General features: G+C 38.6%; 1 protein-coding gene across 1 annotated transcript; it reads right to left on the bottom strand.

Annotated features, from left to right (window-relative positions):
- Positions 1 to 9,178: 9,178 nt before the first annotated feature.
- Positions 9,179 to 59,351, bottom strand: LOC134872356 (polypeptide N-acetylgalactosaminyltransferase 10-like). The gene is made up of 14 exons (XM_063895630.1): positions 59,114 to 59,351; positions 48,678 to 48,780; positions 46,445 to 46,583; positions 43,354 to 43,520; positions 24,556 to 24,741; positions 23,729 to 23,912; positions 20,471 to 20,588; positions 15,807 to 15,914; positions 13,268 to 13,489; positions 11,567 to 11,683; positions 11,023 to 11,172; positions 9,997 to 10,230; positions 9,669 to 9,830; positions 9,179 to 9,561 (listed from the first exon to the last, which is right to left on the bottom strand). Exons 1-12 carry the CDS (start codon positions 59,270 to 59,272, stop codon positions 10,066 to 10,068), a joined length of 1,818 nt encoding a protein of 605 aa, XP_063751700.1. The 5' UTR covers positions 59,273 to 59,351; the 3' UTR covers positions 9,179 to 9,561; positions 9,669 to 9,830; positions 9,997 to 10,065.
- Between the last annotated feature and the right edge of the window lie 1,597 nt (positions 59,352 to 60,948).

Below are 60,948 nucleotides of genomic sequence, written 5' to 3' on the forward strand. Positions count from 1 at the left end.
ACATTCAGTGTCCTTAAGTGTCATTCAAGCCAACAGTAACAGAACAAACATCTTAGTAGTGCAAGCAAGAGTAAGTAATGCCCTGATTAACGCCTATTATACACCACCCTGGTAAAGACAAGAGTCACTATTATCAATACAATAAATAAAGCTGTAATGGTTTAATTTAAACTGAAGAAACATATTTTTAATACATATAAAGGTTTTAATAACGAGCCAACCTGTACTAGATTAACCGCTGACTCCAGGATAGGTTAGATCAGGTATGTCCACATTGTGTCACTTACATATACACATGTGAATAGAGAGTTCAATCTAATATTTAAAGGTAAAATAATGTATTTTCACTCTTATCAATGACCTAACCATGGTGTAATTAGTAATGCAATGCAGTTATATTTGAAAAGACTAATTTTAACTAATTACACAGGTTCAGAAACTTACACAACATTTGGTATTATTTAGTATGGCAACAAACACTTGAGGTAATTAGCTCTATTTCCTTCAGGGCATTTGTAAAAGTATCACACCGTTCAAACTGACATGTGACACCTAGCTAAACTCCCATATATTCACCCTATATGGCCTTTTCTGGAAGCACACACACACACACACACACACACACACACACACACACACACACACACACACACACACACACACACACACACACACACACACACACACACACACACACACTGCATATCCTATTGTCGCTTATACAGAGCACAATGAAATAGGATACATAATTATCCCTCAAGGCATTTTCTCTTGCAATCCTTGTGGTTCATAATGTGCTTCAGCTACATATAGAACTAACAGCATTCAGGCAGACGATCAATGGTCTTTACTGCAGGAGTGCAATAAAGCATTTTTTGGATGATGTATTGCTTCCTTTATGAATAAATGTTAATGGCTGATTATCCAAGCTCCGAACAGAGCGACCTTCAGACTGGGAGTGAGTGATTATCATTCAGCATTGGGTTTTGGGTGGAATCAATATAGTCAATATTCATTTATTTAAGGCAGTGTGAACTTGACTGACAGGAGTATCAGATTATAGTGCCCATCCCTTGTGTTTGCTCAACCTGTCTGGTTACCCACATTGAAGAGCATGGGTCAGTTTGTTGCACATTGCTTTACAATAGTAAAACATGCTTTATTCTGTAATATTTCCTCAATAATTTAACCTGCGTGATACAGAACATCATGTCTTTCCATGCACTTTTATCATAAATCCGGATCCAGATACACTGGAATGTGTGGCATCCAAATAAATCATCTGAAAAACAAGAAGCCTTCCCTCATTCATTATTTAGTCACCCTCCCCATGTTCGCAGATTTCTTTTCAAGTTTAGCAAAACTGGTAGGCAGTGTTTACGTTCAGCTTCAGTCTATTATTTATGCAAGATAATCGTCAGAGAACATGAGCGAGTGTGTGGGTGGGTACTGTTGACACAATACAAAATGCATGTACTGTGTGTGTGTATGTGTGTTTGTATGCATGTGCGTAAGATGACATTTTATTGGTTGACAGAAAAGATCGACAGAACATTTGTGATGCCTGTCCAATGATACAATAAAACTGGAACCGAGAGTTTGCATAAAAGAAAAGATGCAATATGTTTCAACATGTTTCAATTAATGGCAAAGCAACAAACACCCCTTTAAAGATGGCATGATAGTTGTAAAGAGATTAAAGACAGTGCGTCCAGTGTTTTGTCTGATCCTTCAACTCATGTCTTCCCAGCCACAGGCCTGGAGAGTCACAAAGGGATATGAATTAAAGCAACTGATAACACCCCAATGGCACTTAAAATGGCCAAAAAAGATGTATGAGTATAAAATAATAGCTATCACTTCCTTCTTGGACATCTACAGCCATCACACCAAGATACAATATAATAGCTCCTATGAAAACCCATTTTTCTGATCATTGGTGCTCAGGAAGCAAGAGGCCATTCATCAGCACAGGTTGATAGTGTAATCTACTTCTGGATGATTCCTGGCCCAGCCACTTTACCCCAGAAAGCAAACTGCACTGTTGCACAACAGGGTAAACATGCATATTATAGTGCATGTGGTCAAATATTTATTAAGGCAGTAAACAGCCAGGGATACGTTATGTGTAAATAAACAACAACATTTGTGGCTCAAGCTGCAAACTGCAACATTTATAAACATCAAGCAGATGGAGTTTACAAATGTATGTTTTGTTTAACATTTTAATTCAAACTAACTTAAGTGATAGAAGTCTGGAGGACTGGCCAAAAACAACAAAAAGATGGGGGAAGCCTGGGCCAGCCACACCAGGGGCCATCGGACCCAGTATTCCCACCTAAACTAAAGGCAAATGTAAAGCTAAACTAATAACTAAAGCCACAACAACTGGACTGCCAGGTCCTCCAGGCTCAACATAATTAAAGATAACTGACTGCTGCAGTGTCAGGCAGCCGAGTGTGTCAGCAAACATTAGAGAGCTACTACTTCTCCGCCAGCCTTCCTTTTATACAGTGATTAGCTGAGATCATTGACACCTGGCCAGAGGAGGAGCCAGGAGCAGACCAGGTGCACCTTTGCAGTAAGAAGAGAGCAAGAGGGCGGGGGGAGGGCAAAACACATCAACAAATGAATTGTGGGATGAGCCAGGCTATCTAGACATTAGGCAGTTAGAAGTTTCTGGTTTAAACACACAAATTCATCCTGGATGCTACATCATGCAAGTGCTGAAGGATGATGAGAGTTAATGATGCATCTTACCAGGCAATTCATTACCCAAAACAACATGCCTCAAAGTCATGCCTCAGTAACACAATTTAATATGAGAAAACATGTATTTACATACTGTATATTTTGCATTCAACACCATTTGAAAAGCTTCACACAAGTCTGTATTTTACTTATCCTGTTACTAAGCTTGACCTTTCAACTGTTAATGCAGGATTCAACTTCTGAGGATACACGTTGTTCAGACATCATTCATTTTATTTTATGACCGTCATAAAACCATGATGTAATCTATCTTCATAAACAGACCCTCCCCTCATGGAGGACATGTCATACTCTGGAGATCAGCATATTTTAAGGGCTTTGACTTTACATGTTTAAGATTCCAGCAAGTGATTCTAAAATGGTTTGCCAACCCTCATCACAGAAGTGAGGTTATATGAGAATGTATTTATTTTTAAGAAACACCCTGCTACACTTTTATTTGCATAGTGACAATGTCATTTGGTTAAAGTACTCTTGAGCAGGACACACATGGGCTGCTTAGTCCCCGTCCTCATTTAACATGCTGACAGATTTTAGAAAAGCACCACTGATGTGAGAGTCTATCTTAAATTCATGAGGACTAGTGCTAATATTTAATATTTCAGAGCGTAAAGACAGAAGACAGCTTGTGCTGCGAGCTGTTTCTATATTTGTAAACACTGCAGTTTATGGAAAGAAAAGCCTGGATGACGGATTATTTAAAAAAGCTGTCAGGCAGTCATGAGATACATCCACTTGCACCTATTCGGCATTTATTTCTCATCACCAAACACACAATAATGTTTTCTCTACTTGTGCTTTGGATGCATACCCTTACAAGTTCATGTGGATTTAGGTGGTTTCTACTGGGCCATTTTTCTTTATTCAGTCACAGTTCCTTTCTTTCCTGAAAGCTATTACTGGATCAGCTGGACCAGAGTAAATTGCACCACGTTTTTGCTGAAACAACAGGTTAAAGTTATTGTTTCCACAGGTCCTCAGGAGTATTGTCGAGTGGAGCAACCTCGTCGCTCTTCAGAAAACTCATTCAGAGAAATTTGACTGCTGTCAATGTGTGGAAATGAATAGTCATATCCCAATCCTAGCTTGGATTATGTCATGTCAGTGAACAGAACCAATTTTCACCAAATTAAAATTCATTTGCATGAGGCTTAAGTGCATCTTGCGGATACATTTCCATAAGCCAGACGGGGCTTAGGGCTAGTTCTTGAGGCGTTACTGTGCTTGTAATAACTGAATTAAATTTTTATTAGACGCTGCTAATTTCAAGTGAGGAAAATTGCTCTGACAAGTCGCAGGGTTTTGGGGACACTGAATGGAGGCGAGGCAGCCACATTAGAGAGGCTCTTCATGCTTCTTTAAGTGACAGATTCATACTTCCGAACTTGGATCAAGTTTCTGAAGGCTGCTCTATGTGTGTAAGTGTTTGATTTAATGTCTGCAATGAAAATTGCTCCATGAAAGATTCATGAATATTTTTGGCTGGATGAAACTTAACTAAGTAGGTCATGTTTACAGTGTAGTAGATACAGTAGGTCTGCAGAGAAACTCACAGCCAACATTTCCCTTACAGGCTGCACGTTCAATTACATTCAATATGAAATCAGCATCATTATTTGTAATGTTTTTTTTTTATTTATGACAAACTAACACTTAGCAAACTCACAATAAATAATGCTTTAAATTACAGACACTAGTTCTTCCAAAGAGATTTTCCTTGGATACGATCCCAGAACATGAGTTTCAGAAAATCTTCTACTTTTTCTAGGTTTTCCGAATAATGCAACTTAGTGAGTGTGTCTTTTTTCCTGCAACTGTGGTTAATTTAAAACAATAATACAAAGCTGTAATGACAGATGAAACAGTCAGTTAATTTTTTGGAAACCCACATTGGTATGATTGTTTCTCTACCCAATGTGTTCTTATTCTGCAGTAACTTGTGCTATGAGGTGTTCAAATATATAATTGAAAAGTCATTCTGCACAAGGTTTCTGTGAAACTGGCTGTTTCTTTTCATCACAAGTTATTATAGCTATTTTAGTTCAATCATATTTGTCTGGTGAGATGGATTCAGATTAGTGTCGGCATAATTACACTTTTTTTGTATTTATGTGTTTTGTATTGTAGATCTGACTGCCAATACATTTGCTTTGGACTTTTTAAAGTCCCCAGAAATACTCAAAATGATTTGTAGAGACCCCATGTCAAACAACATTTCTTTGACTAAGACGTTGGTCGATGCAGAGGTTATTATTAAACTTGACCCCTAGCAGAATAATATAAATCTTTTTGACCTTTCCCCAACTCTTCAAAATAATCAAGTCATTCTTAGGGAAATGCCCTGAAGTTATTGGCTACATTTACTCTCATCCTCAGTTTGCTCCTGTTTAAAAGAACAATGTTCAACTACTTTTATTGTAGGGTGTAACTTAGCTGAGTTTGTATGGACAGTATTTAGAAGCCTACATGACCATCACTAGTAGAGGTGTTTTTCTTGACAAAACTGCTCCTTAGTCCAACCCTGGTTGTTGATAGTTTAGACATGATCATTTCATTGGGATGGAATTTTAAACTGAAGCAAGATTCCTGTTTTTGTGAGTTCGTGCAAAATAAACTTTTAGATGTATTCTATACATAAATATGTTTCCCCGGTGTGTAAAGAGACTCACAAAGTGTGAAAAAATACAACCCACTCTCTTTTCCTAGTTACACACATATCTAAAAATGGGGGTACAAACGAGCTGATCCAGATTTGCTGCAGAATTTACGTCACATCAGAAATGTGGGCCGGCTTGACATTGAAGTCCTTGCAACGTCCCGCACACGTCCCAACCTATTGTCCCCTATATACAGTCGGCGAGCTGAATCCCTTCCAGCAGCTGTGTGTCTGTGTACCAATTTGCTGCCCTAGGCAAGATTTTAGCTGGCACCCTCTCAGCTAAAGAGTCAGTAATCAGTAGTTAAGCTCATGAACTTGAGCTGCTTTTTGACATGTGCCCCGGTGGAGGTAACCTGGACAGAATATATAGCATGCTGTATAAATCCACACAAAGACAGAGGTGACAACAGCATGTGTGTGTCCCCATTTGCCAAGTCAGTGTTTCGCCAAGCCAGCCAGAAAGTGACTGCACTACATTGAGCTGCCGTCTCGTTCCTGTCAAAATGCTGTTTTTGTTCTGCAGCACCAGTCTGTGAATACTCACCCAGGTTGAATGGGTTTATGCAAATATAACATCAGGTATTTAACTATGTCACTGAGACTCAGACATGCTGGGGAGAGGAAAAAGAAAATGTTCTCTTCCAAGCCAAAAGGATGATTGTAAAAATCTAGCAGTGATGTTAAAGCGGAGGAAAGGACTTAAATGCTCAAATTTGACTATGATTTTGAAAACCATGACGAAACAACATATTAGGAGGGCACAATAAAGTAACTCTTTGTTCATGCATACAAATTGTTGATAGCTTTAGGGTTATACGAGTCACCTGAGTCTGAAACTTAGTAGCTGAGGACCGTGAATATGTCAGTATGAGTATTCTTCTTTTTTTTTTACTGTTAAAAACAAATTATCATTCATGCTGATGTGCAGCACCATCTTATTTTGTATATGAATGGAAGAGGAAAATTAGGTTGGTGTGTCTGTGTTTGATAGCTTAGCATGCAGGGGCACAGAGATGAATGGAAAGCAATTAGGATGGTAAACATAGCATAGGTGAGGAGGACCAAGAGTGTTTTGAAAGAGGTTGTGTAAAGGAATTATTATCACATCTGCAAACACATTTTTGCTTTTTCTCATTGCTCTTTCTGTAAGCAACATCAGAAGAGAGAAAGTTAGAAATCCGATGTGAGCTGCTGCGTGTTGTGATGTGTCTCAGACTGCTGGTTTTCCTTTAAGAAAAATGAAATAATTTGATGTGCATATTAGTTTTTTTGACAAAAGGCGGAATTCCAATGACTTTTGACTGAAATCTATACAAAAAAGTAGTCCCCTTACAAAATACTCTTGTGGACACAGCTCCAATCTGCCTTTTTAAACACCAACGTCTGTTAAAGGATTTGACCCGAATACGTCCACCCGGGTCCCCGGTGACTCAAGCCTGCCACTTCCACACTGCCATGGCTGTGATTTTCCATTAGTGTTTGACAGCGGGGCCGTTTATAGCAGCGAAGCCCTGTGGAGAAGGAGGTTAGCTGTAATTATTCAACTGATGTTACGAGCAGAGCAGGCCTGTCACCGTTCTTTAGACTGAGCCAATCCGAAGCCAGGAAGAGCGTTTGGTTATTAGTCAGACTTGTACCAATTCATTCCCCAGAGAGAGAAACTGCACTTTCACTAGTAGTCATTTCATAGTTCATTTAAAGGACTCTTTCAGTCTTATCTTGTGCATGCGACTAATACTTAGGTTAGCCTGGCTACACATGCTTGATATTTGCTTTTCATCTTGTCCTATTTCTGCAAAAAATACTTCACTTTTATGAAAGATACAAGTTGACTTTAATTTTTCAGTTAGAATTCAATTTGCCATTTTTTGTTTCAGCTTGCATCTATTTTTCATTTCATGCTGTCTGGTGTTCAAGCACATCAAAAGGAGTGGGTGCAATTTGTAGGGTCATAATATCATCGAGGTGAATGGGGTGCTGGATGTGTTAGAAATAGTATTTGCGTGACAGCGGATGTCTCCCCCTTTGTAAAATTGACTCAACACAGTGCATTACACATACAGCTCCAGAGCAAGTTATTGTGTAAATTACCATACATTTCCGTTTGATTGCTTCTGTATTTGTTTAGGGCTTGAGATGTCAACGTTTCAGTCACAGATCTTTTCAAATGCACTCAATGTGATGAGCAGAAAAGTGAGTGGCAATATTCTATTCAATCAAAACTTCACTTCGGATTTATTTGGAGCAGCACAACCACAAATGTGTTATTTATGTTGTTGGTATTGTCTGCATTTGCTGTCTTGTTGTGTGTTTTATCTAGTTTTGTGTTAAATGTAGAGGACGACAGTTGAAAAAAAGCCTCCAGGCTTTCGAATGTTTATATCCTTAGTGATTTGAACATGTGCAATTTCATTCATCCAATACAATCGATCATTAAGTCTGACATCAAATATTTAACCTTGAATTCCTTCTGTAGGAAAAAAAACTGTAGTAGATTTCAGTGATCTTGGATTATACAGCAAGGGTTGTATGATGATACCTTTTGATAGTTTTGTTTATGGTAGACCTGGCCATTTACTTTTATTAATGACAATTTTTCTCCATCTCTGGATTACCGATTTGCCGGGAAGATATGCAAGAAAAAGAATAAATGGCATCACGCCTTGATTCATTGAAGTACAGATGGTATTGTTTAATGGCGAGGATCTGTATTATTTTAATTGTACCTTAACCCTAACAAATTATGTAACTCTCCAGATAGTTGGTGTAGGGTTACGGTTAGGCCTCTGAAATGAACAGTTCCAACAGTTTCATTACGCCATTTTTTTTCCTCTTTCATATGATGCAGATATCCTTTTACCTCTCATGTCTCAAGTGTTGAATCCTCCATTTTGGGCAGCTGTAGGTTGGAGCTAAGGGCTAGTAAATAAGGGGGTATGAAGTGGATTTCCAATATGCTTACCTCTGGAATGTCATTATGTGTATTCATAAATGAAGGCCAGGGGATGTAAACATAATATCTGGTAATTAGAGATTGTGCAAAACTAAAATGGATGAGCCATTTCTTTAGTGGCTGCATTGTTTGTTGGGTAGACTTTTTAGGCATTAAACGATAATAAGATCCACAGACTTGAATGCCACACAGGTTGATCACTCACTTTGTCAATAAAAAGTAGAAAGTGGCAAATGATCTTTGGGCCTCTGCAGCTGCTGTCCTTTGAAGGGGAATATTATCTTGCTGTACAGGTTTCCTCCACAGACTGAGCAGAGATGATGGGTTTGTGTGACCTTAGTTTTATCAGATTTCCGATAAGACGTCTTTGCTCATAAGTGTCGATTTGAAGGACCGGAATGGTCAGTTATACAATGCATGGGATGTGCATACAGCACATGTAGCATGTATGATGATACGGTAAATATTAGTAATCCTCATTTGATCATACCGTACATGTTTTTTCTGTGGATTAAGTTATCTTTAGATCTGATGACCTACGTGTTTAGTTAATGTCGAGAAGTATAGCTCTAGGTATATACACATTATACTAGCGAGTAATATATGGTGTGCGAATATAAAGTAAAACAACTGGAAGGCGGCGAATACTTCTCTCTAAGGAATCTGAACAGATTAACTATAAAACGACCGACAGAACAAAAGGAAATCATTCAACTATTATAATCAACTCGAGATAAATATGGACATACCTGTGTAATTTTGTTGCTTTATTGTTCAGTAGAAAAAATGCACTTTAAAGACGAGTCTGTACAAGATTGTGTTCATTTTATAAAAGCAATTCATCTGCACACTGCAGGAGTAATTGCTTTAAGGGCGTTTGGCAGTTTTTTCCAGGTTCCATAGAGTTCTGGCTTGCACAAAGAATCTCATCATATGTCTTTTTGGAACCTTGGATGAAAGAGTAGGAGCAGGTATTTCCCATCATTGGAATAATTAAGGCAACAATTGAAGATCACAAGGTGAAAAAAAGGCCAAAGAAAAGGCAATCCATTAAATCCAGCAGAGTTTGTGTTTTTCACTCTTGGAAATATTTAAGGTCCAACCTTCAGTCTGTAAGAGCTCTGTGTTTCCTGGGTTTCCACAGGCAAACAGGCTTCACCATGTTTTTTTTCCCAGCCTAGGGAATAACAAAATACACACAATCAATGAAATATTTTTTTCTTCAGGTATTTTTAAATGAGTAATTGGCTGACAGTGTGTCAGGTAAGTCTGTCTTTCTTTTACCTTCTTCCTCATCAAAATCTCATGCTGAATGATTGTTTTCTGAGTGTTGCTGCGTGTGGTCCGACCAGCTCTACTGCTCTTGGCCGGCACACTGGATTTCTGCTGTACCACAGAGAATACTACCGAAGCAGCACAGTATTCACCTGTAGCTTCCATTCTTATCTGAAAAAAACAAACAAACAGTGAACCAGGTTGAATGTAAAGGAAGCTAACAGAACCTTAAACAATGTTTTTAGTTTAAAAAGCTGATACATAACAAAGATTACTAAATGATTGAGAGCACCATTTGGTTCCTGAGAAAGCAGGGTCAAATAAATGTATCATTAACCTGATCAAGGTGATCATCATTTTGTGTATTTTTTCTTTGGAAGACGTTTCATCTCAACGACCAGTGGCCTCAGTTGGCACCTCGGTTGAAGTGCTCCAGCACGGTGGCGTTGGTTTTCTCAAACAGCCACTGCTGGCTGAGAGTGGATGGGTCGCACGTGTTCATGAAGACTCGGCGCTCACTTGGGCTGCTGTCAATACAGCTGTTACTGACGGGATGGTACAGACTTTTATCCTGGAGGAAGGAGAGTACAGAGAGAACAGGCCTATTCATACAAACAATTACTGTGATTATTGAACCATTTTATACCACTCAACCCACACTTCTTTCAAAAACGTTTTTGTTCATCAATAGTGGTTGTTATTTGATTTTATCTTATTTTATCTTTTCTTTTTTTGCTGTTCCAGGACCATTTGATATTGCAATAAGCAATACAAATATCTAACCAAAATAAAGAAAAAAGGTCAGTGGACCCACTCACACAGTTTCACAAGGGAATATCATTTTGAAGAACCTTGGTAGAAAATATTACCTTTGAGTTTGACAAGAATACCCCAGGGGTTTATGAAAACTAATGAGGTCAGGATTTAGCTTAAATGTTTAATCATTTGCCCAAAAATCTCAAAAAAAATATTGAAGTATTTCCCTCTTGCTGCTGAATGTGTATGTATGTACAGAAATAGATTCCCCAGAGTTGATCCATTATACACAAATAACAAAAGGTGCCAAAAGAGGAAGCTTAACGACGGTATAATCACATCACAGACAGGCTTTTAAGAAACAGGAACAGGGGTAGGGTAACGTTTGCTCTTTATGCATTCTGCAACTTTCCTGCACATTCATTTAATTACAGTAAATGTTAACCAGATGGCCAACATTATGATGAAATGAGTCATAAACTGACTCAAATGATGCTTATATGACCAAAGCAATTTCAACAGCAGCACCGTTTGAAGGCTGACAACATGATGCAGCTGTAAATAACAATTTGATGTATTTTATTCCCTCCATTTTCCTCTCTCGTACCTCTCTGTAGCGCCACAGCTGGTTGCCCTTCATGCCGTGACAGTCATAAAGGGTGACAAGGCTGTTGTGAGAGACGGCATCGAAGCAGACCTTCCTTGTGTGCATGGGGTCACCCACTCGAATATCCTCCCTCCAACCAAATGTTAACACCTGCAGGGTACACATCTTAACTGTAAAAACACATCACACTGTTTCGTCCTCTGTTGCTCTTCCACATTTTCCATTTGCCCTATCACAGTGTTTCTTTGTGGAATTATACTTTTGAATTGAGGATATGAGGCTAGTGTGTGACCTGGTACAGATTGTAAAGCAGGCTGAATGAAATCAAAATGATCGGGGTCAAACGAAATGCAAATCCCAAAGGCACATTTTGAACAAATACTGAAGTAAATATCAAACGGAAGTTGAATCAGTACAAAGTGTTTTTGTCAATCCATTCAGTGAAATGTTCCAGTTTAAAGATATTGAACCGACATCCTCACTAGTGCAGCTGATTGCACCCAAGGTTGGGATATTAAGACCTTGTGTATTAAATTACCCTCACCTGTCCATGACTCCATGCCACCTCGCCCCTCCCTTTCACACAGCTCTCCAGGCGGATGGGGCTCCCTGACACAAAGTGTTTGATCTCCATGCACATCCCACTGGCCACATTCCGTATCTACAAAACATAAACACAAAATCATGTGGAGCCACAAAAAAACTGCTTTCTTTTTTTGTTTTGTATTATCACATAGGTCTCATTACATGTTTTTATCATTCCAGCCACGACTTTGCAAATGAGGCATTTAAGGGGCCCTGTTTTTTTACTTTATTCAGTCCCAACCTGACACATGGATTTATCACAGATCCCATGTGTTGAGGGGGCTGGGGGACTGTTTGGTTAGCGTTTCCTTCCGTATTTCTCCATTTGTTTCTTGTTACTTTACAGCTTTAAAATGACATACTGACTATGTATAACATAACTCTATTGCACTGTATATTTACTCTTAATAGTACCCCTACTGTACAATGATTTGATTACACCTGTCTTTATTTTCTTACCTTTAATGATAACTTAAGGGGTATTAAAGGGGTAGAAAGGGGTAGAAAGGCAGCAAAGTGATATGGGTCGGTCTTGAAACCTGGGCTGCGATGGCAAGGACTTTGTTTTTGGATATTGCTTCCACACATTTTATTTTTTAATTCACAACTCAAAGAGTACTATGTGCTGTGGTTTTGTTCTGATGAAGTTCGATGTTGTTGTTTTTTCTTGTATCCTTGGAAGGGCCCAAGGCATGTTTGGCCCCTGGGTGTGCACCCAAGATGCTTTGATGATAGCTGCAGTATGCAGTTCTGTTGTATTGCAAACAGGTTTCATCACTGTTTTTTTTTAGTGATACCACTGAGGATTTTGCTAAAAGAAAACTCCGGTCATTTATATTTTTAAAAGTAAACATTCCTGTGTTGAATTCCGATCGCCTTTTTATCCAGTGCACTCTATAGCATCACTTATTTAGTGTCTGTTTTAAACCCTCTAAAGTTACATACCTTGCACACAGTAACAGAATTAACTCTTCTTAAGTATTATCAGTAGAGTTTTCCTGCCTGTGTCAACCACTACAGCATCCACTCACCTTATTTTGACTAGTGCAGTACATTTGCTCATTGCAGATCACATACATATGATACATACATACTTTTAAGTTAATCTCTGTAATGATCAAAGGAAAAATAAAGGGTGAGCTACATAGATCTGTGAATAATGTACTTCTGTAACTTGTGTTGAATATGAACAAGTTCACAGTATGGTCATGGTGAGTACATTAACTTTAGACTGTTTTGTCTTCTGAGACACAGAGATGGGGAAGTAGCCTTTAGGCATTTAAAAAAGTGTTCCGTATTATTTAAGGGGAACTAGAAACTGCTGACATTTTCCAACAGAGGATAAAAACACAGTTTAAACTTCTCTCTAAGCTAATGAGCAGTTAACATCCATTTCTTCCTATTTTTTATTTCTGAACTATTGCAAAGTTTGAACTAACTTTTAACAATCCTGTTAGTGCTGAGAGTGGATGGGAGTACATTGCCTTATTTTAAGATGACTTCATTCTCCCAGGCGCCTGTCAGTCAGGTGTGCATTACATCACTACAATGCAAAAATGTGCTCTGCAGATAAAGTTTAATTAACTGTTGCTGTTCAGGAACTATATATGTGGTACTTTCTAATAACTTATCCATCCGAGTTTTGTAAACTAATCCTTACCTCTCCCCATGCAGCTGCCGGAGGCTCCACCATTGGGTAGTGTTTGGGCAGATCCCAGGCCACATTGCTCATAAACCATTTAAAGCTCTTGCAGTTGAGGTGGTTCCTCAGCTCCTTCTGGGCTGTCATGTCGCCTGCTGACAGGTGGCGGTACTCAGGCCGACGCTGGTACACATATTCGGCGTATTCATCCATCCACACCTCTGCCACACGTTTTAAGTTCTAATAAACACAAGTAGAGAGTCAGCAAGAAACTGTGTATTCATTCACTACAGAGGTGTTTTCTTAGCAGGCATTTAAATTCCCACAAATACACTCAAGATCCGACAGTTCCTGGCATTAAAGATGATTTGTTTTGGAACCTCTTTGGACTGTTTTCTGCACATAATGGTTTGGATAGCCTGCTTTTAGCACTGTTTCTTTTTCCTCACAGATCTTACAGAGCCTGAGTTGACCTTGTTGATTTGTACCGTAGCACTTTGATCAGATAGAAAACATTAGTAGAATGATACCAAATACAATGTATAAATCCTTACAGCTGTTTCACATGTAGGCAGGGAGCAAGACTTCCTTTATTTGCAGTATCTTTATATAAATGTTTTCTTTCATCACTCATGATCAGGTTGATTTAGAACTATTAGAATTCTACTGAGGTCACGGTTTTAAGTCAAAACAAAGGCCGGCTCCCTTCAGTTGCATACTGAGGCGAGTTCCAGGTGCAGCAGAGGCATACAGAATGAATGTTAGGATACACCCTGGAGGATTGAGCACTTATAGACAATTTCCTATTCCGTGTAGCTACTTTGAAGCAAGGAACAAAGAAACTTAAGCTCATTCTTCACAGTAACACCTGCAACCGGTATACGTTGTATATACTGAACACACTGCATAGTGCTGCCTTTATCGTCTGGTGGTCTTTTGTTTGTAGAGTTGAGTCGACTGTAAAGTGCTCTTCAGAATGGAGAAGGGTACTCAGTAGAGGTTATACGAAAGACAATTATACCATTTTATTATACTGCCCCACTGTAAGACTAGCTCACAGTAAGACGCGTGTACTATACGTGTTTGTGAGGGTACATTGCTTATGTATGTTTATCTAGCCCTTTATTTGTCTACTTTAGCTTAATGAGATCATTCTCTTCGTCTCATAAGTTAATGTATTCAGTTTATTTCTGTTCAGTTTCATTGTTCAGTGCTATTCAAGGACACAGAAGTTCTTTTTATGTTGTGCTGTCTGTGTGTGTGTGTGTGTGTGTGTGTGTGTGTGTGTGTGTGTGTGTGTGTGTGTGTGTGTGTGTGTGTGTGTGTGTGTGTGTGTGTGTGTGTGTGTGTGTGTGTGTGTGTGTGCATGTTTGCATGAAAATGTATTTTCCAAATCCCTGTACCCCAATAGCCAAAAATGTCCTGAGCTGAAGTATATTTGGTTTCACATCAAGCCATACTTCACACAAAAGCCAACAATGCTATTTTTATTCTGGTTTTGTAGACTGAATAAAACTCTAATTTAAATGCTGAACATCCCTGTGTGTGAATACTGCAGAAACAAATAATAAATATATCTCTGTTGCTGATAAGATGGCCTTTTTAATTTCGCAAGAGCATAATTTGATTTTGCTTAATGTATTGTTCAAAAAAGAACCTTACAGATAAGAACTTTTTCAAAAGACACAAATAGGAACTGTGAATACTGTAAATTAAGACTCTTATCAACACGTTCAAATGTGTTGCTGCTTTTAATGAGCTAGGGAGTCTCTGCCATTCATACATTTCATAAGACCTGATAAAGAATTTGTATTATTCAGACCAGATAGATGGAACATGTAAAAAAGAACCAGTTCTCCAGTAACAAATAACAGTATTATTATCACTTCTTCTTGCCAATCAGCATGTGAAACTATGATGTGTTTTTAAGGGTTACAAAACAACCCCTGAAGATGGTATGAGGGTTAAGCCTTGGATTGGATATGACAATTTCCTTTTTTATTAATGAACAGCTTTACAGACTTGGAACGATGCATTTTAACAATGTGGATTTTATAAGGCTGGCACTGTCCAATAAAAAAAGACAATATTGAGCTGCACTATTGGTAGCCTAAGATCAAGTGTTTTAAAGTTTCGTCAACAGAAGGCACTTTCTAGATATCTCTGCAGCATACATTTTTACCAATATTTTTTTGATCACTTTTAAGCCCTCAAACTTCATGAATGTGTAACGTAAAAAAAAGGGTGACTCAAGTGTCACACTGCAATTGTCCCATCTTGTTATACTATATGATTATAAAACATAGGCCCTGAATTTATCAGCAAAAAATGATCCATTATCCTTTTGTTTAGAGCTACTATCCTTCTAATAGATTTTTCTAACTTACAATATCATTGTATCCAATGTTCTGTGGTGAATAATACAGAATAGACAGCAATGTACTGACACTGCACCCCTGCTGTAGACTGTTATAGTACACAGAAAGTCTGTGACTGATCTGCTGTACTGTATTTTGTCATGAACCGTGAAGGCATACAGTACAGTGTGAAGAATTACCTTCGCCAAGCTGATCCCACCAGGGACTTTGTATGGGACGTACTTCCTGTAGATGTGTCCTACCCTCGAGCAAGGAATGTCCTCCATCCGACCACCACACATCCACACCTACAGGGACATGTAGAAAAGAGAGGAAGATCTTTTTATCAGACGGATATCCATGCATATAGAAACTTTGTCCACCTAAACATTCAAAGTTGTGGAAAGTTAGAAGAAAGGTGAGGTAAGGAGACGATCAAGGAGATGAGCAGGAGATTGATGGCAAAGAAGAAAGAGGCATGAAGTACAGTGGTTCTAACAGGCTTATAAATCCTGAGAGACTTAAAGGAGAGAAGAGTGTATTTTGAAGGGAGAGGCAATACAGATTAAAAGGAAAGATAGCAGGGAAGAGAAGACACCACAAACATATTAAGATATGAAGGGGACCTCACTTCACCTGAGCAGCAGGGTCAGATTAGAGAAAGCATAAATCACTTCTTGAGCTAGATTAGTGGTACGCAATAGGCTAAGGGATGGGGCATCTCTAAGTGGTTTACCAATCACAACAGAGCAGGCCAGCTAACCAATCAGAGCAGACTGGGTTCTGTTTTAGACAGAAGGTGAAAAAAGGGGCTGCAGCACAGGCAGTCTGAAAAAGATAAAGACCTTTTTGATGATTAAAGCCTGTATGCATGTCACAATAGAGGCAGAATTTACAAATATGAACTTGGAATTACAGCGTATACATTTAGCTTATGGCAAATGCACAAAAGATTTTTCAAGCAAAAAAGGCATGGTGTCTTGTTGAAATATTAGAATTATATCAGGAAATTCAATATATTCTAAGCACCATAATGTGCTTGTGTTTAGTTAAAAAATAATCCTTCTTTAACAGTTATTGTACATGGTTTATTTCCCTTTTCAATTACACATAAAGAGACATCTAGCAGTGGCTTATCTTTTTAAACCTCCAATAATGACAAAAGAGATAATTCCCTTTCTTGGCTTTCTTGGTTGAAAATAAACCTTTAGAAAGAAAGGGTGGCAATGAAGGGGAAGACAATGAGAGACAGCAGGCGAGATGGAGAAAAAAAGGGGTATTGTTTAAAAACAATAGCAAAATATAAAACGGAGTGAAATGAAAAGATGGATTTAAACATGAAAACAAACCAGCTTAAAGAGATGTAGGGTTGTTCTTCCTGTTTCTGTCTTATAGTGAAGCCCTTATAATGTACAGTACGTTTAAAGCCATTTGAAGGTTACAGGCATGCTAAATCTAGTGCGAGTTCATGAACATGGGGAGGAGAATGATGAAACATAACATATAGATATTTTACATATGATTTCAAGGGATAATAACATACAACAAAGGGTTCGAAGGGGCAGTAAAGGAAGTAGTCCATCTCATATCCACTTGCCATGGCCTGACTTTCGATTGAGTTCAACACATTTACATGTGTGAACAGATGGCCCTACACACTATATCTAATAAACATAACAGCAACCTTATAATCAATAGAGGTTACGTGGCATTATGTGTGACCTAACAGGAGGGCAGCCTTGAACTTTATAGAAAAAAGGGGAAAAAAGCGTAGGTGTTTACACTGGCTGAGCTATTTGTTTTGAATGAAGTACGATCGCATAAGCAGAAGAAAAGACTCAATCCGTTGTGACAACAAGGTCAGACATATACGGCACTTTTCCAAATAAGTCTCCATGAGAAGGCGTCCCCTTGTATGGTCACCTCTGCTTCCGCAAGTGTGTGTAAATAGGGGAATGCTGTATATGTGCTTTCAGGGGTCAGGGAGACTGAAAGTGCTATGTAGATACGTTCCAATTAAAAACGATGACCGCAATTCATGTCCTTACTTTACATATTGTTTAACAAAATGCAAATTGATCTTAGCCAAAACATTTGTCTTTTCTGAAACCTTACCTAGAAGTTGTGTTGCTCATAGTAACACAAAAAACAAACAAGACAACCTTTATTTTATTTAAAAGATAAATGCTTGTAAACAGCACAGACTGTTGTTCTTATTAACTATTGCGTTTATCTTGTAAAAATGCATGCAATAAACATAAAGTAGCATCCCTTCATGAAACTTGATAAACTGACGGATTCTGTTATTTTTATTTGAAGCAGTTCGGTCACTGACAAAGCCATCGGTATTTGTCTAGTTGTGAGTGAGAACCTGTCAGTTGCCAAGGTTAAGGATAAAAAAAAGGAATATGATTGAGGTTTATTAGCTGGGGATGTAGGGGATTAAGAAAAAGTACATGCAGTTAAGTACTATGGTCCCAAGAGGATGTTCCCAAAGGTTTTAGTGACCTTTCTCACAACAAACATATATTCTCCTTAGATAGTCAAGTCCGGTAGGTCTGGGGCCCTTTTCTGCAGCCGTATTAAAACTCCTTGCTCCCCTATCATTTGAGACTTCTCTACACACAAGTGTAGCTGCTCAGCTCGCCCGATAGAGAGAAACTACAGAACAACAGAACTCACTTTGACTGCATGAATAAAACATATTGCTGCAACACAAAATCCAGCATTGACTAAAAATGCAACTGGAGTCGTGTCTATTGATGTTTTTTGAATAAATAAAACATAAGTGGCTCTGGTATTATGGCTGCTTCAGCTACTTGAATAATAATTACCTAACCAAAGTCAGTAATAAAAGGGAGTGTGATTTAAAGGTTAATGGACTCACCCTATGTCCTGTTAAACAAAGATGGTTTAGCTGTTGATTTGTGTGTTGGTTTGTAATACAAAACATTTCAAATTTTATTTTGGGTCACCACCATTGTTTGGGTCAATTGGAGTGTTTGAAGGTGTAATAATGGAAACACTAATTGGTAAGCCAGTGCATTTTCATGGTCACAACAATCTCTTATCAAGTACATCACTGACTAGTACTGTAGGGTTTATGTAAGTAGCCTAATATCTTTCCAAACTTCCGAATGCATACAGTTATGAATAAAAGAGGAAACATCATTTTGTTCTTGTACGCTTTAAAAATCTTCCAGCAGTAGCTTACTTTTACTCTTTTATAGCTCCATCCATAGAGGTTTAATTATTTCTGCCCCCAGAGCAGCCCTGTATCTGATGATGAACGTTTTTGCATAACTGATCTCCTATCTGCCGTGGCAATATAGAAAAAAACACCATTAGTTGTATGGCTAGCTCGGCATGTGAGGTCATATTTCCACAGGGCTCTGTGTCCCTGTATTTCTGACATTAATTCACTGTGTGAGCTGGAAAGGCTTGATGTTCCCATACCAGTGTGACCAGGATGGAGCTTGAGATTAGCTGTACCAATGAGGCGATTGTGTTTCGTATGCCAGCTGAGGCAAGCTGTCCGTGGGAGCAGGAGTTTGGTTGTAAGGATTAGTATGAGAGCCTGTTAATCTCTTCACCTCAGGAGACTGGGTTTCTGCTCTGTATCATCTAATGGGGATCTTAATAAAACAGGAAACCAAATTGAATATCTGTGGGCAGTAAGTAGGGTTAAGAGGCACAGCTAGACATGTGCTGATAGCAAAATGTAATAACATAATGATCATGGCCAAAAGTAATAACCTTGGTATGGAATATTATCTCAGTAATTACTTTTATAAGATGAAAAGCAGTATAAAAGCCTATACAATTCATATGATCCAACACAGCTATGGCTAAGGTTTGGTTAATCTTAGGCTCAAAAACGAATTGCTAAAGGTCAAAGAAAAATTCCGGTCCTAGTTAATACAACCTATAGGAAACAGCCAACCAACTAAACATATTCCTTCTTTTGTTAAAAATAATAGAAGTATAAAAGTCTGTTTTGATGTACAACGGGGAACATTGTTCTGTAACGAGACCCCTAAAAATAATGAATAGAGGTCAGCTATGCAACAAAGCATGCTATTAATAATATGAATGTGTCTACAAATGTTTTGTTATATTTGATCAGAAAACAAAAAAGGGACCTTTAGTGTATTTGAATGTCGTTATAGTAATGATAATATAACATTTTATTTGAAGGCGCCTTTCTCGGCACTCAAGGACACCGTACATGATACACACACAAAGACAATAAAAGGAATCAACAATTCAAAAATACTGTCATTAAATCTCAGTCTCCTTCTGTGTCATTGATTTGGGGTGAAAGAAAAAAAAAACATGATCACAGAAAAAAGGTGTGTAATGTTTTATCAGCTTGTTACAATAGTAAAGAGAAGTGGCCAGAGGGAAGAGCAAATACATTTATACAGTAGCAGAACACTATAAATACTGTAGATGCTCAAAAACAAAACAAAGAGTGTCCTTGTTTTGCAAGAACAACAAACGTCCTGAGCGAGCAGAAACAGGAAGCTTTCATTACCTCTGCCAAGGTGATGTTTTTGAGTCATTTCTCAACGAAGAATCAATTCAATTGTGAAGTGGATCTCAAACACTGGGCGGACATACCCACAATGGTTTGCACTCTATGACTACCGTTGTAGTTATAGATGTGACAGAGGCCAAAAGAAAAGAGCATGATGATGAAGGAGACATATTTTATTAGAATTAAGTGTATTACCTTGATGAATGATAAAGAAAAATATGCAGTTGGTTCAAGAAATTGTATCTGCAGAAACCTTTCATTTGTAAATAAAATAACTATTAAATTAGTAAGTTGTTTGTAATTTATCAATTTGATCATTTTTACCTTGAAGGAAATCTCGTACTGTTCCCCTCCCCAGATCTCTAGCCCCGTGTCGTATCCTCCCAGCTCCCAGAACCACTTCCTGTCCACAGCAAACAGTCCACCTGCCATTACTGGTGACCTGCAGGAAAAACACAACAGATTTACTACATGCAGTATGTTTTACAGTGGCATCTAAACCATTTACATTTACTGCTCTACTGGTCTGCAGAGCGGCAGCATTACATTCCACTTTTCACCTGCCATTAATATTTATAAATGTACAATTTCCTTACACGTTATTGCAAGAATATCCTTGAACTCAGCGCTTTACCAGAGTCGTAGGAACAAAGATAGAGCCAACAAAGCAAGAAGACAATCCAAAATGATCCTTTAAATCTTCCTTTTTGTTATCACAACTGAAGAAGCTGTTAAAAAAATGACAAAAGGTCTCAATGATTGTATATTCCAAGGTAACCTAATGTGATTTTTTTTCACTGAAAAGGATGGTCTTAACAATCAGTCAAAACTAAACTTCATGAAAAGTAAATGGTTCCAAACCTTTGCTGTTTATATTGATAAACCTGAAAGCTCCTGTCAAACTAAATTGTGTCCATTAGTGTCGCTCTAAATCATCCCTTCCAGAAATATTTTGCTTTGATTTTCATTGCAATATGTTCCCAATGTTGTTTACATTGTTTTACACTGTATGCTTCACAATGTATGAGTCTTAGGCGGAATATTTTATGGTGCTTCATGAGTGTTTTTATTAATGTATGCTTTGACTATGTTGGATACCATTGTATCTGTTTTAAAGCCAAGTCTCCTGCAGAATAAAACACACACACACACACACGAGACGTTGAAAGCAAGTCAGAGTTCATGTATTTATGGTGGCCCAATTTCTAACCAGATAATGAAGATGCACTGAACAAAGCCGAACCAATTAACCCGCTATAGAGCGCAGTGGCTTCGGTCTGACAAGCTCTGTGCCGCTGAGTTCACGGCTTGTTAGCTGTTGTATCGCTGTTGTACTTGATTGCACCTGCTGCTCCATTTATTCTGCCTCAGGTGTGCTTTAGCTGCAGACACACAGATGTACATTCATTTTTCTTTTTGTACGGAAACCACCTATACTTCAAGTTATAGTTCCCCGAGAAACAATCATAAATCTGCAAGCTGTGGTTTTAGTTGGTTCCAAATCTCGGAGTTCTCTAGCAATCTACAATTAAAGACAACAGCAGTTTTACATAAATAACAGGTTTCTATCCGTTGCTTTATGTTTGTTGTTGTAGCAACAATACTGTCAGGCAAGGGTAATCATCAAAATTGGCAAGTCTTGCCGTCATCATTATTTTCCATGAATACATGTTGTATGGTTGCAAATCCAAAACGATTTATTTAGACCTTTTGGTGACATGATAGTCTGTGCAGCAAAGCTTGCTAATTTCCTGTATTTTTATTATTGAAGAAAACTGATTTTGTTAACTGAGAGGGCAACATTCCTTGCTTTAACTCAATTAATGCAACACTGATTCTAGCAACCAATGAAAATTATGAAAGATGCATTCCTCTACAGTCCAGAAATATCACAATAGGTAACTTTCTTGCAGATCCACAAGGTTGGCATAGTTACAGGCTTTTAATCAGGCAGAAGTCAGAGGCAGGCGGCCAGCAGGAAGTCTGCTCCCGCCAAAGTCGTCCCCGAGGAGGATCAATTAAAGGCAAGTAGGGCAGCTGCTGTACTGTCAGGAGTGAGACACGATAAGGGGTCTTCCCATGCCTCATGAGCACTGAGCACAGATACTATTCCCGTGGTGATAATAGCCAGGTATATGCAGTGTTCCTTCTCCAAGGGTTAAACGGATTAAATGAATCAAACAGTGATTACAGACACCTCTGTACTTCTCTCTGGCATTCTTCTTCTCCCTCTCACAATATTGTTGTAGATTCATTATCAGCACATTTACAGACAGGGTTTTAAAGGGTGTGGTCTTGCATAGCAACAGCAGCTACGATATTCAGAAATGTTATGCTGATCATAAAACCTGAAGCCTAAAAAGAGGCTTTTGTTGAGTAAAACATTACTATGGATTTGGAAAGATTTGATTCAATGGGCATGTCCGAGTTAGAGTCCTAGATTCACAATGGCTGAAATACATTTCTGCGTGGCAGCTGCAGTCAAATAACACACAAGTTATTGACTTTGCCTGGAATAATAAGCCATTGCATTACAAATTGTTCTAAATCCAAATTAGAATACATTCAAGCACAAAGGATCAGTTGAAAATATTGCAGGGGAATGGACTTAATTACTGCTGAGACAACGTGAAGCAAAGGAGTAAATTCATTTACCAGCTATAGAATCTTTTTGTGTTGTGTTAATTAGAAAAGCTCACTTGCAGTGACAAAGGCAACACACTGTGTAGGCCTTATTACCCTAAGAATTATATTATTGTCCAAGGTGCCTGACGTAAATCAAATGTCATTCTTTAAATGAAAGTACTTTGTTTTCCATAGTAAGCATAGGACACAAAGGCACTTCTTCAATCGTCCCTTCCCCCACTGCATACAAGAGGCAACAAGGGGGTGAAGGCCATGTTTGGACATTTAATTATCTGTTTGCAACATAGAAATGGTTTGTTGTTACAAATAACCAAGTCCTCACGATGCAGATGTTAAATACTGATAAAGGAAAATAAAGAGAATCACAAATGGGCATTTGACACCTGTTTGTAGAGGCTCCACATGGAAAATGCTGTGGCTGTAAGGAGCATCACTGAGCAAAATGTTTAATTCATGTGTTGACACAGTGTCTACAGTAAGAAGAGCACTGCAGTGCAGCAGTGAAGTGGTTGCTCAGGGTGTGTTTGACTTCCACTGCACTCCGTGTTGGTTAGAGCATATGGATTTTCCCCCCTGCTGGGTTTTCAGATAAAAGGTAAAAAGTAATGAAACAATGGCTTTCAGCCTGTCCGCACCAGCTCCATACATCTGTGACATCAAGGTAAGGGAGGTCAGGGTGCATTAATTGACAACCTGTTTTGTACAGCACATCTATTGTCATCTAAGTGCTACGGCTGTCAATTCACATGCATTAAAGGACTCAACATTATATAGTACAGTGTGTTAAACCAATAAAAAGTTACGATAAAAACATTTTTCAACGACAGAAGCAAGTAAAAGAAGAGATCCTCAAGTAAAGCCTTTAGGTGGATAGTAAAATAAATGATCCTATAACTGATAGACAAAGCACACCCTGTAGAGTATCTTGTTACTCACTCGAACGGTTCACTGGGGTCGTCCCCTTGCAGCTCCGGAGGGATGGGTATCCGTTTATAGTACATTTCCCAGTCAAACGCCCCTCGCATGGCATCCCCTGCCTGTGTGTCATAGCCGAAGTTGTCATGGTCGATCACGTCAATCATCGGACACACGATGGTCTTCCTGTTCTGGGAGATTCGGTCTACAAAAACACAGCTTGTTCAGTTAATGTGCAGGGCTTGGCATTGAGTTTGTGGTCTGGTTAGAACATTTAAAACTAAAAACTGTAATAAAGCATTGTGGAAATTCCCGAAGAAAAGCAACCAGGGGCTTTATGAAAAAGATCATGGTCAAGGTTTTTGGCCACACAGTAGTTCTTATCAATGGCTACACAAAATATGGCCTTGTCATGACCTTTATCATATTACATTGTGAATAGGTTTTTGAATCATTGCTCAGAGCAAGCCTGGTTTCCAAGCTCATCGTTGACACAAACTTACAATTGAGGATGCAATGTGCAGTTTCTCTAAGGAACATCTGAATCAAACACTGTATATAGGTCAGTTTACAGATATTTTAAAGATATTTGTTTTCTACAACTAAGGTAACTTACAATAACGGTCACATTGTGGGTTATGGATTTGAGTATTCTTTTATGTATTTATAGAATAAAAAAAAGCACAATGCCTTGAGTGATATTCTTTTTTTTTCCAACTTCACTGCATATATTGAGAATAAATGAAAACTAACAAGGATGTAGATCAGCTGGAAAAAGCCTCACATTGTTAAATATCATGTCGTAAGCAATTATGATTGTAAGACTGATGTGGTTTTGTATTTCTCACCCAGCAGGGGAGGCAGCCAGTTGGCGTTGGCTTCGCAATGAGAGTCCAGGAAGGTTATGACTTCTCCTTTAGCAGCGCCGGCGCCCAGCAAGCGAGTCCTGATCAGCCCCTCCCTCTTCTTGGTTCTCATGATGCGAACCTTGGGCATCCGCATCATGTATTCCTCCAAAGGCAACTTCAGATGCTCTGTACAGAGGTTAAGGGAGTAAGAGGGGAAGATACAGGAAAAGGCTCATCAGTCCCATGATCAGTGCTGAAAACAATTGTTTTGTTAAGTGGTATTGTTGCTTTGTTGAGCCATTTGTCTTAGTCTCAGCTTAACACATCAACTTCAATAACGCTCTTGGATTCACACAATACCGTTGGATAACCATCTCTGTCTGCTTCAATATTTTCTGACTGTTATTGAATTGTGTGCTGCTTCATGGTGGACTTTGGTTGTATGATTGTTCACTGCAACACAATGTGTAAGATGTAGTCCTTATTTATTTCAACTAAATCTGGAAAATGGTAGCATTGATACCAAAAAGTAGCACACAATCCATGACACTTGAATATACAATATATAATGGAAAGAATACATGTTATTCTACATTTTAATTGTCATAACTGATTAACTGCATTCATTGAACTTTGGATGAACATGTCTGTGTGTGTTTAGTTGAACTAAAAACATAGATATTGCATTGCAGTGTTTACTGCAGCAGCCTGTGATAGACTGGCAGCCTCTCTGTGGTGTACATTGCCTCTTGTCCACTGCATGCTGGCATTTGGGATAGGCTCCAGCCCTCTTTGACCCTGCACAGGATAAGTGGTTTAGACATACTGTATGGATGGATGCCTACTGCAGTAGCACTGAAGGACTAGTCAGGATGGGAACATCTTTAAAAACGCAGCTGACACACATTTTGCTGGTTCCTTAATCCCGTTATATTAGTTATCTGCATGTGGGATGTTTACATTTTCAGAACATTCAACTGCACAGGCAATGACTCAGACTGAACAACTGCAGGACATTGTTGCCTCCTTGATGCAATACAAATGTCTTTAAATAACAGATACATGATTTATAGTTATCTGGCATCAGCTAATGCTGTAAACATCTGACAGTATTCGTTGCTGAGATTGACATGTACTGATTAATGACCAACCACATGTTGCTTTAAGGAGGAAAAGGCACAAAAAACAAAGGGAATCAAACACACTTGCAAATCTTGCAGAGGGATGTTGCAAACCTTCTTCTGTAACAGGTTTTTCAAAGCTCTATGACACAAAGGTTTGTCTAATCATACCTTTGTATGGTAAGCATGGGCCCTGGGAATGTATCTGTAATCAAATCCTTTCAACCACTGTAATCAATCAGAGATCTACAAAGTTCAGCTCTTATTTGTCATAGGAGCAAGTTGACTTAATGGTCGCCCTCAAGAGAAAAGTATTTTTTTCTTATGTGCGTAAGATGACATTAAGGGCTTTTCTCTTCCTGTTTTATTGCGCTAGAGATAAAGATTTAAAGACAATATAAAATATTAAAAGGCTATTCATCTCCATCTTTGGGTTTAATGATCATAACAGATTTGAACAATTTCTTAGTACGGGAGCTTGTTTTAAAACTTGTTTTCCCCCACCGCAATATTTGTGCTTGCTTTTAAAGCCCACAACTGGTTTCACAGTATGGTCTAGTGTCTGAAATTGATGTGTCGGTGTAGGTGGAAACGTACCATGCATCATTTAGGAGGATGCTCCAGCCTTCCCTCATGTTTTAATATTTATTTGGAGGAGGGGTGAAAAGAAGATTTTTTTTTGATGAAAGATAACTGGGGGAGCCCTGAGTACTCTCAGTGGTTTGAATAGAAATCATTCCTCAAGCAGTCAAAACATGAAATGTAACTTTGACAGATTCTTCTGAAAAAGCCCCAGTACTGCCTGTCAACAACAGCAGAGAGAGAAGCTCCGAGTTTGAAAAGTTGACCTTCTAACTTTCTCTGTTGGAAACTTTTCTTTACTACCTCACACTGAGCTGAAATTTGACAGTAACAAAAACAAAAATTGCCCTGAAAGGAAAATATATTTGAATATAAATTCAGACAAACTTTCGCAGAAGGGAAAATAGCTATTCATTTTGTAAAGGAAGGACAGTAGTGCTGAATGGGATGTTAAAAATGACATCGAGGAGAACACTTCCCTCCATCCCGGTATTTTCCCTCCCCTCGGTGTTCTCTGTTTCTTCTTTTCTCAATGAACCATTTCAAATACAACACTTTTTTTCAGTCTACGTAAAACATAAAGCATCTTTAGGGATGAGGAAGAATATGTCAAGGTCAACAGGGAGGAAGTGACAGGAATCATTCATTCTGACCTCAATATTTATCTTTGTTCTACAGAAGTGCTAAAATGTAAGGCTGTCATTTGCCATTCATGGATAATTTTCTTTTTATATTTTGGCTTAAATCATGCTAAACTAGCCCCTAACATTTCCTGTTAGCACTGTTACAATGGAGGCACCAAAGAGATTAATGGATGTTTATCCTTGACTTACTTTTCAAACACTCCTATCTCTGTAAAATGTGTGTATCTCTGATTGCAGCATTATTTGAACAAAACTGTACATTTTAAAGCATAATAAATCAGTTAGTTGCTAAAAAATTAAATGTTATGGTTCTTTTTAGGAAAGTATAACACACGTGTTGATGCAGGTTTAGTGTTATGTAACTCATTGAATGATAGTAGCCTTTAATACAACACTAAATTCTACAAAACAAACTCAATAACTTTCAAGATGAGTGTTTGTTTTTCTATAACTCTGCTTTTTTTAATCTCTTACCACATTCCTTTATACTGTAAAACTGCATCCAAACAAATTCCAGCTCTAATCCATCCTTAATTTCAGATGTATTTTAAGTATTTTTCTCTGCTTTATAGATTCTCTCTGTCGGTGAAGGTCAGTGGTACGTAAGTTGTGTTGCCATGTTTATTGTGTTGCACAGCAGCTGACCTACAAGCTGTAAAGTTTGACATTGCAACAAGGGCGGAAGGTCTCCATGAGGTCGGCGCCAAACTGCGTGGAAAAGGCGAGCTGTCCTCCCTGAATGTTCCTGCAATAAATCAAGCTATTAAAAACTGACCATTACGAGCCTGACTTTGTCTCTTTGTAAACGGGCACCCTACACAAAGTGACGCTTACATCATCCTGTTAATGACAGGAAGCAGGGCAAAATTAATCAAGGAACATTCACCCCGTGTGTGGAGAGCTTGTATGGGGATAGGTGAGGGAAAGAGATCAGAGCATTTAATTATGATTGGTTAGGTTTTGCGGAATAAATTGGAATACTGCTCTCAATGTTTACCAAAAGCAAGGAGGCAATTAATCACGCTAATGAGAGCAAGCTGATGTCGGCAAACACATTAGTCTTTATTAAAATGTGAAGCGGAGGAGATTGGAGGGCTGAGGCATCCTGGATGTCAGGGTCATTTCACAGCGCGGAGTAGTGGGATGAATCGCATGAATCGCTCCCCAGGTTGGTGATAAAATCCAGGCAATTTATTCAGGACAGACTCCACCTGAACTCCCAGCCTGCCATTAATCTCCTTGTGTATTTCTACCTCACTGTAGGGCGTCACTCACCTATTTCTCCTGTGGATGTTGCCAGAGCTGCCCGGCCTTCTTTCATCTATTCACATGGGGCTGTACTCAAACATGAATTACTGGTTAGCATATGAAAGGCATGACAGTTGGCCCCAGGCTCTTGTCAAAGTGTCTGTTTGCATTTAAAATGTCATTGATAAAAAGTATTTTTAGCCTATGCATGTCCTGTGAACTGAAATCACATCGTCTGTCTGGAGTGTTTAATGGGGTAGTTAGTCAATTCAGGTTTTTTAACACAAGTACCTTAACTGCAAAATGTCCATCTAAGCACGGGTCAGCTTGATAAATAGCCGTCTTAATCGTCTCCTTAGAATAACAAGTCCTTGACTAAAATTACTCATTAAGCATGTTCTGAAAAGTTAGCTCAATAGCCCTAGGCAACTAAATATACCTTTTTAAGGTATGAGAAGGATCACCTTTATTCTAAAAAAACCCAATGCTGACTTCTACTTCTTTAGTACTTGTCCTTGTTCCCATTTTTTCTGCATCAGAAATAAACAAACATTTTATAGGTTTTCTTTTCTAAATGATAATGTATATATTTATATTTTAAAGTATCCTTTAAATGGGCCTTTACATTATGTTAAATACTTGTGCTAACTGTATTAACTTGTGTTAAAAACTGTTAAGAGATTTAAGACATTTTCACCACCTGCAAAATCCTCCATAATACATTAAAAAATAATGAAATTAGCGTTAAGACACAGTGGATCCAACATGGCACGCTGAGCACTGTTCACGCAGTGGTGGATTAATCTCAAGATACATTGGCACACCACCAAGGACCGGAGCTGCTCGCTTATTCCCTCAGCAAAATATTCCAATGCCCTTGTGAACTCCATCGCAATCTGTCAATTTTATTCCTGAGGCAGCATGAATTTTTGCTTCTAACAGTTAAAAAAAAAAGTTCTTGTGGGAGGGAAAGTGCTTTTCATAGGCTATTGTACGCTGCATTGTTAGGGATAGGAATTACATCAGGTTAGGGAGGTACATGATAAACCAACAATGTCTAGCTTTGGCACATTGCATATAAACCTCAGTTATGTTATGTTCATTACTTCACTACTGCAGTTTAGTAACATTTCATTACCATGAATGTTGAATTGATCAATCTTGCACTCACTTTTCCCAAGCAGGAGTGGACCAACTGAGTATTGGCAGGATTATATTGCAATTAAAGGCACATTTGACCTGAGGGCACTGCCAATAACTCCTTATGTCAAGTAGAAATCCAGCTTTGGCTGCAAAATGCCCCAGTGTATGCTGGAGGTTACAGGTCGATGAAACAAGCAGAATCACATCATCCGCAAAACCAGAGATGCAATACTTTGGCAACCGGGACTGAGACTTTCTTATCAATTCTTATCGATAGGTTTACTATCTAATATAATACATGCAAAAGACATCAATGACAAGGTCTAACCCTGGCAGAGATCAGTGTCTGTACTCCCATAAAATGTATTTGCATTAAGGTGAAATGGAAGTGAGCTAAGAAAGTCCATCACTGTTAGGCCCTGACCAGGGCACAAACAGATTAAATCAAAACAAAACCAGAACAATTACAGAACTGTTACAGTGAACTAACATAATAGTAAAGTATTTGAGACTACCGAATCACAGGGGAACTTGAAGAGCAGCCTATTTAAGAATTCTTCCCTTAAAAAAAAATATTTCTGATATATGATGATTTTGGATGATTCTGATTCAGGACACAGACTAAGGCTAAATACAAAATAAAAGAAAAATATTGAACTATGTATATTATTATTGAAAGTCTAAACATACAAGGTCTAAAGTAGGAAGACATTTGATAAGGTGAAAATAGAAAAATATATAATTGAACTTCTATTGTTTGTGAGTGGGTGATTTGTAAATTAGTTTTTGGGGTGGTTTCAGCTCAGTTTGAACATCTTTTCTGCAGCCCTATCCTACATATTCTACATCACATTTATACAGAGGGAGGTTTTAGTCATTCCTGCATGTATTAAGCTCTGTAAAGCTCCAGGCCCTGATGGCTTGTGGGGGCAGAGTCAGATTGTGCTTTAAACCTTAAAAACTACTAAGCTTCAGATGTCCCACCTACCTTGAATGTGTCAAAAACCACACTTAAAACCATGTTGCCCCTGATAAGCTGTAGCAATTGTATTCACAGTTACAAAGTTTCACAGATTTTAGATATGAAAGTTGAGAGCACATCACACTGCAAACTTTTTATCCTAATGTTCTAAGCCCTTTATAAAACTACAAATAAAACAAACAAATGCTCATTTACAAAGAGCAAAACAACAAACTGTAGAGGCAAAAATCATTTATTCAGTTTGTGAGGGAGTGAAAATGCAACCCGAGTGCTTTTATTCATCTAAGATTTAATAGCAAACTAAACTAGAATACCTTTATCTAATTAGCTTACTGTATATGCGGTTAAATAACACTGAAGTACGGATTGGAGACAAGTGAATTTACTCATTAGCTTTTAAATAAAGCTCTCAACAACTACATTGTATAGGTCATAGCAGAAGCCAACGAATACAAGGTACAGAAGACAACATTCATTGTTGTCCTTACAGGTGATTCCTCTGGTCCTCTCCTCCTCAGGAAGTCGTTGAATCGATAACTTCCCACTGATGGCTCACCATCTCTAAATGGCAACTCTTAATTAGCTCCTTTTGTCCTCTGTCTCCCTCTCAACCTTCCTCTTCACATCACTTTCTACCCCGTCTCTCCGTCACACTTCACTGAGCACCATTATCTAATTATCTCCCTACACCCTCAGTCACATACGCAAACAGATTTACGCACGCACACACACGCACACATGCTGGCATGAAGGAATAAAATGCAGAAATGTTTTTCAGTCTTTCTGCAATGATGAATCTGCCTTCGTACTTGCTTTTATTGAAGTACGTTCCACAAATCATCTGCTATCTCCTCTCTCCAACTTTCCATCATGCAGATGGTTCTGCTGATGGTGTTGATAAGACGGTTCAAAGTAGCTCTTCATTGCTGACAGCAACTTTCTCATACAACCGGAGCAACTTAATCATAAATGAAACTGTCTTGAAATTAAATCAGTTCATTAAGCACCCATTAGAAAGTGTTTACTGTAAACATGCTTGTTCAAACACAAGCTCATAACATATTTTAACTGCTAATGGGGATTGCCAAAGGATAGTTATGTCAGTTGTTAAACAGGTATTTTCAGTCAATTTATTCCCTGATGAATCCTAGTAGACGTGTTGTACACATGTGTCTGTTATTAATGTATCAATTTTATATATATATATATATATATATAAAAGGACAATGTTGCAATTCCAATGGGATTACTTCGCTTAAGATGATATTGTCGGGTCTTGTTTGTGTTTCGATGCAGTGATCACCCAGCTATTATATATTAATAAATAAACAAAATGGAGTGAACTAATACCTCAAATAAATTAGTAATGTTTGATAAATACAGACACTTTCCTGCTTTAGACACACATTGTCTAAAGCAGGAAAGAGTTCTGACAAAGACATTGATGCTCTCAGGCTCCACTAGTGGAATTCATCTCAGATTGATCAATTAAGATTCATATCATATGTCCACAATATGGTGCAAAAGTAACTGCATAGTAGTAAACAAGAGTAATGACTTTGTTCTTATCCTCACCATAGGAATAAGTGCAAATATGTCTCCTGATTCCACCGACAATAATCTGAGCACTGTTGGCAGCACTGAGTACCAGCACTCGCTGAGATAACAATCATTCTCCTTCTGAACAAAATGAAATCGGTTTGCTTCTTAAATGTGAGCAATATTTCTGCACTGTTAGCAGTGGACCATGTGGTGAGCTCTGTGGTGGCTCCAGGTTGGAGGCAATGCTAATGCCTGCTGGAGCCATGCTTTCTGACAACCAAACCTCCCCATCAGCCGACTGGAAACCGATCATAAGTCATTCTGCATACGAGAAGCATACTGGTCACTCCTTAGTTGAAATGAAGTATTGCAGCCATTTGCTCAACTGATCCCATCGGGGAGCAGAATATTGGAAAGTAATTGGGCGATCAATCTGCAAATGGCAGGCTTCCATCAAATGATAGCTGATGGCAGAGTTTGCCACCATGAACCCAATGAGTAATTACAGGCTCAGTTTCTGGCTGTGATTTCAGGACACAAGTCTTTTTCATTCTGAATAACAATCAATAGTATTGACTTATATAACAAAATAATGGAATGAAGTGGGCAAACAAAAAGTTCAAAGAGAAACTTTGATTGAACATTTGTCCATGTTTGTTTTTTGATGTGGTGCTCTGCCAACTGTTGTTCAGCGTACATTACTGTTGCATTGACAATGATCACCAAAAATGGTTGCCAATGCTATATGAGAAGGCCAGTAAAGAGTACACAGTTCGTTTCATGTTGGTAGATGTGAAAGGGATGCGCTTGTGAAAGAGACATCAACATTGGGAGATAATAAGATACATCTCTTTCATGGATAATTGGGCGTCATGCAGGAACACATTTTCCAAATACATTTGTTCTTAAGATAAGAACACTTAGGCATCATTTTTCATACACTTCCTTATTTTGGGCCATTTTGCTTTCTTATCATGTCTCCTTTCAGAGAAGTGAATATAAAACACCCAAAAATCATAAAAGCTGAATATTTCAGTACAATATGATGCAATTATATTAATATATAATGTGTTTATAAAATACATAGTTAAAAAAAGAAAACTGCAAAGAAGATCAGACAGAGCCTCATTAAATAGGCTTCAGCTCTGAATTAAGAACTGCAATGTGGACTGAAATATAACCACTACATAATTATTAGAGAATAATTGCAACTATTACATAGATGAACAAACCACAGACTTGGCAACTCACTTACCCTTTTGAAACTGTGCCAGGGCCAAAGGAAATGAACGGATAGCACCTTCGTTTGCATCATTAACTCCGGTCAGAATCGTGAAATAAACCTTCAGACCCAAACTGCGCTTATGGTTTATGTGCCAGTACACTCAGGCTGTGGTTGTGCTGGTTGCCAACCAGGTGTCATGATGTAAAACGTTTTTTCTTTTCTTTTAGGAACCATTAAATAAACCTAGAGTCATTGTTCGTGTCACAAGATGTGTTCATGCATTTTCAAAATGTGATAACGTGGTTGTGACAAGTCTGAGACAGAAAAAAATGATCAATATGACTATTTCAAAATGGATTGTTTAGCTTATGATCATTTGCAGATGTTTTAGTTTAGCTTAGTTAGTTTAGTTTAGTTTAGTTACCAATTATGAAATTATCTCAGCAGCAAAATTCACTTCACCTTTCAATTTATTTGCTCAGTTTGTTCCAAATACAAATGTTTACATCAATTACGGCTATATACTGTACACAGCTTGTTGCAATCGGCATACATTGCTTAGCGCTTAGCATAGTACTTGCACATTGGTTTACTTCTAATGGTTGCAAACAAGAAATAGAAAGATATCACTTCATTATATGGTGATTTTTCACATAACTTTAGAAACCATAATATATTCCAGGCTATGTAGCTAAATAAAATCCGTGCAAAAGGTCACATATTTTGCAATTACCTGAGAAAGCCTTTGTGATTTACTAATCAAACACAGGAGTAAGATGTTTCTTTGGATGTTTTGATATTATGTTCCCTTTGAATGTGGCCCTTATCCATGGTCATATCCATTACAACTGGGAATCCAAGATGGAGGAACAATTCTAACGCCCCATTTTGAGCAATAAAGGATGATTATTTGACTGGTGGAATTGTTCTATTTGATCAACTATTCCAAGTCCAAAACATAAGGGCTGGTAGCAGAGGTGACAATATGAGTAGTGCAGTGACTGAACTCATTCTGTTGGATCTATGAGTCAGATTAAGGAGATTTGTAGATCCTATCCGAAGAAAAGCTGATGGAACATATGAGATTCCAGCATGAAGGCACATACTGTCACGCACAAACTTTTATCTTACATAAAAAGTTCCCTGTCTACGCCTCCTAGCATCTTCTCTTCTCTGATGTGGAGAGGAAGGAAGCAGCTTTCTATTATTTTCTATTTCTGTGTGTGACAAGTTACAGCTACTTTCCGTGCCCCGTCTGGTCATAAATCCGTGAAATGACTTGGGCTCCATCAGCAGAATTCATTGCTCAGCCTCCAACACTAAGCTGGCAGACACACACGCAAAAATTTACCCAGTGTGACCATCTTAACACAGCAGCAGGCAAGCTGTGGGTATCACTGAATTATTATAATCACATTAGTAGAGTTAGGCAATAATGACAATCATTTGACAATAAGCTTGACTCAATGTTAGTGTAAGTGGCAGATTTCACCAATACATAATAATATTTTTTAAATTAGGGCATTAGTCTTCTCTATAACCAGATCTTACATATAATCTCAGAAAATCAAAGGTGATAACCTTTTCTGCTGATTTTTCATATGGGGTTGGATTAGGGTTAGGGTTAGCCTTAGTCTAGTCTAGTGTGACAGATGGACAGATCCATCGAAACAGAGGACTAGTAAATATTTTACATGGGTGGTTTGAATCCAGATATTTCACAATTTCTGTATTTTGTGGAGAGAAGTAGAAATAAGGTGATATATTGTTGCTGTTGTCAGCTCTGATAGCAGCACTTACTCATTTTCTGAATCCCAGCATTCATGCTCGAGTTGCAGAGTGAGAGAGAGCTAATAAGAGAGGCACAGACTGGGGGTCACTCTACACTGACATGGTGAACTGGCCTCAACAAAAACCTGTAATTAAAGCAAATATGAAGAAAGTATAAGAAACAGGAGGAAAGGTGACAGTGTAGTGGAAGACTGAGTGGGTTTTGTTATTTGATCTATAACACAACTGAAAGGTCACAGCATGTAGGAGGGAGCGGGCAGGCGCTTTAGTGCATAGTTGCACTGTACCACTGGGTGAGAATTAGGAGAATAAAAAGAAAGGGAAACACTGCCAACCAATAGCAACTGTTATTTGAAAGAAGGGGTCAAAACTGCTTTGTATTGGAAAACAGATTTGAAAATTTGAAAATCATCCCTAACAAAAATTGTACAAAACTGACAAGTGGAGTAAGGAGCGCTGCTGCTTACGTGACCTCTTTGGATTCAAAACATCTCACCAAATGATTGCAGTTGAATATTTGCCAGCTGGCTAACCAGAAGTTCTGAGCAATATGCTTTGCTTTAAATGGAAAGGCAAAAGAAATGAGCATTGTCATCACACAAGACAGCACATTTTTTTAACCGCTGTGTAGAAATTAAATTGGGAGTAAAGTGATTAAAGATATGTGATACCTGCGAGTCTCGTGCAGTCCAGTGGATGATTGAGTGATTTATCAAATCAGTCGTTGCAGTATCACTCACCAACCCCCCCCTCTAAACAAGTGCCTGGGGACACTGTAACTTATGTCCTTGGTGGCTAAACTATTAAAAAAAAGCCACATGTGTGACTAGATAGTTAGATGGTGTGAAGAATGAAAGGACAAAGGCTACTCCCAAGACAGTTTTTCCACCATACCTCTGGGGCTCTTGTTGCTATGATACCTATCTAAAAATCACTGCCACCTGACAAATAGCATTTGTCATCTGCGGCTTCTGTGAAACAGACGGCAGCTAAACATAGAGTTAGTACATGTCTCCTGAGAGCCGCTTGGACCTTTGGATTTATTGTTTGAAAATCTGTTGAATAATCTGCTGACTGCTTATGCACCACTGTTTGTCTGCACCAGCCTTTAAAGCATGTTTTTGCCAATTACATTATAGGCAATATGCTTTAAAGCATCTGATGCAGAAGTTTTATCTGAAAATGTGAGCTTAGCCAGACCATAACAGTAGGAAGGGGGGAAATGTGTTCAGATGTGATGTGAGGATCAATGTAAGAAAGGATGAAGTTATGCCAACGTGATTGACATTTCTGAGATGTGAAAGAGTGTTGTGATGCGGAAAAGATAACAGAAACCTTGTGCTGGAACTCACTGAGCCATGTGAGAAAGGTTGCCAAGCCGCAAATATTTGGTCTGTAGCTATCAATTGAATGCTTGAATAATTGTCAAATTTGTGATGAATACTGAATACTTGTGAAGTATACCAGTCGATCGCGGTATACCAGTCGATCGCGGGCTGAGTTCCAGTTGATCGCGAGAAAATGTTGTCTGTAGGCTATCCACCTAGTGTTGTGTAAAATAGGCCTACATTAAAACTTCCAACTTAAGAAATCTTAAATAGGCACAATGACCTGCTGTTCGCGTGAAGCAGTGTGTAGATTTGTACAGCTATAGTAAAGTAGATCAGGCATAATCAAAGAAAAAATCTCACGCGCTTCTTTCTATCTGCGCGCGCAGGGTATGGTTGCTAAGTTGTAACCAAGGACTCGGAAGGGCGCGAGAAGCTTGACTAGAGCGAGTGGATACTACCATGGCGGCAGAAGCTAAAAAATCTAAAACTTATCATTTTCATTCAGAGTGGGAGGAGGATTATTTTTTCGTATATTCGAATGCCAAGTCCATCTGTCTTACCTGCAATGCAAATGTGATCGTGTCTGTCGTGTTCTTGCGAAAGGAAATAAATCCTTCAAGGATGTTAAAGAAGCGTTCATGGAAGCCGCAGATGCGCTTTTTGCCGATTTTAAAAATCGAAAGGAGATTGTGTCTGCTATTCAGGATGTGCAGCTATCAAGAAATAATGTTACACGGCGATGCGAGGGAATGGCGGAGGATGTTGAACAGCAATTGAGGAATGATATTGACACGTGAGTGTTTTTCTCGGCAATTCGATGAATCCACTGATGCTGACTAAAATACAGTCAGTGGCTCTTGGATTTAGCCTTTCTTACCGATCTGACTGACAAGCACAATAACTTGAATCTAGAGCTGCAGGACAAACACATCATCAACATGATCAGCTCCGTGAACACCTTTAAAAGCAAGTTACAGCTGTTATCAAGCAGGTTGCAACAGTGTGATCTGCGGAACTTTCCACACATGGACACAGAACTTAAGCGTCAGGGCAAAGACTGTGCGGAGCTTGAGAGTGCACGTTATGATGATCAAGTGCAAAGCATCTTGTCAGAATTTGACAGGCGCTTTACTGACTTTGCATCCATTGAGCCTGTTGTCAGTTTTCTCTGTTTGGGGAAAATATAGATGTGGATTGTATAACGTCCAAAGTGGCATCCCTCTTCAACCTGGATAGCGGTGCTATTGAGAATGAGATCCTCACACTAAATAATGGCATTGAGCTCAAATCAAGAGCTTCACCTGATACAAATGTCCAATTCTGGAATCTAATGCAGAAAGATAAGTACCCCAACCTCAGACAAACTGCAAAGACTTTGAGTGCACTTTTTGGATCAATATATTTGTGTGAGTCTGCCTTTTCACATATGAAAATCATTAAGTCAAAATACAGATCCACCATGACTGATGACCACCTTGTGGCCTGCTTACGGCTGGCACTCAGCTCCTACTGTCCGGACTATGAGAGACTAGCTTCCTCCTTTCAGTGCTAGAAGTCCCACTAAGGTAGAGAACCATGTTTCCAACTTGAATTAGGCATTGTATTAATTGGATTGTATGTTGTTGTGTTGTTACGGGCCAGTCCTAGGCCTACTTGTGCTTATTCTTTGCACGACGTACATTTACTTACTACTTCTAATTAAATGTATTATTATTGTTAAAACTTGAAAATTGTGTTATTATATATATACGCAATTAATTGTGGCTACGCTATGGCTTTCAATATGGCTAGGTAGATCTCGACACGCTATCAACTTTAAAAGTAGATCTTGGTTCAACGTTGGGCACCCCTGCTGTAAAGTATGTTTCTATCTATCTATCTATCTATCTATCTATCTATCTATCTATCTATCTATCTATCTATCTATCTATCTATCTATCTATCTATCTATCTATCTATCTATCTATCTATCTATCTATCTATCTATCTATCTATTCATCTATCCATCTATCTATCCATCCATCCATCCATCCATCTATCTATCTTAAGGTGATTGCTAAAACATTCCTTATAGAAGCAACTACAGTATAAACTCTTTGAGCAACAAACAATGATTGCTATGATGTTTCTCACACATCTAGATTGATGGTTGGGAGGCAAATAACTCTAGAATTGTTTCTGATATGTGTTTCTACTGGAGGCGGTTATCATGGTAATAAACAGCGGGAACAAAAGAGAAAGGATTGAATTATAATTTGACTGACAAGCGATATAAATTAGACTGAAGAAAAAAGCTGTTCATATTAGCCGTATAAAGAAGAGCGAGAGATGGGGTTATGATAAGGAAAATGATGCTAACTTTCAGCAACACTAGAGGGATCCTTTAAAGACTACATTAATACAACTGCATTTTTATAATTACAACATCTGTAGCTTAATCTCACTCACCTTACAGGCAAACTCCACAGTGTTAAAAAAAATAGCCTCATCATGAGTTAATTTGCCTTGGGATAACTGTTACAAGCAGTTGTGGTGCATAATGAAGTTATAAATATAACAGCACATTAGTATGACTGTAGGCTCTGTATGCTGTTAAGCAGAGCAAGGTTACTCAGCGTCAGCAGAACTGAGACAGGGTTTCTTCCTGTCTGTGTGTGTGTGTATGTGTGTGTGTTATGAAAGGACAAGTACCTTTGGGTGGGCTGGGATGTTAATTACTCACACAGATTGACTCTCTTTTGTGAATGAGAATTAGATCAGGAACAGCTGAAGAATATTTATCTTTCATTTAATCTCTCAGTGAAAAGAAAATCTATATAAAGCCCCATACAACAGGAAGAAAAGATTATGTTAAGAAAGCTAGTTCAAAACTAAGGCAGTAAACTAAAGCATGTAGTAAAATACTCGCCTATTTCCCAGATTTCAAGATTTCTACAATTTTGACAATTTTTAGTGTGTTTTAATTTACACAATTTCGAACACACTTGTTTGCCAAAAGCAGCTTGACATATTTGAACTGTATCTATTCCTCTACTTAGATGTTCCAATAGTTGTGTTACAGAAGCTTTCATGTGGGAATGAGCTTATTATCCCTCACTGCCTCTTAAAAAATAAATTACCAAAGTGTTAATAGTCAATATTTTATTTAAGGATCTGTGCTCACAGATATGTTCTGTTTATTTAAGCAAAGGATAAATCATACAGTTTTCCAGGTATAGTGCATTATCCCAGCTAAGGTAAGAATGACCTAAGATAAACAGTTTGCAGGTTGTTTGGACATCAAAGAAGCAATACAAAACAACAATGCTTAAGAATAATACAGGATAAGCCATATCAATTAAAAGCTCCCTTCAATTTTAATATTCAACATTTTGAAGAGATCTTTGTCGGATTAAAAAAAAACGTTTTACTGCTGCTCTGGTTTAGTTTTGTTCCACCTTTTGTTCTCAGATATAAAGCTAAGAGCTTGGAAAAGGATTCTGGTTACACATTATTTTGTTTATTTAGATATTTTAAGTGTATCAATTAAAAATCCATTTATATTATTTTTTTATTTGTAAGACAATCAGACAGTTTGGGCAGAGAATAAAAAAGTAAAGTAAGCCACAACTACACACACAAATGAAACTGCACAGACACACTTATCTTCTTGCTTCTTCCACATTCTCACAGAAAATAATTCCTCATCTTGGTAAATTTATGTGAAATTGAGCACCAAACTGAAGCTCTAAACTTCATATTCCATGGATCCCTTTTTCTCTCCGCCTTTGTAATGCACTTAAATTATTATGCAAGGTGTCAAAGCTTAGTATTGATTTATGGTTTTCTTCAAAGAATCCGCCCGGGATTCTTCTCTCCAACATTGTAATACCAGCAGGTCAGCAAGAGGTGATTAAAGTTGACTTTGTCCTTGTTTCTCTAAAGCCTTAATTACAGCCTGACTTGTATCTTATCAAAGAGCAGCGGCAGATAGAGGGAGTGTAAGAACAGATGGCCTGCAGAGGTTAAATCTCTCTCCTGCATCTGTGTAATGTGCTCCCTTTCATTGTAACAACACAGGGCCCAGATGCATCCAATGTTTCAGGCTATTTTCACACTACTGAGTTACTGTTTACTCCCCACCCAGGGGGACGTGTGAGGGTAGAGGGTAAGTGATAATGTTGGATTTTGGATTCCTAATTTCTCACGTATTTGGAAGTGAAACATTATAGGGTGTTTGTCAAGCAATTATTTGTTTGGAAGTTCTAAACGAAAGCATATAAAATAGAGCTGATATCTTTTAAGGGTGGTATCTTTAGGGACCATTTGATAGGAATATGTCTTTTTTACACAAGGATATCTCTACAGATGTGAATCTGATAATATAAATATGAGTCACTGGTACTTGTTCTTTACATTCATCGCTAGCCAATTAAAACCGGGATGAAGCAAGTTGTGATTCCCGTGTGCAGGTACCCCTTATATGATGATTCCACATTGATAGTAAGTCATTTGAGATATAGTGGAACATTAAACAGATTACTTGCAGTGACAATTGTCTACGGATTTAGTGTATGTATCACTAATTAACTAATATTAACAAATATTCAAATAATACTATCTGTTGTAAATCTACTTTAGCTATTTTTTGTTTCCGCACCACTCAGGAGAAGCAGTGGAAGGGTTTGGTCTCCGAGCTCTGATAGGTGTTAACCTCTAAATGAGTCTGAGGCAGCGGAATATCTCATTACTGAGGAGACGAGAGGTAAACACATCCTTCAACGAGGGACCGTGACAGAGAGCACTAATTAACAAGGAATTAATCACTTTCTTCAGAGGGCTGGTGAAGGGACATTGAAAAACTATGCAACAGTGGAAACTAGATATTTACTGCAAGGAGCTGCCGAAAAAGCCACAGACAAGAAGCAAAAGCAAAACCACACATGCTCACAAGAGTGGACCACAGTGGTACACAATGCAGTAGAGACATCTTATTTTTGGTAAGATGTGAATTCGTTTTTGTGTCACTCCTTTGATAAATGGGGAGCCATCATTCAATTACCACTTACTGTCCTCTGCTAGACAGACGACTACACTCTTCTAGGTAAAAACATGTATCTGTTATCTAAATGAGTACATTTAACGTGCATATTTTATTCAGCTAGCCAGCCATTTCTGCAGCTTGTGATTCGCCAAGTTTACTTAAGATGTTGATCAACAAATGTTACTGTAGCTTAAAGAAGTTTGCATTTGGATAAATGAGTGCTCTGTAATCACTGTCCTAACCCAAGGTCTAACAAGTTGGATTGAGTGCTAACATTGTGATATGTATTTCTAAATTGTTTTTTGTTAGGTTCACACGATGCAGAGAGAAACACACAAGCACACCCTTGCATGGAAACATAATTCAATATAACTAAATTACCCTACAGTATATGCTTTACCTTCTTAGTGCAATACAATACAGACTACTTAAAATGCTTGGTAGGGTACTTGGACCTGAGCCTCTTCTAACCCTACACTTAAATTTAAAATAAAGTGCTCTTGAATCATATCTGAATAATGAGACTATGTTCTTTTCTAAATCTAGTTCAAGGAGACTGGGTCATGGGGAAAAAAATCATTTCAGTGGCTATACGTAATACATGGATTGCCGATTGAATACCATATAAAGCAGGTGGTGAAGCATTATATATTATAGCCTAAAGCAGGTACAATGTAAATGAGCCGCCAAGTCTCTTCTTTTCACTTGGATGAGAGCAAGATTTAAAGGCCGCTTAAATGTACTTTGGGTCGAAGCTAGGGTATTGTGTGGACTGTCAGAGCGCTCAATAAAATAGATTCACTACAGGGCGGAAAGATATGTCAAAACATAATTTAACATGAACAGTGGGCTTCCATAGAAATGACTACTTTTGGTACCAGATTTTTAATACATGGGTTGCTTAAGGTGGTTGGAATATATACTTTCAGGTAAATACTGCACTGATACTCGTTCTTTTTTGGTAGGAGCTGCAACAACTCTCACTTAGTTCCCAGATAAAGTGTGAAGTTTCTAAACAGAGCCAGCCCTAATAGTATGTAAAGCATACTTTGCATTTAATTAAAACATGCCTCATTTAAAGTAACCTGCTCAGAAGATAATTTTACATAAATCTTTTCTACACCTGATTGGATAATTGGACCACTCACTGGATTAGTATTGGGTTAGAGTGCTGCTACCATGACATTTGTTCTCAGAAAGATATTTCTAGGTATCAGAGTGTAGATCTTATCTATAATATTATGAATATTAAGCTTAAATTGTTTTTGTTTTTTTACAAGCTACACATTGCAGAAAGAGAGATTCAGCATGTCAAATTAAGTGTAGTCATTTCAAATTGTCCACTGATCAATCTATAGTTTTTGTATCTAGAGAAAAAATCTTGAACAAATTAGGATGGCTTTGTAAGGCTGAGAGTAATGACATCAGACAGATTGAGACTGTTTTAAAACCCGATTGGTTAAAGAGATAGTGTTGATAATGCATGAGGAGTCAGAGGAGGTTTGAAGGCCATCATCGGAGCCCTTGGCTAAGTGGTTATTGAGTCTATGCTGCTGATCAATAACTTTTCTTCTGTTATTCGGCTTGGAAACTCTCTCAGCCCCCTGATAGATTTAGAATAATCTAACCTGTCAGCACTGTCAGGAATACACATGAGATCCTCCTGACTAGAAACTGGACAATGAACCAATGCTACACATGGAGGCCTTTGGTTGCCTCAGATCCACTCAATTGACAGTAAGATACCACTGTTCTTCTGTCAGCGTATTGTCTTTATAGTGCTTTAAGGTTAATACATCTCACTTATCGCATTCATCGAATTGAACATAATGAGAAAAGTGTTCAGAAGTCCCTGATGGAAACCCAGCGTTATCTTTTCCATTGTTTCACTGAATCATATTTAATCTTTAGTCACACCTAGATCCATTATCTTCAGTCTCACATAGAAAAACATTTGTTTTATTTAAATCCAGCAACACAAATATGTATCTGCACACAATTACCCATAATAAAATACTCATGTCATGGGCCTCATGAAACCCTGTGTGAAAGTGTGGAATCAAAAATTGCCATTACACACGTTAGAATAATAAAGAAGTGACACAAATCAACCTCTTTTTCTGGTCTGAAGAGATGTAATCTGTGATGTGGGTGTGTCCTCTGTACCTTTGTCGCTGAAGTCGTCGACCAGGATGATCTCTGCGATGAGCTGTGGAGGAGAGCGGTTTAGCACGCTGTGAACGGTCCTCAGCAGCGATGACCAGCCTTCATTATGGAATGGGATGATGATGCTGGTGTTGGGCAGCTTCTCTGCATACAGCTTTGGTTTACAGCTACAAACAGGCAAAGTGAATACAAAAAATACAACAATTAATACATATAGGATGCCCATTTCACAACTCCGTTCTTCTTTTTTCTTAATCCGCCTTATTAAGGGAAGGAAGCAACTTCATTCACACCCTCATCCTGCAATCAACTGCTCAGCAGATCTCGGGTCACTGAGGTGACATAATGGATTCAGTGCTCAGATGAACGGTTTGAGAAGACTGATAAACGGCAGCTCTACTCAGCTCCCTGAAATCCACAGGCAATCTTCTCTGAAAGCATTATTCGATCTATTTTTCTATCATTTGCTATTACAGTGAAAATGGGATTTGCTCGCCTCTTAAAGAGATAATTAAAAAGCATGGTAACGAAAGAGCCCAATTGATTCTATAACTGAAACACTTTTGGGTTTTGGTACCAAATTGTATCTTGTTGTGTTGCACAAAATAATGTAGATAATAAAAATATAATAACACAAGAGAGATAATCACAATCTTAAAAACAGCAGCAAAATAAAAGATTGCTTTATATGGATACAACCACATTGGATAAATACGCCTTCTGTTGGACAGCAGTAATAGATGATAGATAACAAAAAATGTGTGTTATTGGTGAATGCGCAAATTTTTTTTGACAAATGTATCATTTGTGTGTCTGCCCTGTGTTTCTGATATGCTCCAAAATGTGATGGGTTCTTCTTCAGTCCATGTTACACCCATCGACAAAGTTTTATGAAAATAGGGTCGCTGTTTTTTTTTCAATCCTGTTGAAAGACAATGCAACAACTAGGAAAAAAAAAGCTATAACTATAACCTCCTTGGGCAAGGTTAATAATATATAATACTAATAGTCATTAGGTGGATAAAAGACGCAACAACCTTGAATAAAGTCAGTCCAATTGAGCTCCGTGCAGCCTATGCATTGAGGCCGCTGTTATAAGAAGCAGCTTTTATTTTATTATTTGCAGCACATACAGCGGGTATCGGTTGCCGTAGTTGTTAACATGTGCTCGGATGACAGGTTACAGCGATCACCTTGTACACGCTGATTGTTGCGAGCGGCGGGACCCCTGCAAAGGAGCTAATCATGGAAAAAGAGTTATGGCCCCTCGCTGACGGAGAGAGAGAGAGAGAGCGTGTGTAGTGAACTGTGTCAGTCGATCAATGTCCATGTTGAACATTGCCGTGCGTGTTATTCATTCAAATATGAACGCTGGGCGAAAGGCAGGGGGGAGTGATAGGCAGGCAGCAGGCTGGTGACTCTTAACAAACCCTGTCCAATTCCACAGGGGACAGAGAGTGTGTGTGTGTGTGTGTGTGTGTGTGTGTGTGTGTGTGTGTGTGTGTGTGTGTGTGTGTGTGTGTGTGTGTGTGTGTGTGTGTGTGTGTGTGTGTGTGTGTGTGTGTGTGTGTGTGTGTGTGCTTGACTGTGGTTTTGAATGTGTGTGTGCTTCAATTGAATCTTGTCAGCGTGCAGAAATCGAATGTGTCACTCGCAGGTCTGGGACTTGCTGCCTCTGAGGCACCGACAACATGCCAATCAACAAGAGGTAGACGCCTGCAGGGCACACCGGATGAAGGAATCTGGGGGACGGGGGGGGAGCCATCCTTCGGTGGGTAGAGCAGGTGTGTCCATGTCATTGGTCGCAGTAGAGTGAGAAGTGTGAGCAACCACAAGGGCCACATCAGTCCTAACACCATTTACATGCAAATTATTCAATAACAGGCTGAAGCAGGACTCTTGATTATAGCAGTTGTCACATAAACACTTGCACAGATAATGACTGTAGAGAAAGACTTGACTTAGTTGAGACATGATCAGAACACTTGGTTTGACTTGAGACGTAACAGCAAAAATATTGATGACTGAGCCTCCTTAAATCTTAGAAATGTGTGCAGAAAGACCTTCTGTTGTAAAATAGATTAACTCAACAGACTTGATCGTGGTTAAATATAAATAACTCTAATAATAGCTTTGAAAATGTTAGGGAATGCTGTTTCATTGCAATGACCAGCATTAAGAGACCTGAAACACATCTTGTTGTCCAAATGTGCAACTTGACTTATACTTGCCCAAAAAGATGTGCATGTATGCGTTTTCAAAATGACTGAAATAAATAAGACACTTAACCACCATAAAACCAGGATGAACATTCTCTTAATGCATACTGTTTTTATCAGTCAGCTTTTGAACTAAATTACAAGCCGGTACAACACAAAAAATGATGTGTGGTATTTATCCTAGAGTGCCTACCAGCACAGAAAGTTACAGCAAGAGTCTAGGAAAACCTAATTTCTAAACACTGAAATGAAATGAAACGAAAAAACGTTCTGTCTTTGTGGGGAAACTGTCAGAGTGGAAGCTCTCAGAGCAGCTTTCCACATGAAAGAAAGGGAATGGTCACAGCCAGGTGATAATCCTTATCAGGAAAAGGAAAACACTGTGATTTAGGCCTTCCTCAATGCCATGGGACTGAATTGGAGCACATGATTCACAGGTGTCTGAATAGATTCTGGCTTCAAAAATCCCAAACTTCTCAAATAATTTCCTTTCTTTTTCACTATTTGCTGATGCAGCAGAGCCCCTGCAGTAATCCTTTACTGCGCCAAACATTCTCTCCACCACCTGCTGTTCCCATAAAGATGAATACACAGACAAATCTCAAGAACTCACAAAAACGTCCCTATTTTACTGAATAAAGTCACATGTATACTGTATATAAAAAAACCCAACACATCGATATCACACCATCAGGTAATCAAAGCCATATTTTAAATGATGTCAGTATTCACTTCAGAGCCATCAAGCTGATACACTTGCATTCATTGTCGACTGTACATTGCACGCTCCTTTATGTGTTTTAATAGTGCTTTGATACATTTATGGGAATGCATACACACACACACACTTAAAACACTCATACAGGACTCACTTTGGATGGCGGATGTCAGGGACAGAGCGATTGAGGGAAATCCGGTCGCTGATGTAAATATTGAAACCGTTCTCCCTGTAGGCCTGGTCGACCCGGTCAGTTTCTGTCAGAGGAAACGGCTTCCCCTGTTCACCGTTACCTGCATCAAAAACATACATATGTATAGGTCAGTTAAACAGAAAAACTCTCCATAAAGCATCCTAGACACATGCATTTGGAGTGAGAGACAACCTCAAACGTATGTTAAATTGAAAGGTATGGATACCATACCTACAATTTTGGATGCATTTCATTATTTACTAAACATTGTATCTGTTTTACACAATCTTTAAAGCATGCTGAACCTTCAAAGTCTAGGTCTATTGAGGCACAATCTTTATTTTAAAAGAGAAACTAGCTATATTGGCAAAATACCTCCAAATGATAGTAAAAAAAGAAGGTTCCCAATTCCATAATAGACATTTTACTGTCATTAATGACCAAGAACAGCAGCAAAATATTCTGATTCCGAGGCAAAATGACAAATCAATAAAATATATAGGAACAAGTTTTCAGTCCATTGAGTAATTCATTAATCAACTTATCATGTGAGGTCCAGACTAATAAAGTCCATACAAATCCATGATGTAAAGAATTTTAATATACACAGTAAATAACACTTAGTTAGACATGTACACACACGCATGTCATTAATCACTCCCCAACAACCCTTCTCCACTCGAACGTTTTCAAATCTGAGCTCACTTCAGGAGTGCATCAAATTACGCCGTGCTGCATGTTTCATTAGCCACTCATCAATGCACTCCACACAAACACACAAAGACGCATGCATGGAGGCTAATCTATAGTCAGGGGAAAGCATCAAATTAAAGTGAGCTGCCTTGTTCCATTAGGCATAAATGATCGGTCTGCATTCCTGAAGGTAATAACTGTGGAAAATAACTGCTCACTTTAATGGCTCATTTTGGAGATAAACACTTCTACTTAACATTGTGCTTTTCCCTGCATAATAACCTTGTTACATAGATCACTTAAATAGTTTTTTTTCTATTACTCCTTATGCAAACATGTACCCTGAGAAAAATGTTGATAATTATGTTATTTAGGATGTTTTTTAACTTGAGTTCCAGATGTGTTCAAAGTTTTTTCAGCGCGATGCACACCAAAAAAACTTTCAGACTTAGCTAACGGCATGTAAAGTTTGGGTATTGAGACGTACACTTGCTCTATCTTTTTGTACGTCTGCCTCTCCTTGCAGCTAAGACATTCAAACTCAGGCTCCCCATGTGCCTTGTTATGCTGAAATATTCAACCACAATCTGTTCCTCACATTCATACTTCATACTCCTCAAAAATGTCAAATTAAAAAAGTAGAAAAACAAAACTACTCTTAACAAGTCAATCGTGATTAAGTGACTTCAATGAAACAGAGGCTCTAAGACAATATAATAAAGATGTATTCATCTTGAGAATGAGTGTTTCTTGTTCAATTGGATGTGACACTTGGTAGTGAATTCAAAACACATCCGTATTGCAGCAGAGAACCTGTACACTACAGGGAAGGGAAATCCCCAAAAGCATTAAACGGCCCCTTTAATCTTTTCTACTGATCATCCAGGAGACCATGTCCGTGCAAGAAGTTAAAGAACTTAAACTGCAAGTTATTAATCGTATTTCCTCTCATATGTCAAGTGTATTTTTAAGGTGCTTTACAACTCTTTTGTCTCTTGATGTGCCTTTCACGCCTACATAAAGCCTAAATAAAGATATTATTGTCTTAACCAACTTGGCACTCTCAGAAATGCTGCTTCTTAAGTACCACCTAATACCATATAAAGGGAAATTAAATCTGTGGCATTTGTAACAAAGAGGCAAAGGTATGTTTCCCACTCAAGGTCTTAGGCTGGATCAATGCTTATTTTAGAAGATTAACTGTGTTTGATTGTGAACTCAGAACTGTATTTACAGCCTTGATTCCCACTGACTCAGAGACGAAAAAAGAAAAAGGGAAAAGAAAAGACTGCTGCAAAAACAGTGTTGCATTATGTGTGTGTGTGTGTGTGTGTGTGTGTGTGTGTGTGTGTGTGCGTGTGCGTGTGCGTGTGTGTGTGTGTGTGTGTGTGTGTGTGTGTGTGTGTGTGTGTGTGTGTGTGCTTGCTCTGAAACACAGCAGATGTTCTCAACAAAACAAGTCCAAACTAAACAGCAGCGTCAGCACAGAGTTCGGACCTACCTGAGCGAGCAGCATCTCTCATCATCGCTTCGTAGTCATGCCAGTCTGTCCGCCGCACACCATCAATTCCCACCTCAGCAACCTTTCTCATCTGGTTCAACCCCTACAAGGCAAGAGGGAGAAAAAATACAAACCAATAAAACCTCTTCTTTTGGGCTGCAGTGTGGGAAAATATATCAACCATGGACTGATGGATCACACAAAAGCTCTTCATCTCATTAACTGGAAATTAAGAGTTTCTTCCAAAAGAGCACGAGCGCCATTTATGAGACCGTGATTAATTGAAGTAGAACTCAAGATGATCTGCTTTTGAATCGAAGGTTTCTTAACATCTGTCCTTGCAAACTTAAGTGTGCCTATAAAATACATACTGATTTCAGCTGAAGCAAAGGAGAAAGAAGTGTTGTCTTTGTCATCCAGGGCATACAGGAAGACATCTTAATCAAAATGTGATACATAACAATCTCTTGAACCTTTTAGTTGGTGCAGTCAAATGCCTAAAACAAAAATGTACAGCTTATTTACTGTTGAAAATCACACACATATAAACAAACACACACACACACACACACACACACACACACACACACACACACACACACACACACACACACACACACACACACACACACACACACACACACACACACACACACGTAGAGAAACATAATTTATTTATATTAAACCCTCCTCCTGGCTGTCAGTCAAACGTTTGTCATAGCTGTGCTGTGGACAAGTTGTGGTTAACACTATAAGGGGATAACACTATTTCAGGATTCAATTGAAACCTACAACCTACATTTTGTTCCTAAAATGCTCCACTGCTGTCCCAGCTGGACAATGCACTGCACTCTCACCCTCAGAGACTACTAAGTGCACTTTTCTACTTGACACATATATATATAACTGCATCTGTACATATTCAAGTGATGCAAATGTAATTACATGCTAGAAACATGAAATTGCTCTTAGCAACAGCTGAGTTTGAGAGGCAGCGATTGATTTGACTGACAGACAGGCCCTATTTAATGAGCCAGTGAATGAATTTAAATTAAAGTGCTTCAACACCACAGCCATTTAAGTTTAATTCAATTTGTGGAAAGTCAGCATCTCGGTTGTTGAGTGCCACCTCTTAATTAGCTCAGAATAATTAGTTGCAAATTATTATGATTGATGGTGTAAGCGATGTGGTGAATTCTGATTGATTTGTAGGACGAGGTCAGTGAACTGGAACAGCCAAAACTGCCATTCTGCAAACTCAAATTGAGGATCATCATAGAGGCTTATTTAACATTGATGTGTGTCTGCAATATGTGGGTTAAAATGTAAGTCTGAGGTTGTCATCAGTTCCTGTTTCTGCTCTGCTTAGTTTTGTTCTTTAACAAGTAAAAGATCAGGATACTTGTCCCACAATGTCATCAATTTTTCCTCTTGTTGCTTTATATTTCATGCATCTGTGCATTTCTTACTAGAAAGAAATGATTTTGACACAACCCATAGAGGACTTTGCCAAGAACAAACCACCAGGGAATCTCACTCCCAGGAAAAAAACTCTCTTAATCACTCCATACCAATAGACAGGAAATGGAACTGGACCCAACATTAACCCAGCATTCTAGTGGAACACTCATTTCCTTCCCGACATAGAGGCCCATTTGTTTTCTATTACATTTATCTTATTCCAATGGTATTAGGTTTGTTTTGAATTGTACCGATATTATGCATGCCACTAATGCAATGCACAAGGGAGCTTCTTTACTCTTGAGGTTGACAGATTGTAATTGTCAAACAAATACTGCATACAAAACCATACAATGAAGTGCAATATACGCAATCACAGTTTCAACATATGGGGTCACACTGGTTTCATATTAAAGTAGTCAGTCCCTTAGAATTGGACGAAACACATTATTTCATTGAAGTTCAACAGTCGTGCGAGGTAAAATACATTGCCAAAGAAACAAAGCTTGAATTGTACACATACTATGAGGTCAATGGACAAAAAGGTGATGTTTTTAGCACAGATCTTAAAAGCTATTAAAACACACTGTACGCTACCTGCCCATCACCAAACCGATAGTGAACATCGAGAAGCTATAGAGCTAGATAAGTTTATTCCTCCTCTAACCATGATTGGAGACGTGGCATTTCCAGATATATCCGTCTGATCATTTCTTGTAAGGGGCAGAAACGCCACAAATTTTGAAAAAAAATCTAATTGATCTATCTTAAGTTGACCTGTGTAGAATATGATGGAACGGTAGAATTTCAAAGATCACTGTGACCTAACAATACCCTTCTTTTCTTTGTAACTTATACAGTCTGCTCAAAATGACATTAACAGTCATGTATAATAGAAAAAAATTATAAAGTGAAGAAGCTGTGTACAGATATGGCTGCAATTGTTGTTTGCAGCCTGCAAACAACAATTATATTGGATAGAAGAAGGTATACAGTGGAAGTGGATGGATAGTGGAGGTTGAACAGGAGTTGGTGGAGACCAAATCCGAGCTCATAGGACAGCAAATATTTGAGTTACATTCATCCACTGCATACAAACATGACTCAATCATATTACCCAATTACACAGTGCTGTGAAGTTCACATTGTTTCCGTTTTCTTGTTTTAATGTTTGTTCTGCTCCCTAGAGGCCAATCAGTTATTGCAGTTATTTTTTTAGGCAGTCCACGTATTGTCAAAAACATGCAGGCAAACCTACAAGCAAGTCTAGCCATCATTTCTCTTTTGTATCACAGTCGCTCACCTGCTGCCATCTCACTAAACAAAACCCCCATGGGTTGCCTGACCCTTCCATCCATTCCAACACCTGAAAAAGATCAAATTCAGCCGGCGAGGCAGGTGGGTTGGATTTCAAATAAAGAAGTGAATCTACACTGCAGGGGGTCTGTATTGTGCAGTAACAACCGCAAAACCAATGCTTACCTCATAAAAACTGGTGTGAGAGGCACTGGCATTGTAAAAAATAAATAAAGAAATAAATACAGTCATCTATATTCTACTCCTTGTGTTGCTTCATTTGCCTTCCTGCTGTGTGCTATGCTACTAACGCCCTAATGGCCATCATTACTGAGACGGGGCTTCATGCTGCCACAAACTATTTTTTAAGCTTTTTTTGTTTTTCTGCTGTGGGCACTTTTTTACTCCATCAATATTCAAGGTGCAACACAAACTTGCTAAAAGGGCATGACAGGAGCTACACCAGAAACCATGCAGCCAATGTTTTATCCATCAACCATTCAATCATTAATTACAAAGCACTGTGTTAGATAAAAGACAGGCAGCCATGGAAAGGACTTTGTCAAGCAAAACATTAAAGCTAACAGGAAAAAGAGAGAGAACAAAAGAGGATGAGGAGGACATAGGTCAATTTCACCTTCATTAACTCTCGTGTAGCATTTTGTTGGTCTATTCATTTATTCATCTAGTGTTTGCTGCTTACAAACACAGTATCTGTCCCTGGGTGGAGATAAACCTTGAGTTCCACTTTAAGGATTCCTAATGTATGTGATGTGTGCGTGTGTACGTCCGTGCACAGAGGCATAGTTAAAAGGCTCTACTATAGTTAAACACTGCAGTTATGTTTTTCTCTATAGCGCTATGCAGCAAGCTTAACACACTGGCCTTTCTTCTGGTGAGACCAAAAGGTAAATGAGTTATGACAGTAACAAAAAAACTGGTCGCAAAGGTAGCTAGCTAAAGGTAGGTAGATAGCTGTGTAATAGTTCATCCAAACAGTAATTCTGTATGTATTCATCAGTTGCATTTGCAGCAGATAACCTCCAGCCTGCTTGATTTTACTGTTTAAAGTATTTTAGGTGGTAAATCTGCCATATATATCACTAAACTGCAGATGCACTTCATTGTATGCTTTGATTGTATTTTAGCCTTTATTGTTCTACTTCACGTCATTCCTGCTTATGGTGCCACCCCCCACTGAATTCTGAAAATGTCACACATGTTGCACCTGCCTAGAGTTGAAAAGGTCTTCAGCATTTCAAAAACAATGAACAGAAATGCTGTACCTCATCATGCTTTCTGGCATTGGCTTATTTTTCACTGGATGTATTGCGGCACAAGGGAAAACTGATTCTCCTGTGGGTGACAGCAAAATAACAAAAGACCAGAAACCTCTGAGCTCTCACTTGTACCTGTTGAGCTTTCTATTAAAGCAAGAAAAAGTGAAACCCAAGAAGTTAAAATGTCGGGTTTGTATCACATGCTGTGGTTGCTATGCAAATGCTTTATGTCTTCTCAGTTTGAAAACATCTTGGTGAGACTTTTTCTAAATTCCGCACTGGTATTTTTAAGCAATTTCTGTTGCATCCTTTGGACAGACTTAATGTTTGGTTCTGCATAGTTAATTTAGTTGCTGAGGTGTGTTTTTCATCCCCATTGCTGCCTGCCCTAATGCAGTCATGAAACTTCACGTTTAGGTATCATTGTGACATTTAACTTGTAGTAAGAAAACCGAGGGTTGTTGAAATAAAAATAAATTTAAAAAGTTTTACATAAACTATTTGATTGAAGCTATTGGCTCAAGACCATTGGCCACAAAACAAGTTGTTGCACCATTGCAAGGCATTGTTACTTTGCACCCACTTTGAACAGACAACGCTTTGCTGGTTTTCATCTGCTTTCAGGTCTGTTGTGCTGAACAAAGACGAGGAGTGAACAAGGAGCGATAGAGGACTTACTATTGGACTTCCTTTGTTTGGTGTGGGGGAGAAGCTGGTATTACCAGCCGTGCAGAAAGTCTGATAAGAACAGAGCTGCCCATTTGTTCTCTGAGGAGGATGAATCAGACCACCTTGGGTCAATACTTCTCTTTTCTGTTTCCTCTCCTCCTGCGTAGAGCCAACAGAAGCTCAGATTGGGAAGGGGAAGCTTTTCAATTCTTTTTTCTCCCCCTTCCTGTTCTGTCAGATCACAGGCAGATCAGCTTCAACCCCCAGAGACACAATTACCTGTGTCTCCTATTTCACCTCACCCTCTGCTCCTCCTCCTCCACCTTCAGCCACTCCACAGGCAAGTCAATCTGTGCTGGAAGCTCACAAATCCCCTGTTAGCTTTTTCTTAGAACACCAAACTTCCGCGTGCACTAACTGACCTACTCCTGCTTTGGTTCAGTAAGAGGCCTGGCAAGAGGGAGTCACACAAGTAACAAGTCATATCAGTGGCTAAAAACAGACACGGAGCCACATTATCATCCCACTTGAGTGCTGAGAGATACTGCTGTCTGAGTCAGACATGAGCTTGAGACAGAGGACCTCCAGGCGGAGGCCCCTGCAGTGAGACACTCCACACCCCCTCAAAGAGAAACTCAGAGAGGCCACTGCTGGGTCTGTTATATCCCAAAAGGAGTCATTACCCAGAATCCCGCTGAGACGGATAGGGCAGGGAGAGGACCACATAGAGGCCAGGACTCATAGAGCCCTCAGACCTCTTGCTTGGATATTGATAGATTCAGATGTGAACACTGGTCTTACAAAATGTATGGACCACCTGCTGTTTCTCTTAAGGCAAAATCCAGATGTAGGCTCTCACTTCTTTATCAAACAATAACTGAATGGAGAGAAATCCCTCATTATTAAATAGGAAAAATAACATACATGTTCTAGTACAACGCTGCATTCTGCTTGATATGTATTAGCATTATTACAATTTTTAGCCAGAGACACAAACTGCAGATTGGTTTTCAGGTTAAATTGATAGACGGATAAACAGAGGACTTTTGGAAAATTGGGAAAGGGAGCAAATCGAGCAATCATGTTTCAACGTTGCGAGTGACACTTGTTGAGAGCAGCCTGCAGGCTTTGTGTCGGTTCGTATCTGTGTAAACATGCACATATAGTAAACAAACAGCAAAAGGAAAAGCAGGTACAGGTAAAGTAAGAGGTACACACTATGTGAATAGATAAACTGTACAGTCAGCTGTGTATGTGAACATACTGTATAATGAAAGTACCTCACTATTACAATAGGGAATTAGACTTTATAAAACAGTACACAAAAGAAATCCTCCTGCAAAAAGCAGTCCTGCTATCACCTGCTTATGGCAGAGATTCTTTCAAACAGCTTTAGATGCACAGGATGTTCATAAAAAAACACTGGTGGATACAGATGGGAACTTTGCAGATACTGTGTCTGAATTTGAACACAGAATTTCAACTTTAAAACACTGCTGTTAGTTCATACAACATTGATAAACTCGCTCATCAAATTCAATGCTACAGGAGATTGGTTTTTGTTTCAAGGTACTTTCAGGCAAAAATGTTGCTTGTCAGGACGATTCAAGAGGGGCTCGACTTGTGTAAAGTGTTAGCTGGCCAGCCATATAAGCTCGAGTAGCTTATGCTTGCAACCCAATTATGTCATTTGTTTGCTGCCCTGCTTGCTGCCACAATGTATGTGTCCATGTGAACAGTTTTCATTAGGAGTGCTTTCTATCAATAAACTTAAAAATGGAGTGTGTGGAAGTTAGGTTGCAATATTGGATGGTAACAAACGCAATGTAATTTTCCTCTAATGTAGTGCAGGGGCTAAGGATTTTTCAGAGATGCATCTTTTCAAAACCTTGGCACGTGAAACCGAATTATCTGTGTGGCCAGACTCTACTCAGAATGTTATAAAATGTGTTTGTTTTTTTTGTATTTTGGAAGAACAGACCCTTAGGGAGGGAGAAAAAACATTTAAAAAACATGATTTTGATTTGCCAACAAAGGAACTTTAAAAAAAACACATTATGGTGCTTTAAGCATGTTGGTGATGGACATGCTGGAGGGAATCACTGGTAATTTACTACTGTGTTGGTTCGGCTGGGATCACCGCCTCCACTGGCTCCAGACCAAAACAATCTGAGCTGTTCAAATAAGCTCCTTATTATCGTGTCTGATGGAGAGGGAAGGCAGGGGAATTAACAGCAGAGGAAAAAACTGAACCATGCCATTAAAAGGACCAGTGATAAGAAATGAGTGGAACTATTGGCCGCACTGGAAAAAAATATGTATTATAATGTTTATCTAATGATCTGAAATTAAGAATTGTTAACTAAGAATGAGCACAATATAAGTACTTTGGATAAACATAAATGGCACACAATTTTACATAGAAACTGAAGAGGCTACCGATGTTTCGAATGCACAAGATAAGGTTCTTACAGTTTGACCTCACATTTGTCTGTTTGTATTGGGAAATAAATTATCTTGATGTTTTCATTCGAGTCTGCTTCAGTGATGAAAGCCGCCACAAAATTTACATTTTTAACAGCATGTTTTTAGAGCAACACATTAAGCTCTTACTCACAACATAGGCAGAAGCAGTATCATCCCACTCTGATGTGTCTGTCTGCAGAATCAGACAACACATGAGTGAATTGTCTCTGATTGTTGCTTCGGATCAGGACTTTGGTCAACATGGGGCTAAGAAAAGGAAAATGTGGCGTGCAAACGTGCCTTCGTCAAGGCAAACAACGATTGATTTTGACCAATGTGGGCTAAAAGTGTGTTTCTAATTCTGATTAATCCACATAACACATCTCTGTAACAAGTAGGTCAGATGAAAATGGTTCGAAGCCGTTTTCCACTGTAATAGTTCAGCAGGACAGCTTTGTATCAGACAAAGGGGGCTCTCTCCAACCTCAAGTGAGGTTACAACTGAAGGCTTTAAAAGATGGCTCTGAGAAACCTCAAGCTTGGTTCTTTACGGAAGTCAGCAGCCATTTTCAAATCATTTTCCCTACCTCAATACATGTATTAAAAGTTTGGTCAAGCTTCAAATGAAAATGATGGAGAAACTGAACGTAGGGAGCATATGGGTAATGGGTCAAAATAATCTTAGCTGCAGAACTGGTTTGAGAAGATTCAATGGATGTTTGGATATTACTACACCTTTTTGGGATGACTGGGTGTCACCATGGAGATCCAATGTACCTAATGTAAATCAAAGCTTATAATATTGTTGTAGATTTCCTTGAATGAGTCAGAAATAATCTACAAAATAAAATATACTTTAACTTAAATGTTCAAGGACAAACAGCGAAGCAAGGTGCAAATAAAATAGTGCATTCTACTTGAAAATGTTGTCTTTTCCCAAAGTGAAAAACAATATATTCTATTTTATCTATCCCACTCTGTTTATATGTAATACGCTCTGATCTTAATCTGATGGTTTAAGCACTGCCGTCTACAAGTGAAGCAGACAGGAACCAACAAGGGGGGGAATACTGGCTTCAACTGTCTCGAACAAGACGTATGTGGAAAATGTTGAATGGGATAAGGGTATTGATTTTTATCCACCTCAGTGAAACCATAACAGCCCATAGGGAGCACTCAAGCAGAGGAAACAAACACACTTATTGTTCCTTCCTTTTTAATCATTTGTCCTTTGTTCAACTGCTTTTAAAGTTTGCAAGAATAAAAAGCAGAACAGAAGAAAAATGCTTGCAGTCAGTTTCCAGCAGTGTAAAAAAAAGTGTACATTAGCAACTTAAAATCAAAGTGTTTTCTGATGCGAGTCAGGCAGCTTAAGCAGTGTATTTCCCAGCTTTTCACCCGAGGCAAACATCGAACCAATCGCATTAGGTGTAATCACTATTACTCACGGCTTTCTGTACATCGTTTGTACTGAGGTAGAGTCATTAACACAAAGTCGTCAAAGTCATCAAAGGCAATTTAATCCTGAGCGACAAGACTTCAAAAAACTCCTGTGTAAACCAATTATTATAAGTTTCCAAATTAAATGTCAACATTTTTTATTCAGTTGTCCTCCAGGACAACACATCATTTTAAAATCAGATACCCATCGTGGAAGACAACAACATTTATAAATGCCTTGCAATGCAAAAGTAAACACACAAGCTTCTGTGCAGAGTATGTGTCTTATGTTCACACACACTCACACACCTGTAATTGTACGAGGTGTTGGAGGATCAGGGTTCAGTGTCTGGCTCCAAGGACACTTTGACATGCGGAAAAGAGAAGAGGAGCCAGGGATCAGCCAACCATGCAATTATTGGACGACCCGCAGCACCTTCTCCCGAATAACTGACTTCTTGGGTTGACTTCCTCCATCTGCAGCTTTCTTGCTCTATAACAACATCACATGCCGACAACCTTCCCTGACATGATTGACAACTTACAAGGATTGTGCTGCGACTTCCATTATATGTTTAACAACCATGGGGGAAAAAACAGATTAATCAACTCCTCAAGACAACACTTGTTCCCTTTTTCTTTACTCCCTTTTTGAGTGCAGAAATGTCAACATATTGAGTCTATAGGACTATCATTTTAACAGAACAAATATAAATATGATCTCACTCCCTGAGAGTATTTACAATAAAACCCTGCTTCAATGCAAAATAGATGTTAAGATACATAAATAAATAGCCGCACTGTTGTTGAAATCATGTGGGATATCGAAGGCAATCAATGCAAAATGTTCTCAAATGTCAAATTAAATGTGATCCACATCACAGTGCAACTAAGATTAGTTTTACAACAGCAATACATTACATATTTACAATATATAACGGTTTGGGGATAAATGACTGAACACTCTCTTAGTAGAAAGTTTATTAGAAGAGTAAACTGAAGTCAAAGTATTTAAGATTTTCCCAGTAAAAGCGAAGACTATTTCCAGGAACGCTTGTCAAAAGAGGGAGAACAGCAAACGAGGCTCCTGTTTCGTATGGATCTATTATGTCATGTTGGAATTCCTACAGCTAAAATCTTTTGTCAGTTATGTACAACTAACCTGTCTCGCAAAGGTATAAAATCCCTATTAGTGGTTGAAACCTTAACACATTTATCAGAGGACCAAATACCCAGTTGCAAGTTTGCTTGCTCCTGATATCAACAGCTACAGACCATTTGATGGAAGACAGTAACATCAATTAAAACAAAATCACTAAATGAAATCTAAAGCCAATAAAATTGACAGCACCAAATACTTTACATGGGATAAGTGCGTAACGTCTTGCCATTCTATGCCCTTAGCTTTGTTTGTCTTTAAGTCAGTCTAGCATAAAACCTTAAGCAGTCTAATAATCGGTTAAATAGTGTGGATTAATATGGGCATTCCATGCTTTATGACTGCAGTTTTATAAAACCAAGTATCGGCGCTCTCCATGGATCTGATCCTGAACATCGCTTGAATGCAAAGGCGCTCACCATGGTGCTGAATCGGCCCCGTATACGCCACCTCCTAACCATCTGAATTTGTCCAAACTGGTTTCTGTAAGTCAGTATCGTTTCTAAAGTCGCATTTGTGTTTGTTGTTCTTTTAGATTGTCAGAGTTCCGAAAAATGAGTACACACCGAAAAAACGACACAAGACAAATGTGGGGCACTTGTGTCTTTCAGGATCCAAGTTTGTGATGCAAAACATGAGGAGTATTATAACCGATATTTGCTAACCTGTATCTGGGGAATGCCGCCCGGACCGTCCACTGTGCTGGGCGAGTTGTCGAACACTCGGTCCCGGTACAAAGACCACAGCCCGACGTTGGAGAGGAAAAGTAGAGCCGCTATGAGCAGTCCAGCGAACTGCAGCAGCCTCTTCTCCTTCCGCCTCATTTCTCCGGGAGAAAGCGTGTGAAGCACCGGCGGTAGAAACTAGCAAGCCCCGACTGCCTGCTTCCCGAGCAGAGACAACTTTCCCTCTGAGTCTGACTGACTGGGGGTACGAACTGCTTTCAAGCTAGTCTAAATACCCTACAGGACGCAAGTTCCTGTCAGAACTTTCACAGTAAAATCCCATAAGACTCATCAATTGCTTTGGCCAATTCAAATCAATCCTCAAATATAATTACACAAGCAGTAGTTTTTTTGTTCCCTGTAAAAACAACGTATATGGAAAACGTCTAAATAACAGGATGACACTTTGGAGGTTACAGATCCAGTTTGACAAAGAAAACTCACAACATGCTCATGACATGCATTCCTAAATGGAGCCAAACATCCCAATCGACCAAATCTCACCAGGGGTATAATATTCAGTCAGGGTAGTTCAAATAAAATGTAAAATAAGAGGTTTAAAACTAAGAAAATACCAAAAATCGCCCCAAGTAACAGATCAAAATTTAAAACAGTGCATAAAGCTAAGTACAGCTGGAACTGGTATACTTGTTGTATAACTTTGTTGATAACTCTTTCAATAAGAGGTGTGGTCTGTAGCTAAATGCAGGTGTCAGAACAATCCAATTGAGATATAATTTTCAACACATTTTATTTTCTGTTTATTTCATAATATCACTCTATTTCTATGTCATACATTTCTATACATTTGAAATTTTGAATTTCAAAGTGTAACTTTAAAAAGTATGTTGGTTAAAGTTGATCTGCAGACCGACTTCCCTATTCCCCTCTGCTGGGAATGACATAATTCATGCTTTTATTTTGAAGGCACAGCACTTAACTTCCTGTGATTTTTTTCTAATTCTCTCCATCAAGCTTGATGTAATATTTTGGAAGAAGACCGATGGTCATTCACTGGATTACGTTTAACAAGCTTTGTTGAATTTAGTGCTTGCTTAACCTGAAACTCTGACATGTTTGTCCAGCTGTTGTGATACTAATTATGTAAAGATAATAAACAAATCAGGTAAATAAATATTCAGGCTCATGACTATCTTGCTTTATATGTCTATAATAATTGCACGTTTTATGATATTATACATCATTTTGAACAAAATAAAACTATTCATTGTCAATGCAGCAGGTTTGACACAAAAGTGAAAAAAATTTGAGATGATAAAGAGAAGGAGAAACAGTATCAGTCTCCAGGTTTCTGGCCTCAGGCGGTGCTTCCTGCTTGGAGAGCTGTATCTAATCAGCTCAGAAGAGCACCAATCTCATGGCATCCCCTTCATTCTGAGGATTATTACTGTTGACCTTTTTTCATTGGTGTCATTATATACCATCCCGGTAGCCAATGATTTCCATTCATTTCTGAAGAGTCATGAGTTAGGGGATCCACCTTAGTGAACATCATGCTATAGGGGCTAAAGCATTGCAAAAATGTGCACCGGTTTCTCACACAAATGACTTTATATATAACACTCCAGTGAAATACACATTTCTGAAGGAACTTTTGTAATTCATTGAAATAATTCACTATAAATTACCCTTTATAAATGTATTGATATGATTGCTTATTACAAAATGTAGCATTTGCTGAATATGCACCAATATAAATCTCCCCTTTGTGATCAAAATGAGTCTTACATTCACTCATTTAAACTGTCTTACAC

The sequence above is a fragment of the Eleginops maclovinus genome, chromosome 11, assembly GCF_036324505.1.
Source record: "Eleginops maclovinus isolate JMC-PN-2008 ecotype Puerto Natales chromosome 11, JC_Emac_rtc_rv5, whole genome shotgun sequence".
NCBI lineage: Eukaryota > Metazoa > Chordata > Actinopteri > Perciformes > Eleginopidae > Eleginops > Eleginops maclovinus.

Excerpts from the sequence above, each read along its gene's own strand:
- LOC134872356 (XM_063895630.1), bottom strand. The coding sequence starts at position 59,272 with ATGAGGCGGAAGGAGAAGAGGCTGCTGCAGTTCGCTGGACTGCTCATA. Across the intron at positions 23,913-24,555 it reads CTGGCTGCCTCCCCTGCTGG|ACCGAATCTCCCAGAACAGG; the intron begins GTGAGAAATACA and ends GTGTTTTTGTAG. Across the intron at positions 10,231-11,022 it reads AGCTGTGGCGCTACAGAGAG|GATAAAAGTCTGTACCATCC; the intron begins GTACGAGAGAGG and ends TCCTTCCTCCAG.